Below are 59,837 nucleotides of genomic sequence, written 5' to 3'. Positions count from 1 at the left end.
TACAGGAGGCAACCAAACACGGCTCTAGTCTCGTGGTAAGGTGTCGCTAAACTAGAATAATGCTGTCCTTGTAGCTTCAAACTCTGTTCCTGCGCACAACCTCAATCTGTTGGCAGCTTGCAAATCATGGATGCCTGTCGGTAGATCGGGTGCTCTAGGCTAAAAGGGGAGAGGTGAATTAGATACTATTAAAACATTAACATATGGCTCCAACTAGTTTGCACAAAAATTAAACTAAAATAAGCTAACTAGATGTGCAACTACGGTTCACCTTAGTATGTAACCCTCATCCCAAAAGAGTTTTGTAACCTATAGTCAATCCTAGCAAGATACTACACTAAGAAGGTAAAGGCACACAAGTTGCAATATGAAATGCAGAAACTTAAAGAGAGGGATGAGGGGAAGCGAACTCTCGACACGAGGATTTATCCCGTGGTTCGGATTGCCACAAATGCGCCCCTACGTCCACGTTGTTGAAGCACTCACGGAGAGTATCGCTTTCCGGCAATCAAGTCTCTTCCATGAACACAATCATGGTCACTTTGATCCCGATCTTCACTAAGAGAGATTGCACACGAAGGAGGGGTCTCCGTCCCCCGCACAATGTCATTGACGCCGCTCCACACCAAGCCGGAGGGTTGTTTACTTGCCGGCGATCCACCAATTGCTCCAAGGGGCCGGCGCACCGTAATACTAGTGTGGTTCACTCTAGAACCAGCCACAAGGATCTCAACCTTACTTGTTCACTCACTCAAGAGCCAATCTAGCACTCACACTTTACAAAGCTAGTGCTAAAATCTAAGGATATGATCAATGAGCTCTTGTATGGCTTAGAGGTGTTCTTGGGTGTGTATGAGATGTCTTGGGACTCCAGCAAACTTCAAATGGCCAGGGTGAGGCGTATATATAGGCCACCAAGTTTTGTAGCCGTTGCTCCAACGGTCAGCAGAAAACAGCATATTATCGGATGAACCGATGCCTCTGTATGGGGCGGCGTCGGTTCATCCGGTCACTCTCAGACCTGAAGTAGCCGTTGAGCTTCTGACGCACTGTCTGCGACACCACTGGTTTAACCGATGACTGTATGTCGGTTAAACCAGTCAGTCATCGGTTAAACCGGTCACTCACATCACTCAACTAGCCGTTGGCCTCTTTCTCTCCTGCTGGCGTCATTACACCGGTCCTATGCTCCGATGGACCACCGGTTCAACCGGTGCTGAAGACTTGGCTTCTGCGTGCTTGACATTGTCTCTGGAACATAGTACATACAATGTACCGATGCCTAGCTTGACGTCATCGGCTCAACCGGTGACTTGGCTATCTTGACTTGGTCTTCGCTTGATCTCCATTTGGTGCTTCAGATTTGCACCGATGCCAGGGCGTCGGAACTTCCGACAACCATCGGATGCACCGATGCTACATGCATCGGTTCTTCCGGTGCTCCTGTTTTCTGCAGAACTCATCTAATTCAGCATTTCTTTGAGTTCTTTCTTCGTGTATTGCTTTGTATGATCTTTTTACTTCATTCCTGAGATCTAAAAATGTCCACTTAACAAAACCATTAGTCACATTGATTGTGTTGTTATACAATCACCAAAATCACTTGAAATAGCATAAATAGTGCCATGTTCGTTACGGTGCCTAGTGCTCCTGTTGCAACCTCCATGGCTAGCTTGCGAGGAGTCGCGCTGGTTACTTCATTGAGACCCAATCTGTGCAGCAAACGGTAGGTAGGGTTGTGGTGGTGGACTGCTACGTGAAGTATCCTAGCTTACACGGTTTTTATTGTGGGCCTAGATGATGCATGGCTGGCATACATGATATGGAACAAAACATTATTATTCCGTCTTATTCAGCCCTGGCCCCTTTACACCACTAAATCAGCTTTCTTGGCGCACTGAAAATATTATATATATTCCACATGATGAAGGTGCAAGCCACGTCATCGCTGATGGCATATGGCAAAGAACAGATGCCGCCTCCAATAATGCAAGAAGCGTGAGGCACGAGTCTGACAATGACATTGACGAGCATGTCTTTCCACTTCTTTGCATTGGTACCCTAGTCTCGTGGTAGGGTGTCGCTAAACTAGAATAATGCTGTCCTTGTAGCTGCAAACTCTGTTCCTGCGCACAACCTCAGTCTGTTGGCAGCTTGCAAATCATGGATGCCTGTCGGTTGGTCATTGTAAGTTTGAATTCCTGTTGCGCAGGAGAATGTCTACCCGCATGAGGCCAATGCCAGAATGCTTATTAGCGCAAACACACGATTGAAAATACATGCGCAAAAGTTTAAAAAAATTTGCCCGTCTGCAAGCTAAGCTAGCTGCAACTCAACCAGCCCTCCCTCCTTATCTGAAAGCATCGATCTCGTTTCAGTTGACTTGCTGCCCTCCTTAATTTGTATAGGTTTGTTTGCGTTAATTAATTGCAGATTTTGACAGAGAGGGCTAGCAAAACTTTTCTCATATATCTGTACACTCAGTCAAAAAATATATGGATTGTCATTCACTCCATAGGTTCTTTACAACTATATCAAGTTACATGGAATTGCAATAATAGTTTTTGTAAGAGTAGTTAATAACACAATTTCCGGCCATGGAATTGAAGTCAACCAACCAGTTCCATAAACGCCAGTAACTTCGTTCGGAGCTGCAAGCAGAACCAGCAGCACAGAAGCTTTCGCCAAGGCAAGGCATGGAGCCGACTCCTCTGCTGACTCCTTACAAGATGGGCAAATTCAACCTCGCGCACAGGTCATCAGTCGAGTACTAGCCACTGAGTGAATGTGTGTGATATATGAGTCATATGACTACTGCTCATCATCTATGTTTTCTTTGTGCGTATGGTTGGTGGTGGCTGCAGGGTTGTTCTTCCGCCGGTGACGCGCTGCAGGTCGTACGAGAACATGGCGCAGCCACACAACGCCCTCTACTACCAGCAGCGGGCGGCGCCGGGCGTCCTCCTCATCGCCGAGGCCAGCGCGGTGTCGGAGACGGCGACGGGGTACCCGCGTGTGCCCGGGCTCAGGTGGAGGCATGGAAGCCCGTCAAGAGTCGGACCCTAGAAATAAAATCTCGCGTTCACACTATAAAATTTTATCGAAATTGACTGAAATTTTTTGGAGATGACTCAGTATGACTGGCAGCTACTTTGTGCAAAGCAATGTAACTTGAACTACATGTGGACTCCATGTCAACGGCGGAGCCACTAAACTAGTTGGAGAGAATTTAACGTAGTAGTTTGAAATCGGTTTGTTTGGATTATTGCTTTGAAAGAAGAGAGCAAGTGGTTTGGTTTCTAAAGTATATTAATAATGAAATAGTTTGGTGTGATTTTGATTTGGTTTCCAAACCATTAGCAGGTTGACCCACCACTGCCACTGCTGGTTGTTTAACTTGCTGGTTCATTTAGTAGTCCAGTGATCCAGTCCAGTCATCGCTCCATTCTCATCAGTTAAGATTATACATGTTGTGGAGTTTGATGGGCCCCCTCCAAGGCTGGAAACGGAAGACATACCCCAAATGGTGACTGATTTCCGGGTTGCTGCCAGAAATGCCATCAGAGCCGGTAATATAATGATCAAATCTTGAGTAAAAAAAAATGATCAAATCGACAATTCCTTCCCGATCAGTTCGTAATCTTGCAAATTTGTAGTGCCAATTGATAACGGTTTGTGGCAAACGTTAATACGGTATTACAGGTTTCGACGGTGTGGAGATTCACGCTGCCAATGGGCTCCTCGTCAACCAGTTCTGGTTCTGGTTAGATATTGGAAGAGTGGATTCTTCACTGCCTCTGCTTCTGGACCGGTACAACACCAAGGACGGGCTCAGTGATGGCAGCAGCAGCCTGGAAGATCGCTGCCGCCGCCTCGCCACCGATGTCATAGCCGCCGTGGTGGACGAGGTCGGCGCGCACCGTGTCGGCGTGCGCCTCTCCCCATTCGCCGGCGGCCACACGGACTCCACCGACGCCGGGGAAGCCCACTCCCTGCAGCTGGTCCGCTCCATGGACAAGCTCGGCGTCCTCTACTGCCACGTGGTGGAGCCGAGGATGTGCGCAGACGGCGAGGGCGACGGCAAGCCGGCGATCCCGCACCGCCTGTCGCCGTTCAGGGAGGCGTTCAGGGGCACGTTCATCGTGAACGGAGAGTACGACCGGGAGGAAGGGGACAGGGCGGTGAGCCAAGGGTGTGCTGACCTCGTCTAGTACGGGCGGCTGTTCCTGGCCAGCCCCGACCCGCCGGAGCGGTTCAGGAACAAGGCGGAGCTGAACAAGTATGACAGGAGCACGTTTTACACCTCCGATCCGGTGGTTGGATACACGGACTACCCGTTTCTTGGGCAGGAGACGCAGGTAGCATAGCAAATCGATCGCACCTTCTGCAGCAGCAGGTCTATCGATTATTTTGTGTGCTTCTGCCTGCAACTATCATCATCTGCTCTTTTTTTACTGAAATAAACATTGCAAGTTGAAATCAATAATGTATCTGCAAGGAGGCATGTTCCTGCAGCAAGTTTGCGAACGTCAGGCATTAAATTAAATTATAAAATAGCATTTGTGGAACACAGATTACATCGTGTCACCGCATACAGATCAAGCTTCTGGCTTGCTCCAAATTTATCCAGCTCTGAAATATACCCGAAATGACCAAACGAAGCCCAATACGCTATTCACCTGAGACGATGACAGCCTGCATGGTGTACTGTGCTCAGTGCTCACATTATCTCGAGTGGCAACACCAGATACGCGCACAGCAAGGACAGAGAGTGGTGTACATAAACAATACTAGTTTCGTAGATAGTCCATCCATAATAATAATGCTACAAATTAAATACAGTTGAATAGTGATTATGGGCTTATGGATCAGATCGCTGATGGATCAACTGCAGAGTTTTAATGAGTTTTGCATGGGAACCGAGAAGAACAGGAACAGATTATCAGGACAACTTGAACATGGAGAGGAATCAGACAAAACCAACGGAGACCAGATGGCAGGTGGGAAAGGCCCTTGTGGACGAAGGCGAACTTGAGGGGGCAGGAAGAACACAGGCCGTGCGTCCTACCGGATATCCCCATGGTTCGGCACCATGCACATGCAGAGCTCCGATCCATGGATGTCACACCAAAGCTTAATATGGTAGCCTTCAATTCGTCCTGCACAATAATTGAGAGGCAAACTTTAATTTATCTAATCTTGCACACACCAACATTAGAAATTGCAACAATTAGAGATCCACGCCAATGTTCCCTGTTGTGCCGATGAGTCAATCATAGTTGCGCAGGATTGAGTTGCCAAGAAGAAGAAGAAGAGTTTGTTGTGCTCCCGGAACAACAGTCTACAGGTGCTAGCACAAAGTTATTCTAATTTAATAAGACACAATAAAACAGCCAGCAGGTAATAACTAATTCTGTCCAATTATTAGAGATGACTCCGAATTTAATTTCTACGTACGAGGGACAGACAGACATCCGTGATTTGCAAGCTGCAAACAGAGTAAAATTGCACCGCAGGAACGAACAGAGTTTACAGGAAAGCAGCACAATATTTAATTATCTATCCTAGTTTAGAGATGCCATATAAGGTAATCAAGGTTGTCCAATATAATTACCAGTCGTGGTAGTGAATAACCAGGATTTTCTAGTTTAATGAGTACGTACATACGTACTGACACCATAAAACTAGAGTGCAACTAGAAGAAGCTACTACTGTACCACATACATGCGAAATAAATACCATGGTAAGATTCAAATTGAAATGGCGTGCAACTAGAATAAGCTTCGATTCTGTAGTACTACCATACTACTACTCTATTGGACAAACAACACAAGTTGCAGAGAAGAAAATAGGAGCACGTACATTATTTATTGGTATAAGATTTCAGAAATCATCATCATAAAACGAAAGGGAGGGGTGGTTGGGGTGGACATCCGCCTCGTGCCTTAGCATCTCTTTCACTTTGGTTACCACCTCTTCGCTGACTTTCCACCTTCCACTAAGGTAAACCTGCACATACTGAAGAGAGGGGAGGTGGCCCAAGGCAAGGTCATCAGTAGTAAATTCACCTTGCGAGAAATCCTCCAGTTGGATGCCAAATCTAAAATTTTTGAGTCTAGGCATAGCTCCAGGTGGGAAGGTAGACGGAACCATTGCAAGCTTGCTGAATATACATGTTGTTGCACATGGAAAAGCATCAGGGCTGACCATGAACCTTTCCAGCCGCACTTGTCTGCGACCATACACTGTTAAATGAAGATGACGAAGAGCCTGGAGCCTCCCGAGGACTTGGATGTCCTCCCTTCTCACTTGAACCACCGTTATCTCTAGGGATGAGAGATGCAATAATATTGCAGGGCGAATCCATGTTGGCAAGGAAGTGGTTCTATGAATAAAGAGATATCTCAGGTTGCCCAGAGACTCCACTGAGCCTTCAAGATTGGCTGCCACGCAATCTGAGTGTACCATTAGATCTTGGATTCTGTGCAATTTCCCAAGAGACCTCACGAAAGCTGTGCACATGTTTTCATCCCATCTGCCTTCCTTCTCAGTTGTGAGATTCACTGAAAGGATCCTCAATTGCTTCAGATGGCTTAGCTCTTCTGCAATGCATGCAGAATCCACTGTCACCCGCCCTAGCATTTCTAGGGATGTTAGATACCTCAGCCCATTTGGTAGACTTGTACAACTATCAACCCACAGGAACATCAACTGTGTAAGGCCTACAATACTTGGCGGTAGTTCTTCTATTTTAGTTCCATTCAACATCAATGTCTGCAAAAACTGTAGCTTCCCTACCCCCATCGGCAGCTCCCCAGCATATCTAGTACCTGCTAGACTTAGATACCGTAAGTGAAATAAATTCCCAACAAAACTCGAACTTGGATGTTCCTTGAGATTGCAATCTTGTAGATCCAACACACGCAGAAGATGACAAATCGAAAGGGATGGCATCTTATTAATTATAGCGGGATTGAAGATAGTAATGGACCTTAATTTTGACATTTCCGTTTTCGGCCAAGTAGTATTCTGGAGAGATAACCTGCGAACTGTGCTTCCAGAAGAAGGCATGCATTGCCTACTAGTATCTCCTAATACCGTGGTAACAAAACTTTCTTCTCTTGACAAGGAGCAAATGAGTTCAAGTACCATATCATGCACACGACAAGATGAAATGGTATAATCAGTATACCTATCTGCTACCTGAATCAAGCTTCTATTTAGAAGCTCATTGAAGTAACTCTCTCCATGCTCAAATAAACATTGATTCTCTTCTTCCTGCTGGACAAGATCCTCAGCTATCCACCAAAATATCAACTCGTTTTTCTCAATCACATAATCTTCAGGAAATACACTTAGATATAATAAGCATGCCTTCAAATGAGAAGGTAGATCATAATAACTAAGCAACAATATCTTCCTCATACTGTCCATACTAGGATTGCTTGCAAGTCCAGAACCAATAGAGCCACAGACGTCATTCCACTCTTTTATATCTCCTGATTTATTAGCCAGCAAGCTAGATGTGGTAATGATAGCTAATGGCACACCTCCGCATTTCTTCAAAATCTTTTCAGATACCTCAAAATATTGTCCAGGACATTTGCCTTCAGAGCCGAATATTCTTCCATAGAATAGCTTTTTAGAGCTATCATGAGTTAGAGGTTTCATCTTATAGCAACCACCAATTTGCTCGGCAACATCAAGTATGCGAGTAGTTGTTATGATTATGCTTTTCAGGCCATTCTCTTGTAGAGAACACCGTAGTATCACCCATGGTTTCATATCCCATATATCATCAATGACAATGAGGTACCTATATGCGTATGGAAATAAAGCAGCCGTGTAAGTTCCAAATATGTATGTGCAAAAGAGTATGAATATATATGCATAGCACTTCCAACATGTTACTGACATGTAATAAAATTTCTCAAGTTGAGTGAAAAGGCATATACTTGTAGGTATTTGCAGAATGTCAATGAAACCAGTGTAAAAGTAAAATGGCTATGCCACCTGTTGAACTATACTACAATACCAGTATACAATAACAAGATGTTTCTGTTAAAAAGTTCTTTTTGGACCCTTCTTTCCTGGTGTACTCCTACTTGTACTCTTTTTCTTAGTGGTGGAAGTGAGGCTAGATTGGTGAGATTATTTTTGCAATCCTAATTAAGTAGGAACTATGACATTCAGTAATAATTGCAACGGTAATAAAAAAGTAGCCACTATTCATTGTTATAATATCTAGAAACCTAGTTGTAGCCAAAAAGTAGGCAAGTTGCTAAATATTATTGATAAAATATCTAAATTAAGAATTAAAATATATGGAAAATTTGTAATATCTTATCTTACTATTACTAATTAGAGGCTCCTATTGAAGCCTCACGTGAAGCCACCTAGGATCCTAGGTGAACACTCTAAAAAAATAGAGAAATTTTAAAAATTCTCACAAAATAAAAAATATCCGGCCATCAATCCAACAACTCTAATTATAATAATCATTGGATCTGCTATCTTTCTCAGTAAATTATACATCTCTGCTATTATAAAAATATATTAAAGTAATTCCCTAAACATGTGTCTAAATTACCCACCTCTGCCATTATAAAAAATAAAAAAGTAACTCCCTAATATTTGTGTAAATTACCCACATATATATGCCATTATAAAAATAAATCAAATAACCCCCTAAATTTGAATATAAATTATCCAGTTATATCATTATTAAAAGTTAAACTAATCCCTAAATCTAAATCTAAATTATATAACTATAATAAAATATTAAAGTACACCAACATAGAATTCTAAATTACTATTTTTATTATTATTAATATATTATTTACATTATTATTTATATAAAAAATACTACCCATGGTATGTGTCAGCATATATTCATGTACAATGGAAGAGAGAAGAATATCAATTCAAAAATAAATAGTTCAGTTAAATAAATATCAAACATACATGGAGGTGTGATTCAAAGTAAAATCTATTGCAACTAGATAATGATAAATATGTATTTTAGTATGTGTTTGAATATTTTATAGATGAAAGAGGACATAATTTAGATAATTATAATTATTAGTTATAAATCTTATTTTTATATTAATTCTAATTAGCTCATGTGGGAGGACGGGTTGATAGACTAGTGGATTTCCAAATGGCCGTGTTGTAAGGTAGACAGTGGGGACGGCACAACCTATATACCCTGTAGATGCTAGGTCCGTTACTTTAACTATTGACAAGGGAAATGAAGAAATCTACAGGCTATCATTTTTTTTGTTAGCTCTATGTGTGATGTTAATAAATAGTGTCCCAGTGGGAGGATGGCATACAAGACACAAACTGTGGAGCAACAAAATACAATAACAAAGAACATTGGCGAAACCACTTATCTACAGGCTATCAAGTTTGTTGAGCTGACTTTATCCTCATAAATAAATGCTACATCAAATCTGTGCAAATGCAATCTGCATAGGCCAATTTATGGAAAGGTATACCACAACAAAATAATACCACATATGCTCAAACTAGATGCCCCGTACCTTTTATTTTGGAGGAATTCTCGGATTAGGTCGATGAGGTGCCTTTCTTCCAACATTGTGCTATGAATGTTGGCATGTTTTTCCTTGTCAAGTTCATACAGCATATTCTTGAGAAGTTTGTTTAAGTCAGGATTCTGAGAGACTGAAACAAAAGCTCTGCAATCAAATTGCACCTTAAGCTGGTCATACACTGCTTTGGCAAGTGTTGTGTTGCCTAATCCTCCAAAACCAACTATAGAGACTACCCGTTGCTGCTGTGCAGACATATCATCCCCCTTTGTCAGCCTGGTGATTAGTTCTTCTCTTGCCTCATCAATGCCAACGAGATCTGTAGCCTTAGTGTATAGAGTTGATATGCGAGGGTCAACCAAGGTTTTGACAGGTTTAATAGCATCAACCTTGTACCTATCCGAAGAGGAAAAAGCCCGGAACAAAAACAGTAAGAGAAATTTTTTTAAAAAATAAAATAAGAAAAGCAAGTGTGAGGTGTTCTCTTACCTGTCGCGTCGCTCGGCCACTTCCCTGACACGCTCTTTGATGTCCTTGATCTCTTGTGCTATCTCATGGCGAGTCGTAGCCTTAGTGACTATATTGACCAACTTCTTGATGAATCTTTTGGCACTCTTCTTGCTCGGGGTGTCAGGGCCCTGGACACGCACCATGAAGGTGTCGACGATATCCTCCATGTCATAGGACAGCTCCCTGACATCCCGGGCCCAGATCCTTACCAGCTTGTTGAGCTGCTCCACTGGCACCTCGCCGACATTCCAGAGCGCGGCGCGTATGCTTTCGAGCTCTTTAGACATATGATGCATCAATCTCAATGTTGTATATTTTACTATCTTTCCAATATTTTTTTTGGAGGCGACCTGATCGATGAAGTCGTTGCCAATAACGACAGACTAAATATAGCCGTTACACCAATGAGGCTGAAGCCTCCATTACCTAGTAAGTAAATCAGAGCAATGGACATGCATCGGATGGTTGCTCCGATCCACTTGTTTAATTATATAGCTAGTACTAGCACAAGCTTATTCAACACACACCATAGAACAGACAGGTACAAGCACAAGCTTATTCAACACACACCACTTGTTTAATTATATAGCTAGTACTAGCACAAGCTAATTGAAGAAATGCCTCTGCCTTCTCTGATTTTCACTACTTTCTAAGGTTCTCCTTACTAGGTTCCTCTTGTCACTAATTTTTTATCATCGATCTTATCCGGGTTTGCCCATCAAATTGAGCCCAAATTTTCTCAACTTGGGCATCGACCGTACAACACCCAACAAAAAAAAAATGAATCAGTCTTTGTGCCAAACATAGTAACGCCGGGAAATGATAGTTGAGGTTGATGGCTGCAAATCAGCTATTTCAGTGTCATCGTCATGAAACTGAAAGCTGAACATGCTCTTGTTATATTTGTACTACAGCAGTAGCAAGAGCACAAGCAATCAAGCTTTCATATCGTAAGCTTCAGTTTCTGAAAGTCTTAACGTTTGCTCAAGCTTACCATGGAGGCATATTCATTTAATTCTTACAAGCATCTGGCACGGATGAAATGTAGAGTATTGTGTTGCTGTTCTGACCATAGCTAGAGACTAATTCAATTTGAAACCCATGCTGCCCAATATTGCATCAAGCCATCGACGCAACCAACTCATAGATACTCACAAAACAACTGGATACGAAACTAGACCTCGGAATTATTGCATCACAACAGTGATTTTGTTGCAGTAATGATCTATAAAGATACCGTCAAACAACTCCACGCTACAACATATCTGCAACAAAAAGGGAACAACCCTGTGTGGGTGAACTACTGCAACTACACTCTCCATCCCTCATTTATGGCCGAGTCTATGACACATTCAATTTCGCGTTTGCAGATCCCAATTATGCTGCAGCCATGATGCATTCAATTGCTTGTTTGCAGATTCCTGTCATCGTCGCTTCTGGCCCATACACCTGTGGTGGATTATTCAAAACACAATAAGCTCATCTATGCACACTATGTTGACAGTGATTCACAGCTAACAACAACAAACGGATGAACATTATATCTCTCGGAGCCAAGGTTTCATAACTGATGACAATAGAGATCATGAGATTCTGTTAAAGATGTTTAGGGGGTAACTAGATTGGTACCTCAATTGGAATGCCAAGCTCTGCACCAAGTTTACGCATTTTAGCCAGTCCAGATTGGTAATTCGGGCCACCTCTGCGAACATAAATGTGCATCCTTGAAGCCTTCAAGTTGGATTCCTGAAAATAAATTGTGCGGTGAAGAATCAGGTGAAAAGATATAAGTAGTGCCAAGTAAGACAACATTAGCGAGGATTCTAGAGTGAGCCATCCAATGTACCTTCTCTCTTAAGGCCCGGATGATGCCATTGAATGTGGCAGCCACATCAGTAAAGTTAGCAATGCCACCTCCAATGAGAAGTGCCCTCTTACGACCATCGGGATCAGCAGTCGCACACTGCATTCAATAATATGGTTAGTAGATGTAGCAATGTCCCGACGAGAAGATGGTCCTTAGATGGTGTAAGGAGCAGCGTGGTCAAGGTTATAAGTGACTGCTTACATCAAGTACGACTCTAGCATAATGCAGAACCTCCTCCTCGTTGGGAGCACCACTATACTCTGCATAGTTTCCAAGCTCTGAAGCATACCCCAAATCTCCAACCTGGTACATGGGGGAAAAGTTAATTTCATCTCGGGAGCCAAACTTAGGTGAACAGTACAATAGGCATTAGCATTACAAACTTCTCAAATTATAAATAAAAATGGAGGTAGGAATCCATCTTACAGTATCAGCGTATATGACACTAGCACCACCTCCAGCAACCATTGTCCAGATGCGTCCCTTTGGGTTCAAAACTGTAAACTTCAGAGAGGCACTTGTCTGAAATAACAAGGGTGGCATATCATGTCAAGGCATAAGGAAACAAAATATACTGCAGGTCTAGTGTTTTTCATGAAAACTAATAAAACTGCAAACTTTGTAGGCAATAAGAAAATCTAAAAGAAAGAAAAAACAAAGAGAAAAAATAACCCTGATATCGGTACCTTCTCATCTAGTTCATGGATGAAACTTTCTGTAGGGCTCAGTACTCTTCCAAATGGTAGAGGGAATTCAATAGCTCCCCACCTGCACAATTGATAAGAGTAAATTTTAAAAAAAAAACACAAGAAGAATTCATGTCCTTGGGAAATTTGAGACTCACTTCTTGAAGTTTTTGAAAGCTGCTGTATCATCTAGTTCTCCTCTCATGTCCAGAGGATATGGCTCCCCATTCACCATGGTAAATGGGTTCATCTCCATAAATGAGAAGTCCAGGTCTACAAAAGGAGCAGTTTTTTAACATTGGCAATTCAAGAAATACCGAAATAATGAACAACTTTTAATTTTCAAATCTGTAGTACCTTGGAAGACAGCAAACACTCCTTTGATGAAGTCACCAATTTTTCCGCGTGCCTAATTTCCGATTTCCAAACAAAAAGTGCAGTAATTATGACTTATGAACATCACAGATATGAGAATCAACCACACAAGGTAAGGAGACAAGTCTTGTTATGAATGAAGTACCTCCAATGGAAGGGTGGCGATCAAGGGAGCACATGCGTCTGGTGTCATTGGCTTCTCAGTTGGAAGAAAAACCGTCTTAACCTTGTCCCAGTTCTCCTCGATCTCAATCCCACCACACTCTGAGAAGCTGATGGTGCTGCCCAGCCTCTCTGACACAATCGATAGGTAATACTCTTGATCATGGGGCACAAATGGTTCAACAATGAAGGTCGTGATTGGAGCCTTGCAGCCACCCATCTCAATCTGAAAAGCACCAATAGAGCAATAACAGCTGAGTTCATCAGGAACTTAAATGATAAGTGTTTCCTTCAAGGAGAGAGAAAAAATTGTAACTGAACTACCTCGACTCCCAACCGCTCCTTCACAAACTCCTTGACTTGATCAAAATCAAGGTTGAGGGCCACCAGGCCACTCTTGCCACGCTTCCCAAACAGCATATCGGGCTTCACGACCAACTTTGTGGTTGACAGCCATGGCTGCTGGCTCACAAGCTCTGCAAAGTCTGTTGATTGTGTGATCTGTCAATAAGCAAGTAGACCAGATTAGTCTAACTTGTGCTGTCAATTGTGTGCTGACCTGCGTAAATGTCAGTCCAATCAGAAATACCCGGAGTACAATTTATAATTCAAACCAATGATCTTGAATTTCTTCTGTATGCCTATTGTACAGTCACTTAAAATACATAAATGTCCAAGATTGAATAATCAGAGTCATTATCACTGCCTTACAGATCCACGCAACCAAATAAGTAATAATTTAAGCAGACAAATCAAGCAAAACACAGGGTTAAATATTCACCAGATCTGGCTAAGAAACCAGTACTTTTGCAAGACTAGTGTACCTACCACAACTACCACCATCGAACTGAAGCAACAATTGCCATAACAGTTCGAATAATAAAAAAATCCCACCTTTACAAGTCCTTCAAAAAAGCTATTACTAAACCTTGTAAACCCTGATAAACTGCATCTTCAGAATATCTCTACCGAGATAACTAATCTAACGTATCGCATTTTATCCGAAAGAAATCATAAACCTTGGAACCATTTCAGTGCTAAAATCTCTAGAAATGCCGGCACTTCATCCGTCGGCCGCTCACAAAAACCGGATCTTTACAGCACCCCATACCGAATCACAAGCGAAGCGCGAATGCGGAGACAGATCCAAGCCGGCCGGGCGGGATCAGGGAAATCTCTACTCGATGCGGTTGAGAAGGGGGAGAGGGCAACCGGCGCACTGACCTGGGCGGAGAGGATGGTGAGGTCGATGCCGGCGAGGCGCTTGAGGTTCTCCTTGAGGAGGCGCTTGGAGTCGTACTCCCGGATCTTCTTGCGCGCCATGGCGATGGCGAGGGAGAGGATTCAGACCTGGGCGCGCGAGGTGTTGGACTGGGAGGACTGGGAGGGGAGCGGGTTGGTGACAGGCTCTGGGCGTGCCGCACGTGGTGAGAGAGATGGAGAAAGAACAGAGGCGTTATATATAGGTGTTGTTTGGCTCCAGGTCTTTTTTCAAAATTCCTTATCACATCAAAAAAAATCTTACTATTTTATAGTATTAAATAAAATCTGTTTATAAATGTTTTTTGACAGCTGAGTGCTTTTTTGCGAGACGAATCTAATGAGCCTAATTAATTCATAATCTGCTACAGTGATGCTATAGTAAACATTCGCTAATCATAGATTAAGATACCTCATTAGATTCGTCTCGCAGTTTAGCCCCAGGGTTCTGCAGTTAGTTTTATAATTAACATTTATTTAATACTTCTAAATACTAAAAAGTTTCAGGGACTTAAAAAAAGTCCCTGGAACCAAACAACCCCATAGAGTGGTAGATGGGATCTAAGTAGTTGTTGTGACTTGTGACCAAGAAAGGGAAATCAAAATAAACTAGGCAGCATTGGCACAGCATAGCTAAGTAGTACTAGTACTTAATTGTTCATCAAGGAGAGTTTAGTATTTGATTAGTATGCTCCTGCTGTGATACTCTTAACATAACCAGTTTTGTTTACTTCTTCCAGAGTCCAAAACCGGGAGCGAGGACATTTCAGTTCCTAGAACAATGGGAAAGAAAAAAAAAGAACGGAATTCTATTCAGTATCACAAGAATCATTATTGTGGATTTTGTAATGGATGGATGGACTATCTGTGAGATCAAAGTAGGAAAGAGCCATGATATAATATGCATCATGTAAAGCTTGGGAGCTGACGCTCCCCTTTCCCCTTTGCTACAGTAAAGAGCTGCGGCGGAAGGCGATTTCGTTGGTCCCGGCTCGATTTGCCCGCTTCCCCCTCCTCTCCGGCGACCTCGTCGGCGCCGGAGAGGGAGGGGAAGCCGAATCGGCCGGGTGCCTGTACAGTTTCTAGGTCTACGTTAGTTTCTAGTCTAGGGTTAGAATAAAGTTGTCCATGGTGGTCTCGCCGCCGGGGGACTCTCCTCTATTCGCCGATGCCGGTGTTCTCTGCGAGGATGGCGACACGACGGTGAAGCTTTTGCTCCTCCGCTCCAACTCCGGTGAGGTTTTCCTCGTCGCTTGGGCTGTGAGGTCTGTTTGTTCCCCTTCGATTTGCGTTCGGATGGGGATCCCTTTTCTGCCGGGCTTCCTTCTCCGTGAAGTGGTCTGCGGCTTGGGCCTCTCTTTTCCATTGCACCGACCTCGGTGTTGGCGGATCTGGTGGCTCTCTTCCCTTGTCATCGCCGGGACAGCAGCGCCGATGGTCGTTCAGCGTCCTTAATTCGTCGTCGAGATGGTTCGGCGGCGTCTGCTCTTGCGGCATCTTCCAATGTTTGGAGCTGTGTTGCGGTGTGTGGCTTGTGGATTTTGCTTTCGTGGTTCGGCTTCCCTTCCGGTCTTCCTTGCGGAGGTGATGGGGATCGGCGGACGCCGAAACGGAAGAAGAAGGGGCTCTTGTGTGCGTGTGCTGTAATTTTCTTTATTTCCAGGTGTTTCCTTGTAAATTGGGCTTGTACTGTGATTTCTGGTGCAATATAATCCCATTTCCGTTCGCAAAAAAAAAATATGCATCATGTACAACAAAAGATAGTGTGCATCTCGTCAAATACTAGTACGTGCAAGCATTAACTTTGGGTTTGACCTGATGGTCATGCTGATGGTAAGCGACTAAGCGTGGTGGTATGGTATTAAGCAGTTAGTGTTTGACCACATGATGGCTGATAGCATGATACCATAGCACTAGAGCCCAATACTTATTTCGGTCAAGAATATAATGCCCCTTGACATGCTGGTTGTGGAATAATAGCTCGTTTACGGCTGATTTTGAAAATTCAATTTTGATAAATTGAAAAGTCAGACTGGATTCTCGATTCTGGATTCTACGAGTCATTTGACTTTTAACTTTTTCAAAATCGGCTAGAAACTAAACCATGCAGAATCAATAAACTCTCATAGTAATCTAGAATGGTTAGTGATAAGTTGTTTCTATGAGTAAATAAACAATGAATTTTTTATTGAACCTAATAAATGAAGAATGGTTAGTGAGTTGATTTGCAAGCGAAGCAAGGACGAGTTTGGTGTTTGGTGGCGGGTGCGGCGACGGATGGAGGGGATGGACCGACCCGTCGGTTGGTTTGGTGTCATTTGGTTGGTTGGTTTCTTGGTTATTACTTGGTTCGGCACCAGGCAGCCATGAGCCCATGCTCTCATCCCTTTCAATTTGTAGCCACACACGCAACCTACACCACTGTTACACCACACCAAACCAGGCAGCGGACACCGTGGGCCTGCTGTTGCTAGGGCCTTCTGCTCATTCATTTCTCTCCCACACACACAGCGAGACAGAACAGAACCGTGGTCCACTCGACTCTCCCCCAGAACGGCCATCACGATTTTTTTTAGTTAAATATAATTTCGGCTTCAACATTCGCAGGTTAAATGCTCACGGCCAAAGAGTACATATAAGATAAAGTTCTGATAAAATAAAAATACGTAAAGCAAATTTAGGACTCAAGACATAAGCCTAAGGAGTAGTTCTTGGCTTTGCTTCTGATGCTACAGCCAAAGTTATTGAAGACTTCAATCGCTATCACCTCCAAACTTTTGCAGCCTTTCATCAGGTTGAGCCTCTCTTCCTCTTTAGATAGCCGAGCTCCTAACCCAATAGATCCCCTGAAAATTAACATTACCTGCAAAAGGAGAGTTAGAGGTGGAATTTTCGAAGATGACATCATTCCTACTAAACCATATAGCCCATCAAAAAATAATGAGTAAATAACTTAAATGACATCAAATGACCATCCCTTCAATGTCATTAAAAATTTAGTCATCCCTTTATTGCCATCGCATTTTAAGCTTTTATCTCTTCTGTACTATTCCGTTAAATTCCACCTATATCTCCATGACTGACGCTATAGACTCCACGTGTAAGTGAGAGGGAAATATAAAAATATTTGTTTTTATTTCCTTTCGGATGGAGGTCATTGCTACCGCCGGCTCTGGGCTGCGCAATCAACGGTGAGGGCAGCGAGCTGGACGGCCGGGGGGTGGCGATAGCTTGTGCAGCAGCAGGGGTGGGCGGTGGCCACCGCAGCGCCGCTGGGCAGTTCACGGCTTCACGCGTCGTCCCCGCGGCGCCTGAGCCTGGAAGCACGGCTGTTCGCAAAATATCGTTTTTTTTACACTGTTCGCAAAATATTGTTTTTTGAAAGAAGTCGCAAAATATTGTTGGATGCACTCTGCATGCAGCCCAGTGGCGGAGGACGACAAAAAATTTAGGTGTGGCGGCGTGTTGCCGGTCACACCTCGCCTCCAGCCGTTGGTCCACCGCGCCCGCGCCGGCCACCGCTGCCACCCTGCGCCGCTGCGGTGCTCGTCTTCTTTGCGCTCGAATTGTGCGGACCCACTCCACCTCCACCACCACCGCTTCCCGCTGCCCCGTCGCCGGCGTTGACCCAGCTACCTCGGCCGGCGGCCGCCGCCGGAGCCCGGAGAGAGAGACGGAGCTTGATGGCGCTCGACGCATCGCGGCGGAGCTCCCTAGCGCTCGAGTTCACCGCCGCGCCGCACCACTGACGGGATCTAGCGCCGCGATCGCCGGCAGAGGAAGGGGTCGCGAGGTATCCGGCAACGGAAGGCCCTGCGCCGAAGCCGCCCACCGCCGTAGCAGCCCCACGCGACGGCCGGGGGATGGGAGCCGAGCAGCCGGGGGGGGCCCTCGGCAGGGATGAGGGGCGACGCCGGCGAGAGAAGGCCCTCCCTCCAGCCCGCTCCCTCGCCGAGCCGCGGTCCGCCCCCGGCACGCCGTGCTCTTCCCTCGCCCGCGCCTACGGTCCGTCCTCGCTGCGCCGTGCTCCACCCTCGCCCGCACCATGCTCCGCCCTCGCCGCGCCGTGCTCCGTCCGCGCTTCCGCCTCTCGCTGCTTCGGGGGCGGCTTCTCTTGAGCCAGCCATGGATGCGCCGCCGCCACCAGCTCCTCCGCTCCTGGGCTTTAGGTATGGCGCGCGCCATAGCGGGCCATAACAGGCCCTCCGCCCCTGATGCAGCCTACTGTGTGTGTGCGGGTTGACTCGGAGGTGGAACTGTGCTAGTGGCATGCGGGCTCTGGGTAGCCGACCCCACACTCCGTGACGACGAGGCCAACAGGGATGAAGTTCTGATGCCGTGCTTCAGGCTGGCCTCTGGGAAAGCGACGCAAGCACCACCATTCGTGAGAGATAAGCAGAGATTGAACTTGTGTTTACTAATCGTAATAACTTTACTGCAAAGATAGTTGTAATCACCAGTGGCAAGTTAAGCTTTTGTTTGTTAGGGTGTGTAGATCTGTCACTATGTAAGAAACATGGCCCTATCTAGACCACTGTTTGTTATTTTTTGATTGAGTGACAACATAATCAATGGGACTAACAAATTTGTGAGATCACATTTGTAGGAGTCTTTAGGTCCCATGGATATAATTCAACACGTCTAATTCATTGTCAAGACGCAATGTCCAATCTATCGTCGAGACGCCATGTCCAATCCACCATCAAGATGACAAGTCCAATCAGTCGCAGAAGTGACAAAGTATAGTGGAAATCCAGAGATAGAATATATTTCAAGGATCCAAATGATCGCCGCGACGAATTGGACGAGAAGATGTAGTTTCTGCTGCACCGGTTTAACCGGTGCCCCACCATCGGAACATCCGATGGTTGTTGGAAGAACCGTCGCCACTGCATCGGTGTAATTGGGCGTGCATATTGAGCCAAGTGAGGAAAACTCAGTAGCACCGGTTTAACCGACGGGTCACTCAGAGGCATCGGTGCAATCAACGTAATATTGTCCAGAGACGATGTCAAGTGTGCAGCAGCCAAGCTTTCAACACCGGATGAACCAATGCCCTATCGGAGCAAACGTCGGTGCAATGACGTCAGCAAGGAATTATCAAGTGCAACGGCTACGAGAAGATCCTATACCATCAGAAGAACCGACGCCCAAGCATCGGTTTAACCGATGGTCCCAAAAAGTTGTTGCAGCCGTGTCAGAGGAGTCAACGGCTAGAATCATTCTGTGAGTGACCGGAAGAACCGATGCTCTAGCACCGAAAGTTCCGATGCCTACGCAGAAAACTGACCAACGGCTCTAAACGGCTAGTTCAAGTTGGAGGGCTATATATATGTGTTCCCCCGGCCATTTGAAGTTTGCTGGAGACAAGAGAGACCCCATACATATTGAAGAACACCTCCAAACCAACCCAAATGCATATTGATCATATCATTAGGTTTTAGCACTAGTTTTGTAAGTGGGAGTGCTAAATTAGCTCTTGAGTAAGTGAACAAGCAAGGTTGTGATCCTTGTGGCTGGTTCTAGAGTGAACCAAACTTGTACTTCGTTGTGCCGGTCTCCATGGAGCATTGGTGGCTCGCCGGCACATCAACGACCCTCCGGCTTGGTGTGGAGCGTCGTCGACAATATTGTACGGGGAACGGAGACCCCTACTTCGTGGGCAATCTCCCTTAGTGGAAAGTGGGATCAAGGTGACCGTGATTGTGTTCACGGAAGAGATTTGATTGCTGGGAAGCGATACTTTTCGTGAGTACTTCAACAACATGGATGTAGAGGCGTCTTTGTGGCAATCCAAACCACGGGATAAATCCTCGTGTCGAGAGTTTGCTTCCTCTCATCTCTCCTCTTTAAGCTTTCGCATTTCATATTACAACTTGTGTGCCTTTACTTTCTTAGTGTAGTATCTTACTAGGATTGACTATAGGTTGCAAAACTAGAAGAACCATAGTTGCACATCTAGATAGTTTGTTTTAGTTTAAGTTTTGTGCAAATTAGTTGGAGCCATAGGTTAAGGTTTTAAGAGTGTCTAATTCATCTCCTCCTCCTTTTAGGCTAGAGCACCCGATCACTTTCACACTACATTTTGGACTAATTTTAGGAACTTAATCACCATCGGTAGGAAGGTAAGCAAATAAGAAAAGCTTCTATTCCTACCACATGTAGGATCTACAACACCATCCATCATCTTTAACGGTAAATTTAATGGAATGGCATAGAAGAGATGAAAACTCAAAATCCAATGGCACCGAAGGATGACTAAATTTTTAATGGCATTGAAAGGATGGCTAAATTTTGATAGCATTCAAGGAATTTGCTCAAAAACAATCGCTCCAACTAGAATGATACTCTTCCTACTAAAGTCATATGGCCCACCAAATTGCCAGCATGAATTCATGATGGGATTCACTTCACATTCACACTCAAAAGTCAGCAAGTCACAAAGCAAAAACGAAGTGATTTCACATGAATTTCCTTGCACGGCCCATTAGGCCCAGATATTGAGTAATCTTCCACAAAGGCTGGGGAAACCTACCAAATGGGCAGTTTATTCTCCCGAGTCTCCCAATCACGTAACATGACAAAATAAAAAGCACGAGAAAGAGTTCGGTTTTACAAACTTCCCCTAATACGGTGTTTTTCTCTCATCATAACATGCGCAAAAAAATCTCTCCCACGAATCCTATCCGTAGAGCTAGGCAAACGATCGCTCCATGTGATTCTACTTCATCTTAGAAACACGGAGAACTAAAAAATAGATTTTTTTTTAAAATAATCCTAATGGCTACTGCTGGTTTGTCTGGCTCTCTGCTTGACTGCTTCTGCTCGGTCCTATAGCAAAGCAACAGTTTTTATTTTGAACTAGGCTAACGTACGGCCCGCCGTAATTTTGGCCAGCCGTACGGCAGGCTCTAATTAGGAAAGTTTAATAGGATAATAAATATGCTTTCCATATTTGGAAGTGATTCCAGTCATTACATCAAAAAGCCAGTATCACAAGCAACTTTCTACTAGAATTACACCCACCCATTTCTAATCAGCTCACGTTACATTATTTATACTTCACTAATACTACCATTCAACTCACTAATACAGGGAGAAATTCAGTGGGGAAGGGATAAAAATTGTGGGACTCCAGCCATCTTTGGCTCACAATTCCGGTGATCCCCATCGACATCGGTGTCAAGCACTACCCGGTCGGCTGCGATAACAAAATCTAGAAGATGTCAATGCAACCAACACATAGCTAAAATTGGTGAGTAGCAGTTCTGAATCATACAAAACACAACACGTGCAGATGCAGATGCTATATCATTATTGAACTGGTGCCGACCCCAGAAAAAAAAAAAGCAAAAAACACAGTGAGCACACAACTAAAATGGACACTGATTGCTTATGCATGATATGTAAATTGTTTAAGAAAATTCTATAGAGTGAAGCTATAATTATGGAAGCAATACAACATACCATTTAACCATAGACTAGAAAATTATAGATAATACTAATAACAAGTTGGGTGGATGCGAAGTGGATGGGAAGCTGTAATTTAAGTCACAAGCCTCATCAAGTGGCAACAGATATGGAACGAAAACCAATAGTATCCTAAGTAGCAATGAGCTTAAATAATTAAATTTCTAAATCATGATATGTAAATTGCTTAACTGTTATTGGAGAAATGCTAAAGTCCTAGGCTATAATTGCAGAATACAATATATTGCTCAACTAAAAGTATTACTTTGCCTAACTAAAAGTATTACTTTGTCTACAGAAAATATTTAAATGCAAAGTGAACTGCTACAAAAAAAATTGTATATAATTTGGAGAAGAAATCTGTTGATCTCCAGAACGGAGCCATAACTAGACATGTTCAGAATATGTAAATCTAATTAGACAGGTCAGATGAACTGCCAAATGACAACAACAGCAACCATTTTTTAAACACACAAAAAAGCTAATGCACAGTGAGTCAAGGGCGCTAAAACCTAACTAATTCATTAGATATATGATTGTTGGGGGCTGCCGTCAGCATAAAAACACAAAGCAAATGCAGAGCCTTCCCCTTAAGCGAAACTTCACTTCCACATTGAAAAAATATGGTAAAAAAAAACTCGACTGTCGAAAATCCAGTAACAGGCGCGAGGGGGCTAGGAGCTCACCTAATTCTGACCAAAACAAAGCTTCCATCACACTGGATCGAAGGAGAGCCGCGAGCTGATGTTTATTTGCGCTGCACCACACTGGTCGTCCTTGGATTCTGGATGTGCTTGCTGATGAGTTCCACCAAACAAAATGCAGAGAAACCAAAATCAGAAACAACTCACAGATTCCGGGTGTGTGGAGTGGGTTGGGGGGAGGATCCCTCGCCTGATCTCCACACCAGGATTGCGAGAGAGCCCCCACGAACTGCTACTAGATTGTGACAAATCACCTCGACGAACAAAACATCCCAAACATGCGGAACAAAAACTCAGCGCGGGGTGAAGGGGGAGGAGCAGGGATTTGGGGGTGGCGGGCATGGACTCACCTGATCTGATCTGTGCATCCTTTCGTCTTCGATTCCAAATGCCCTCGTGACCTCCACCGAAACAGCAAAAAAACCACAAATCAATCTCTCCGTGGAGGGGAAAATGGATGCGGCAAACAGGAACAAAGGGGTAAACACTTACATGAGCTGGATTTATACTTCAAGCCCCCAAAAATGCTCTCCCCAGTGTAGATGTGTGCAGCGATGGTGGGGGATTGGATCAGATTCTCCCGAACGGAAGAGAGAGAGGGGATGAGCAGAGGAAATGAATGGCACGCAACTTGGTTTTTGAATAAAATTCTCCTCAACTGGCTGATACGTGGGGCCGTCAGGTCAGCTGCACATGGTTACGGCGCCCGCGTCGTCTCGCGCGGTGGAAGCAGCCGGCCGTGCAAGCGGACCAGATTACGGCCTGTAACAGAGTCATTACCTTTTATTTTTCCCGCCACGCTCTCCCGCGCAAACATCCCCTCCTCTTCTTTCCCTCCACTTGCTAGTTGCCACTTCAGTTGGTCAAAAGGGGAAAGGCGGAGAAAATCCTAGGGTTTAGGCTTCATGGAGATCGAGACACCCGCCGCCCTTGCCGGCGACGAGCTGCGGCGGCTCCTCGCCGCCACCATCAGCCCCGACAAGGCGGCGGTGGACGCCGCCGCCGCGGGGCTCGACAGGGCAGCTGCCGACCCGCGCTTCCCCCTCGCCATCCTCGCCGTCGCCGCAGGTACCCCCTTCCTCCCTCCGGCCACTGCTTGCGGTTCAAGCTGCGCGCTCACGGCAGCTCTAGTTCCCTGCGATTTTGCGAAAGCTTGTGCCTTTTATTGCCCTTTAGGCTTTAGGAATTGTGCGCACGGTCAAGCCGCCAGCAAGTGCACTTCTCCTGTTTCGCTGTGATTCACGGGAAAAATCGTAGCTTTCCCTCTTTAGGAATTGATACGCTCGTAGAGTCGTAGCTCTGGCGATGAGACAGGCAGCTTTGAGGGGTCGATGCATTTGTGTTGATTTGGCACGCAGAGCACCTAGAATCCTCCTTGATTTTCTTTTCTTTTTTAGACATCCTTAATTTTTTTCTTAAAAGATGGAACTACTGGATACCACGTCGGTGATGCTGTACATGGAAAGATACAGTTTAGGCAAAGCATGGAATGAGGAACATAAATGAATTGACCAAGTTTGAAACCATGGGTACAATTGAATCGACGGAGACTCATATGTTCTTTTTTGAGGAAAAAAATCCTTTTCCAGAGAACCCAAAGTTTCGTACCATTTACTTAAGAAAATCCACTGATTCTATTCTTCCTATTTTTGTTGCCGTTATAGGGGATGGTGATCAAGGGGTAAGAGTTGCTGCCGCTACGTACTTGAAGAATTTCATCCGGCGCAATATGGAAAGCAGCCTGTCTTCATCTCAGCTTTACAAGGAGTTTCGCGACCAACTTGCCCAAACTTTGCTCCAAGTAGAACCTGCAATTCTTCGAGTGCTGATTGAAGCTGTAAGTCCTATACCCCTCGAGAGCCCTGCAACTAGATGCCTCACTAGTAAGGCTGTTTTACAAATGACTTATGTTCTCTACAATTTCTACACAACAGTTCCGCCAAGTTGTTGAAAAAGATTTTGTCAAGGATAACTTGTGGCCTGAGCTTATCCCTCAGCTGAAACTAGTGATCCAGAGCAGTAATCTTATTAGTCCAGGCCAGCATCCTGAGTGGAATACCATTAATGCTCTCAAAGTACTTCAATCTGCGGTTAGGCCCTTCCAGGTATATCTCTTCCTTTCTATGCTTCAGTTGTGTTTTTGGAAAACCATCTGCTTCGCTTTCAGTTTCTCCAGAAGCATGAACATATGACTTTGATGTCTGTACAATGTGGCCCTTGCATCCTTTACAGTTAAAAGTTTATTGTCCAGGGTAAAAGTTACTAGCTTTCCTGTAGACTGAAAATTGATTCCTCCCAAATTCCCTTTACTTTTGGAGCTTGCTATTATTCTTATTTCTTAGCGTACTCTGTTCGAGATGCTATAGTCACTACTTTGCATTTCAATTTGCTAGCAAGTTCTTAGTATGCCACTATCAGACTTCTACTGAAGCTCCACGCTAATTTATTTTTGTTGTTATATTCACTGATGTTCCACATTTCACATATAGTAGTCCCCCTACATCCAGTTTTGATAGATATATTATCAAAATTGAGAAATCCAAATTTGATTGGTATATTGTCTCCACCTCGGAGTTTCCCCAATGCAATAACCCATTCCGCTTCCTCTTCGCAATTTGATTGGTCCGTCGGTTTTCAATGTGGGCTGCGGTGTGTGAAACGAGGAATCTCCCTCAATAAAGAATAGTAGATTGATAAGAACACTTGTGATCTTGGTCATTGTGCCATATGGAAATATGTCAATCAAAACTGGATGGAGGGAGTATTTTAATAGGTAGCATATTTCTTTTTCTTTTTTCTAATTTATTTCATCCTGCAGTATTTCTTGAATCCAAAAGTTGCAAAAGAGCCTGTTCCACAACAATTGGAGCAAATTGCAGCTGAGATTCTCGTACCATTGCAAGTGACATTCCATCATTTTGCTGACAAGGTATTCTGTTTGTGCACTCTTTTTTCTGTTAAATGATATATCCAGTATGATCTTGTTCTTTTGAACATTTATGGTGTGTGCAATAGGTTCTGCTGTCACCCGATGCGACTAAATTGGAATATGAGCAGCTCTTACTCATCACATGCAAATGCATGTATTTCACTGTAAGCCCCTGTTTTCATGAATTCTTCATGTATTGACAAGATCATTGCAACATTTTCTTGAATCATGACAAAATCATAATAAAGGCGTTGCAGAAAATCTGAAAATTGCTTTATTCAAACTATGTGCCACTTGCAGAAATATATTTAAGATTATCAATGATTAAAATATAGGAATGTAGATCAATGAAATGGTGAGTTGAGCAGTGTAATTTTCATGTTTGTTTAAGGATGCTAGCCCAGTTGGTTAGTCACTCCGGCGGCACCCCTCAGGTCCTGAGTTCGACTCCCTGTGGGAGCGAATTTCAGGCTGAGGGTAAAAAAAATCCCCTCGCTGGCTCCGTGTGCCAAAGCACTGGTTGTGAGATGGCCCAGGTCGGCCTGAGGACCCTTATATGGCCCAGGCACAGTTCCCAGGGGTTACGTCTCCCAGTGTCAGGGCGGGGCCAGGGTTCGGGGATTTTCTCGGTCGGGGAAGCCGAGGCTTCTTCTTAAGTTAATACCGGTGGGGCGGTCTTTCCCCACCCGGTCGAGTTTTTTTTAATGTTTGTTTAAGGAGGTTTTATAGGATTGCCATATCGGGTTTGGCTATGCTCTTTTATTTTCCTAACGCATTACACGCCTCTCTATGCATTGACATTGTTGTAATATTGCAACGTATCAATTTTGTTATGCATGCCTGTTAATTGCTAACCTTTTCTCATGGGTATCTAATTGTTATACTCTTGCAGATCAGGTCATACATGCCATCTAGGGTGAAGCAAATTTTGCCTTCCTTTTGCAAAGACATGTACCGTATACTACATTCTTTGGACTTTAATAGTCTTCCTGAAGATGGAGCTATGATGAGGCTCAAGATTGCAAAGAGATGTCTCATTATATTTTGCGCACTTGTTACTCGGCACCGGAAGCATGCAGATGAGTATGCACTTTAGCATTTACTGTTCTTGTTTTCTTGCATATTTTTCATAATACTTACTCTCCAATGTTCTCAGCCAGATGCCACATATTGTCAACTGCGCAATCAAAATATCAAAACAAAGCATTAATTTAAGTGTAAGTTCTATATCTTATGAAATTCAATTGTTTGTGCAACACGATGGAGACTAGCATTCTGAGCCCACACTGACATTATAGATTAATGGATGTTGCAATGGATCTGTAGTAACTTTTATTAATTATTACTGGATGAGATCCTAAGATAGCAATATGATTGCAGGGACTCGACTCTCTCCCCAACAGGATATTTTCATTAGCATTTGATGTGATTTCTCGAGTTTTGGAAACAGGACCAGTAAGTATCTGCACCTGATAATTGGGATTCATAATACTCTCATATGCTCGAACCTTATGTCCATAAGTCCATCTGCTCTCATGTTTGCAGGGGTGGCGACTTGTTTCACCACATTTTTCTTCACTTCTGGATTCAGCAATTTTTCCAGCACTAGCATTGAATGAGAAGGTTAGCAACCAATCTTTTGTTTGTTCATATGCATACCTTATATGTGCTTCTTTTGATTAACTATTGTCTGCATTTAGGATATAGCAGAGTGGGAGGAAGATACTGATGAGTATTTGCAAAAGAATCTTCCTTCTGAACTTGTATGTACAGGATTCAGCATTTCTAGTCTTTTTCTGGTGTTCAACTGTTCATGCTGTTAGCTGCTATTTTTTTTGGCAGGATGAAATTTCAGGGTGGACTGAGGATTTATTCACTGCAAGGAAAAGTGCAATCAATTTACTTGGTGTTATAGCACTGTCAAAGGTTGTGATTCCTTTTATTTTTCTTCTAGTTTATTGAACACACATAGTATTGAGTTCAGTCTGAGGTAAACATTTTTAGACATTGAATTACTATATTGTAGTCCATGACTTACGGATTCTATATTGAGTGTTTTAGTAGGTACATGCACAACCTTCCAAGTTCATACTCATTTTCAGTCCTTGATTGAACTGGGTAGCTTGTTGAATTTAAACAAGATGTGGAGATGTTCTACTCATTTACTTGCACATTATTTGTTGGTTTCAGGGTCCACCAGTTGCATCTGCAGCATCCAAGCGCAAGAAAGGTGATAAAAGTAAAGGAAAATCAGAAAGGAGCTCCATTGGGGAGTTATTGGTCATTCCATTCCTGTCAAAATTTCCTATACCTTCTCATGGCGAAGATGCATCATCAAGGGCTGTGCGGAAGTAAGATGATAATAATCACTTGTTTTTATGCTAAATGAAAGGAGTACAGACATTCATACATATTTCTATGTCAGTTTTTACTAACCCTGATGTACTAAATAGTTGATTTCACTATCATTCATTTCAGTTATTTTGGCGTTTTAATGGCATATGGAGGCCTCCAAGATGTAAGACTTTTTAATTACACCATTCATATGGTGTCTTATTCGAACCTATTTTATTATAAATGCTGATTTATTTCAGTCTCCATCTTGCAGTTTCTGACTGAGAACAAAGAGTTGACAGTTACATTGATCAGGAATCGGATTCTTCCATTGTATTCAATGGATCCATGCAGCCCATATTTAATTTCAACAGCTAATTGGGTTATTGGACAGCTTGCGATGTGCCTACCAGAGGTTGCTTCCTTTCCTTGTTTTTGTAATTTGATCATCTCATAGGACATACTGGATCAAAGTAAAAGACTTCATGTAATATGTATATTCCTGTAAATTGTATATTTGGCTTCTTAATTTTGTTTGCTTACCTGTAGGCAATGAACACTAGTGTTTATCATTCCTTAATGAAGGCATTGACCATGGAGGATATGGAGGACATAACTTGCTATCCAGTTTGTGCCTCTGCTTCTGGTGCTATTGCAGAACTAATCGAGGTAACAGTCGAACAAATTTGTTCATTGTGGAATTTGTGGTCCACGCGCCCCTGTATAAACTGAGGTATTTTCTCTGTGCATTTTGCAGAACAGTTATGCTCCACCTGACTGGCTCATTCTTTTGCAAGCGGTTGTGAAAAGAATAAGTACTGGAGATGAAAACGAATCTGCTCTTCTGTTTAAACTTCTGGGCACTATAGTTGAGGGTGGGCAAGAAAAAGTTCTGCCTCATATTCCCGAAATTGTGTCTAACATTGCCAATACTGTAATGCAGCTTCTGCCCCCTGTTCCAGATCCCTGGCCTCAGGTAATAGTGCATCTATCTTCTATGTGTCCGATATTTTGATACTTTGTACAAGCAGGTTAAATCATTATTGCAAGCTTTTAATAATATGATCAATTATTACATCCATATTAGTAAAATTGTTACCTGCCTTTCAGAAATTACAGTTAAGCTGACTCACTATACTCACTGGAATTAAAATTGGAGAATCTGAATCCATCTTTAAACTTCTTTCCGTAGAACAATTAATACCATCATGTGGAACTACCGAGAGCGTTTTTTTTAAGAAACACATGTTTTGTCAGTCATATCCTTACGATCACATTGCATGATATGCCAGTATTCCTAGCATGTTGAATTTCTTGACAAAATCCCAACTGCACTATTAAATATATCTTCTATTCAGGTTGTTGAACAGGGTTTTACCTCACTGGTAGCGATGGCTCAAGCTTGGGAGAGCTCAGCGCCAGATGAAAACAGGAAACATGAAAAGAGGGTCTGGCACTCAGGCCAGTCTTCTATTGCTCGAACATTTTCGTTACTGCTACAAAGAGCTTGGTTGTTGCCAGTTGAGCATATGGTAAAGTTTGCTGTTTACCTGCTGTCTTGAGTATTCATGCAGTGAAAGTTGCTTGACTGTTTTTTTATATTCATTTCAGGAGAACTCTTGTTCTTCATTGCCACCTCCATCATGTGTAAATGATGCTTCTGTGTTACTTGAGTTTGTCATGAGGTCTGTGACTTGCATGGAAGAAACTGCAAGGATGAAGGTATTTGAGCTAGTACCTATATGGGCTGACACTATTGCTAACTGGGACTCCTGGGAGGAGATGGAGGATCAGGGAGTTTTCAACACAATTAAAGAAGCCATCAATTTCCACCAAAGATTTGACCTCACTGGTTTCTTCCTGAAAATGCTTCCTTCGCAGTCTGAAAATGGTTCACAGAGTTCAGTCATTGGCCGGGTGTCTAATTTTGTGACCAGGGCAATTGCAGCCTACCCATCTGCTACATGGAGGGCATGCTCATGCATCCATACACTATTGCACGCTCCAAATTTCTCCCTTGGAACTGAAGATGCTAGAAAGGCTATTGCTGTATCCTTTGCGCAAGCAGCGTTTTCCCATTTCAAGTCTATATCTGAAAGTCCTGCGGGGATATGGAAACCACTATTGTTGGCAATTTCGTCATGCTACATTTGCTATCCAGATGCCATTGAACAAGTCTTGAACAACTATGATGGTAACGGCTATACTATCTGGGCATCTGCACTGGCACAAGTCTCAAGCAGCTCATTCAGTCCTGGTCTATCATCTGAATCCGAGATCAAATTAGCTGGTAACTGCTATGTTTAATCTTGTTGATATTTTCTCTGCCATCTTGCAACATTGAGGATATTTTTACTATTTGCTACCTTCATGCAGTGCTAACACTATCAACGGTGATTGAGCATCTCTTGGTCCTGTCCATGGTTGGCACCAAAGTTTTTCAAGACTGCTATGTATCATTGATGGAATCTTGCATTCAGCTGAAGGAAGTTGAGGAGGATGGGGATAATGATGACGATGATGTTGGCGCTGAAGATCTTGATGATGATGAAGAGGAGGAAGACACTGAAGATGACGATGAGGTATCAGAATGTAGAATCATGCTTTCTATGTTTTCTAATCATGCTTAAGTGCACTACTAAATATAAAAGAAATAACACAATTAGGATTCGGAGGATGATGATGTGCGAGAAGAGACGGAAGAGGAATTCCTTGAAAGGTATGCGCTGGCGGCTGCAGCTGAGTCAATTGAGGTTGTTGAGGAAGGAGATCTGGATGAGGAAACCCAAGACATTGAATTGGGTAAATTTTTTGAATTGTTTCATCGATATATTTTTCTCCCTAAAAATTGGGATGGTTTCATGACCATATATTTGTCTCTTTGGAGCAAATGCAGGTTCTCTGGATGAAGTGGACATACAACTAGTGGTCCTTTCTCTGATCCAGAAGCAACCTGCACTGCAGGCCCAAACGTTGCCAGATGGTCTAGTTGAGAGAATCGCAGAGACGTTTCCTGAGTACGAACATCTGTGCCATGTTGGTCGACAAGCTTAGAGGATAGGATACATGTGCAGGATTTATTGTTTTATAGGTTTCTTTTTTCTTTTCATTTAGCTTTTGTTTTTCACCCCCTTGAGTATTGCTTCAATGTGAGTCTGATATTGCTCTTATTTTTTTAATCTATGGAATCTCTTAAAACGATTCACGCACCAAAAGGTCGACGCCGAGCGTGGCCACGTCAGCGCGGTTCACCTCGGCCGTCGGATCGGCCCATGGACGGCTTAGATCACGCGTTACCTGGTTTTTTTTTTTGCAAAAAGAACCCTGTATTTAGTAGAAATCAACCTGCAGTCCCTCCCCGCTTCGCCAGCCGCCCCCGCTCGTGCGCTGCCGCCGCGCCTCGCCAATTGCCTTTGCTCGTGCGTCGCCGCTGTGCCTGGAGAAGCTGCCGTCGGCGCGGCGGAGCTCGAGGAGGGTGCCACCACCGCCATAGCCGGACGTCGAGGCTGCTAGATCCGGCTGCCGCCGCCACGGGCGGAGCTCGAGGCCACCAAATCTGGCCAGCCCCGCCGTCTGCCGTCGAGGCCGCCCGATAGAGCTGCAGCTCGCCGCCCCACCGCCCGCCGCCAGACAGAGAGGGAGGTAGAGAGGGAGAGGAAGGGGACCGAGCCGCAGTGCCTGTCACGCACCGCCCGCAGTACGCTCACCGCCCGACGCGCGGCCGCTCGCCCGCAGCGCGCTCGCAAGCCCCGCTCCCTGCACGAGGGCCTCCGCCGCCGCGCCCCGCGAGGGCCTCCGCCGCCGCGCCCCGCGAGGGCCTCCGCCGCGACTCCGTGGCCCCGCCGTGCTAGAGCTCGAGGCTGCGGCGCCGCTCGCGCGAGGACCCACGCCGTTGTCCGCCCTTGCTCTGCCCGCCTCGCCTCCGTCGGGAGTTGGCCGCAGCGAGGCCCGTCCGCGCCGCACAGCTCCGCGGCTGTGGGGAGGGAGGAGGGGAGGGGCGCCTCGCGCGCGGAGAGAGAGAGGAAGGGGGGAGGGCGTGGGGGGTTAAAAAAAACTTCTGCGTGGGGCCCACCAGTGGTAGTCAGGATAGAAGATAGAATAGAGTATGACGGGCTCGTGCTCTACTTGGCCACCGCCCAACACAGAACATACACTTCAAAACAAAATATACCTAATATTCCAAAATCTACAACATTTGCACAGAGCGTTTCTACGGGTTCAACGTACTCTAGCATTTATTTCCAAAAAAAGATATATTAAACTTTAGCGAAATCAACCCGATAAAACCACTCGAACTTCAGAGAAATTAATCCGTAGTACAATCCTCCTCTAAGGTAATTTTTTGAAAGCCCCGCGTTCTTTATCAAAAATAACCCGCTACATCCCTCTCTCTCAGGTACTTTTTACTCCGGATTCAAAAAATCTACAAATTTCATATAAAGCAAATAGAATTCAATGCTCTTTTCCAATTCTCCTGCACAAATTTTCACATTTCAACAGAACATACACTTCAAAACAAAAATATACCTAATATTCCAGAATCTACAACATTTATTTTAAAAAAATATTTATCCAACCACAGGTAAAAAATAAAAAAACATACCATAGGTACATCCACTGTCCGCCCGCCATGGAAAGGCACCGGAGGAAGGAGCAGGAGAGGGCGGAGTGCCGGGTGCCGTAGCTACGCACGACGGCGCTGCCCTCCCCGAACCATGACACCTACGTGAAAATAACAAAGCGACAGATTTGCCTTACCTATGTCACCTAAGAAAAAATTAAAGAGCTACCTACATAAAATAACTATTACTCTACATATTAGTTTATGTACCACTAAATTTGTAAGTAATAACTATAATGTTGGAGCTCACTACAAAAATTACTAACACAGGCAAGAGATCTCAAAATCAACGGATAAGAAGCCCCAGTACCCATCCGATCCTTAGCTACCTCAACTTACTATAGCAGACGGAAAATCAGAGACCCATCTGCAGTGGAAGCAGCCTACACACTGGCCATACGCGGCAACACCGCTAGCATTTCTAGTTGTTAATGAAAATGTTAGTGAGCTAAGCACTTAAATTTGAAGCCTATGAGTCAAGGTGTATTCTTTTTGGTAGGATATGGTGGAGCAACTTGTCATTTTATTCTTTCCAATTTTGTAAATTACAAGATACTGCACTATTGTGAAGCATGATAGCAAGCTATCAGTTTGCCAACCTATAGTATTGCCACTATTTTCACTGTTGCTGAAGTGCCATCATAATTGGACCTTTAACTACTGATGACCTAACAATAGTAGTGGAGGACCACGGCAAGTCAAGAGGGCTCTATATACTCTCAATACTCGCCATAGGTAAGAATTTTGATTTACGTGGAGCCAAAATTAACAAAGCACTTCAGGAGCCAGTAAATAACTCATTCTTTTATTGTCTGACGGCAGACATACTACATGCAGGAGCTAGCTGATGGATTACATGAACAGATTTAGCCACCACAATCTTATATTAGTTGTCACTTAATAAGCAAAGAAATATTTGGGTCATCGATCGACCATCGTATTCTATTTGCGCGGATCTTTGACTAGGCAGCAGCACTTGTGCGGATCTTTTGTGCAATCAACGCCGTTAACCTTGGGGACGCCGAATGCGCTTAGGCATTCTTTCACGCATTGTTCCATATCGCAGGTATGATCTCCTAAATCTTTGCACATGAAAGTGCCATTGCCTGCAATGACATCCGGAGCTTAGTGAACTAGCAGGCACAAGATTGAATTGCGTTAAAGATCATCAGAGAATTGCAGAGTAGAATAATGCAGACCTGCATGGGAGGACATGATCAGAAGAGCCATGGAGACGGCAACTATGGAGCACACGAGCTGGATCCCAATCCTGTTGACGGCTGCCATGGAGGAGAATTGATGCAGGTTTGCCTGACTACGTTTTTTTTTTAAAAAAAAATCGTGTCCAAATGCTATTGCTCGACTGCTTTGCTGGTTTATATAGAGGCGCAATGGAATCGGGTGTAGATTCTGCATTAATGTGTCCATATCTCAGTGCCAAAGGCTGGAAATCTTGTAAGATTCAAATAATATAGTTAAATGTGACATTGTAGATCCTTGCCCTCTCCCACATTAATGTTTCGCTATCTTAAATCTGAGTACTGAACTTCTGATGGTGTACCAGTAACATTTGAATTGTTATCAAAATCTGTTTATTTATGAAGCGGTGCACAAGAACATGTGATTCTTACGCCTTAAAGAAAAGATCATGCGCTTCTTTCTCTAATACAGAAGAAATAGAACCAACCTGCTGAACCTTTTATGTCTCGTTTATTTTGGGCTGGCCTCACTACCAGACAATATTTGGACCGACGCTGACCCCTGACAATGAAAGAAAATTTTACAGTGCCCATAATAAGGAACTGCATGTGAAAATACAGTTTCCACAAGTAGCTTTTATTAAGGAAGTGCTACCTTTTTTGAAGTAATTTTAAAATTTGTTTTTCTAAGGAACTATGGAGCACTGATCCAACAGGTCTAGGTTCGATTCCTTGTGGAATCAAATTAAAAACAGATCTGAATTAATTAAAGTTTGTATAAAAAGACAGGCAGGGGCATCCCCTAATGACTTCCGTAAAAAAAAAGGAACTATGGTCACGGATGCCGGATTGCAATCCTTTTCACGGCTGCCATGAAGGAGAAGTAGATTTGAATGACTATAGCTTTTTTTAATCTTTTTTTTTGTGTGTCCAAATTCTATTGCTCGACTTCTTTGCTGGTTAATATAGAAACACAATCAAATCCAGTGTAAATCATGCATTATTGTTTTCAGATCTCAGTGGCAAAGGTTGGAAATCTTGTATGATTCAAATAATAGTTAAATATGAATATATGATATATTGTGTATCCAACAAGACATTTCAGATCCTTGCTCTCGCACACATTTAATGTGTTTTGCTATCTCAAACCTGAATATTAGTAGCCAGTAACATTTGAATTGTTATCTAAAAATATGATTATTAGTGGAGCGGGCGCACAAGAACATGCCATTTCTTCTCTAATTTTTTTAGGAGGATTTCTTCTCTAATAAATAATACAGAAGAAATAGAATTAACTAACCTGCTCTTAGTGCTCTGGAGGCCCAAACAATAGCTAGTCGAGCCGTGCCAAAAAAAATATGGAGGCCGCAGAACAAGAAACCTCTGTGGACCGTTTTACTTTTGTCTCTCGTTTATTTTGGGCTGGTCTCACTACTGCAATATTTATGGTATTTGACCACGAGAGCAATGAGAAAAGCAGCAGCCACCGAGTGCACGCTGCTTCTAATGTTGGGCCCCATAGCTAAGCTAGGTATGTATGGTGCTCCATTTGAGATGAGAGGATTGCTAGTACAACTATGACTAGTGCTCGTTTTGCAAGCTACCCAGTGGCGGAGCTCGAAAAAAATTTTAGGTGAGGCGCATTGCAAACACAATTTTAAATGACATCGCAAGAACGCACATCAATAGCTAACCTATGGGAAATTTAAACATTGTTCGATGATCATACCTCTCATTTGAAGATAATTGTCCATTAATTCAACAAAGACCAACCGAGCAAGAAAAAGTGTCCAATTTAATCGTGTCTAGGCCTTCTTGGTGGCCTAGGCAAGTCAATAGCCCGATTTTTAAAGGCATGAAATGTCTTCCTGATTTCACCTCCATCAAGGCCTCTAAAAATCTCCTTCTCAATGTAACAGAGTATCAAATTGTTAAGCCCTTCATTGGACATCCTATTGCGCAAATCTGTCTTGATTATATTCATAGCCGAGAAGGCTCTTTCAACCGTGGCAGTTGCAATAGGTAGAAGCAATCCTAGCTTGATGAGGCGATAGACTAATGGACAACACCTTAACCACAGAATTATTCCACATTGTCTCTATCTCTCTAGATATTTCTATATCTATATCTATCGTATCTCTATCTCTCTACATATTTCTACTTAAAAAGTACGCAAGGACTGATAGGAAAACTAGGATCTCTAGGTGCGGATCTAGCGGGTTGTCATCAAAGGGCGGATCTAGGGCCCGGGCTGGGCGTGCTGCAGCCTGGGTCCAGCCCATCTGTTTCCTACTATATCTATGGAGTAAGTGACAACTCAAGAAAGGAGGCTGAACAGACCAGCATCAGCGCAATTCTTAAGAGACTGAAGGGGTTCAGCCCAGGGCGCTTCCCGTTTCTAGCTCTGACCCTAGAAATTTCTAGACTGCACAAACTTGAGATAAAAAAAGTTAAACAACCTACAATTTAGAACAGAGGGAGTATATAGCATGCTTCTTCAAGTGTACCGGCCGCATTGGTGGATGTCATGGCGCAAGACATGATCACGAGAATGAAGGAATGGTTTAATAACAATTTCCTTATATTACTACACTTGGTTTCTTTTTTGGCCTGCCCCTTGGATCTGCATAATGGTGCGTGATTTGGGTGCATGGCATTAATTTGGCAGCACAACCGGCAAGGAATAAATACACAAATCTCACAAGATCGATAAAATATAATATGTAAATTAAACTAGAGAATTCCGGAGCTAAAGGACTAGTTGATTTTGCCTTTATATTTAGTTGGACCTCTCTGCTGTATTACTGATTTTTAGTCTTTATACATAGGCACAGTTACACCTGAGTCAGGCACAGCATTAATTAATAAAATATTGCAGGTAAAAATGTATCCTTTTTGGATTCTATTTTCAACCCTTTTTCGTTTCTACTCTTTATATATTTATTAGATGAAATAAATCTCCTTCTAGATCCGTATAGCTAGGCCACAGGTAACCCCAACACCATATCCTCATCCCATTCAGTTTCTAGTAGAAATTCCAGCAATTGCTAGCTGAATATATATAAGCAAGATCTCAATCAATTCACAAGGAGTAGCAAATCTGAAATATTTGGCTGGTATTATGCATATAACTTGCAATGTAAATGAATTACATGCATAGTTCCTTACAAGCATGCACTACTGTTCCTAAATTTTATTGTGAATCGGCATATAATTTAACCAAACCTAGCATGACAGGGAGATGCTTATTGGGTTTTGCATTAAGCATGACAATGCATATAAACTTTGCCTATTACCAAATTGTTGCATGCAGGAGCTACTTATGGCTGCTGCTACTATTCACCGGCAGGGATGATCGACGATCACCGCAGCAGCAGTACATCCGACGGTCATTTTGACTGAAACCATGTATCCGATTTAAATTCTGTTTAGAAAATCAGATCCACTGTGTATTGAGTTTAACTATTTCTTTTTCTAGAACTAGAAAAAAAATTACACTCTATATGTTCTTCGTCTTCATCACCCAACTTGCATTGCTGCGTATTCCCTTAATTTCTCGAGACGAGAGGGTTGGCTGAAACGTAGTTATTCACAACAGGCCGTATTTGTCTAAAAGGAAACTAGGCTTGATTTTTAATGGGCCTGGCCCAGCCGATTGATCTGTAATTCTGTATGTTAACCTGTTTACTTCCTTCGATGCATGACTACTCTGATGAAACAAACTACTGACATGGAAAATCTGCTGAATATTTTATTTATTCAGGACGCATGTTTGCAAAGAAAGAAAACACTACTATCTATAGCATCACCCCATCCATTCATGCTATGTATAGTACTACTGGATTAGACGCCGGACGCCGTCCATCGTCGTTCATTCATCCGGCACGCGGCAGCAGCAGATGGGGTAGTGCCGGCCCTTCTTGCAGTACGTCTGGAAGTTCTTGTAGTTGTTCTTCTGGCAGTAGTAGGTGCACGTCTCGTCAGAGCACGGAACGATCGCGTGGCAGTAGTCTGTCATTCTCACCCAGTTCAAATTAAACATTGTGGCATACATATACTCGATCAGGGTAAAAATTAATTAATGTAATATATAACCTGCTGCATGAACTACACATTACCTTCTGCATGGCAAGATGAGAAGACCATCGCCATGGCCACGATGAGAGCTGCCAACATCACAACACCATTGCATTTCTTGACATGAGCCATGGTGGGTGAGCAAGTGTGCGAGCGTGGTATGGACTATGGAGACGAAAAAGCTCTCTAATTCTTCTGCTTTGCTTTGGTACTTGGAACCCTGCAGGTTCATTTTATAGAGGCTAATAAAGGGAGGCACGAAATGAGGCCAGATCTCTCTCGTCTATTTTGATATACATTCTTAACCTTCCATGAGAAGTAAATTGATACCGTAAGCCTTTAACCTTCCATAGAAAAGAAAAGAAAAGGAATTGCTCCTGAAGTAACACCTTAGAATCAAATGAGATAAACATCAAACATGTTCCAAATAATTTTGAGGGAGGAAGAATTAAACCGCCATGTTTGTTTTGAATATGTATGCTCAATATTTTCGTATAAATATGTATTGACCTGTGGAACTGAAGACGTTTCCCATCACGCATCATGCACACTGTCAAGCTGACAGCGAGATTCCAACCCCCTAGTAATGAAAAAAAAATTGATGCAGGCTGGTATTGTTTGCATATGACCTTCGAGAATTTCATGGGCCAATCAGTGGTAATCGTCTGATGATTAGTCGAGGCGTAAGCCAGTAGCCAAGGCAGGCAGCGGTCGGGGGTTTACTCGGGTCGCAGTCCCGTCTGCGTCAGGAGCGGCTCCCGGAGCTCGGTTGGTTTCTTGTCGGCTTCCCTTGCTGCCACCACACGGTGCTCGCTCGTTCGAGCGAGAAGAGAGATCCTCCATCACATGGATGTAGAGTTGTGTAGATTACTACGTGTCTAGCATGTAATCAAGATACGGGGACGTATCAAAATCTTGTAAAATACTCTGGTGTGCGGCCTTGTCGTTGGTTACATTGGCTCAGGACTAACGGTAGCTTTCAGTCAGTCATAGTGTATGCTTCGGAATGCAACTTGACATGCCCTTTTTTTCTTCTTCTGTTGTTGCGAGGAATGAAGAAGAGATGGCACCGACCCTGGGCGCGCAGCTGCAGCTCGGCCTGAGGAAGGAAGGAAGCCAGATCGGCCGGTTTCCTGCACCGTGCGGCGGTGACCGGGACGGCTCGGCGGCGGACAAATAATGCCCGGCGACACGGCGATCCGCGGTGGAAGCGAGCGAAGGGGGGCGTGGGCACGCATCGGCGGCGACAAAAGAATCCCCTGGCCCTCACCCACGCGCGCGCGCGCGACGGGACGTATTTTACTAACATATACAGTAATTCACAACAGGCCGTATTTGTTTAAAAGGAAACTAGGCTTGATTTTTAATGGGCCTGGCCCAGCCACATGTGGTCTGTTAACTTGTTTACTTTCCTTCGATGACAAAACTACTGACAGAAAAACTGCTGAATATTTTTTTCAGGATATTTGCAAGGACAGAAAACACTATATTAGCATCACCTTCATTCATTCATGCTATGTGCTACCGTTACATCAATTACTCCTGCCGATGATAACCATATTTCTCCGGCGGTACGGCGGCGGCAGACGGATCAGACGCCGGATGCCGGCCATCGTTCATGCATCCGGCACTCGGCAGCAGCAGCTGGGGTAGTACTGACCCGGCGTGCAGTACGTCTGGAAGTTCTTGTAGTTGTTCTTCTGGCAGTAGTTGCTGCACGTCTCGTCGGAGCACGGAACGATCGCGTGGCAGTAGTCTGTCAGTGTCACCAAAAATGCATCGCCGTTAGTAGTCGATCGTCTACGCAGGACAAATTTTTTTTTTTGAAGGGAATACGCAGGACAAAAATTAGTAACCTGCAGCATGGCAAGATGAGAAGACCATGGCCATGGCCACGATGAGAGCTGCCAGCAGCAGAACACCTGTGGCTTTCTTGGCATGTGCCATGGTGACCAAGTGTGCGTGGTATGGAGAAGAAGCTCTCTATTCTTCTGCTTGCATTGGGCCGATCTAGCTAGAGGTGTTTTGTTGATCGTGCTTTGCTCCTTCTGGGGCCCTGCAAGCAGTTAATTTTATAGAGGCGAAAGGGAGGCATGAAATCAGTTCAGATCTCTCTCGTCTACTTTGATACATCCTTAACCTTCCATGAGAAGTAAATTGATACCTTAACCCATATGTTCGGTTGTCAGTTGTCACTTACCGGCTGCTACTTTTTTTTTTTTGACAGAGTAAATTTTGGCTGCAAAAAAGAAGAGATTTGATGTAGTGTATTCGCATGAGCTACAGCATCAGATCATACCAGCCGTTTCTCTTTTTTTTTTTTTTTCCTGAATTGGTAACTTCCCTCAATGAATTGAACCCGTATTCTGCATCAACGGTTTTTGCATCAATGGGCCAAATATCCTCCGCCGGAGCAACCCCTCCCCTGTCCTCCGAACCGCTGGGCATTCAGGGAATTTTGACTGAGTTGAAATCCTTGGAATAGAGCGTTAATTACTTTACGGGAATGATCCAGATACATTGTTAGCCACTTCTCACCGATGAACCAGACACTGATTCTGAGACAGGATTGATAGGCCTCGGTATGTTCAGAGCTGCAACATGCGTGTTTTGAATGTTGAAGAAGCTTCCGTGCTTTCTAAGTAAATTTTAATATATAAAAAAGGGTCCAATGTTTTCTGCTAAGGCCCCCTTTGACACAGCTCCGCCGGGCCGAGCTTCAGCTTCGTGCTACAGTAAATGGTACTGTAGCGCGACTGTTATGTATTGTAGCATGAAGCTAGAAGGGCCAAAATGAATTGGAAAAGTGGTGAAGTGTTAGGCTAAGGCAGTGGATCGAATAGGTAGGAGAAGAGGAGCTCGGGAATTAGGGAGAACGGCAGAGGTCAGATTAAGAACAAGAGGATATGTTTTACATCTTAGTTGAGTTCATACTTGCCCTCGCGAGAGCACACGCTACTAGTTATAACTCACGTAGGTCCATTCTGGGCCGACAACACGCTTATTGGGCCGGGCCGTCCTCTTGCCTCTGCCGTTCTTCATGGACTATGCTTCTGGGCCACCAGCAGAGTCAGGGTCGTCACAGCTGGTGACAATTTCCCCCCCCCTTGAACGCCTGCTTGACCCTAGGCAGGTGCTTTGGGGAACTTTTGCTTCAAGGCTGTTTCATCTTCCCAGGTGGCGAGATCTTCTGGCAGATGCGACCAATGAACCAAAACTTGGAGCACCACAGTTGTACCACGGGTGATCAACCTTCGTTGCAGGATACGAATAGGAATCTGCAAAGTAGAGTCGGGAGGAGGTAAGGCTGTACTCACAGAATGACCTTGACCAGGCGCCTGCTTCAACTGGGAAACGTGAAACACTGAATGAATGGCACTAGTGGGTGGTAATTTCAACTTGTAAGCGACAGAACGAAGTTTTTCCACTATCTCATAAGGGCCAAAGAACTTGAATGATAGCTTGTTGTTGGAATGATGATGAACGGAGGTCTGAATGTAAGGCTGCAATTTGAGGTAGACCATGTCCCCAACAGAAAAAACCCTCTCACCGCGTTTTTGATCAGCTTGTTTTTTCATACGTTGTTGAGCCCTGGATAAATGCTGCTTCAACGATTGGTTCATAAGGTTGCGGTGGTGAAGCCAATCAGACAAGTCAGGGACTGAAATATCATGAAGGGCAACAATGCCAAAATGATTTGGATCGTAATCATATAAAGCCTTGAATGGTGTTGTCTGAAGAGAGGTGTGATAGCAAGTGTTATACCAGTATTCAGACAAGGAAAGCCAGGAGTACCACTGTGAAGGACATGCATGAATGAAGCAGCGTAAATAAGTTTCCAAGCACTGGTTAACTCTCTCGATTTGGCCATCAGTCTGGGGATGGTAAGCGGAGCTCATTTTTAATTGTGTGCCTGATAGCTTAAACAACTCCTGCCAGAGATGACTTGTGAAGATTCTATCGCGATCAGTCACAATGGACAGGGGCATTCCATGCAATTTATACACGTGATCCATAAAGGCATGAGCCACAGTGAGAGCTGTGAAAGGATGCGACAAGGGAATGAAGTGCACATATTTGGAAAATTTGTCAACCACCACCAAAATGCAGTTGTAATGTTTGGACCTTGGTAATCCTTCTATGAAATCCATTGTGACCATTTGCCAAGGCTGGTCAGGAATGGGCAACGGTTGCAGCAATCCTGGATACTTATGTCTGTCAGGTTTAGCTTGCTGGCAAGTTTGACAGTTCTGAACCCACTCTTTGATCATTATTTTCATCTGGGGCCAATAGAATAGTTGAGATACACGAGAAAATGTGACAGGAAATCCAGAATGTCCTCCAACTGCGCTAGCATGCAATGCATGATAAACTTGTAACTGAATCTTGTTCTTGTACTTGATAACTCCCTGATGGAGAGTGTAGTGACCAACAGCCCCAGTAGACAAACTTAACTGTTGTAAAAGCGCTTGAGCTTGTGAGTTGCTAGCATATGATGCAACAACCGAAGTGAGCCATTGGGGAACAGTGCAAGAGATATGCATAATGTGCACAGGAGGTGCTGGGTGTCTTGAGAGAGCATCTGCTGCACTATTCTCCACTCCGTTTTTATACAAAACTTTATATTGGAAGCCCAATAACTTAGTGAAAACCTTTTGTTGCCAAGCAGTATGTAACCTTTGAGTGTCCAGTTGTGCTAAAGATTTTTGGTCAGTGTAAATAGTGAACTCAGAGCCCTGTTCCGCTAGGCGCTCGCCTAGGCGCGATTCCGCGCGATAAATCGCGAGGCGAGGCCCGTCGCCTGGCCTAGGGTGGTAGGCGGACCCCTAGGCGGGCGTCAAGGGCGGATTTAGACCCCGGGCCATGGCCCGGGGTTCGGCCCAAAATTTTTTTTTCCAACTTTTTCGAACTGGCCCAGCCCAACATCGAGGAGGAGGTTTCTACCTGACCGTGCGCCCCTGCCTTTCGCCGGTTCGCCCCAACCCCGACGCCGCCTCTCCCGCACGCCAGTACGCCACCACGCGCATCCGCGGATCCGCCCCAACCCCCAGCCCCCAGCCGCCACCCGCCAGCGCGACGGCCGACGGCAAAGGCCGCCCTCGGCCCTCCGGTCCGGCCTCAGGCGCCAGGCGCAGGGCACAGGCGGCCAGGCAGGCAGCGGCAGGCGCCAGCCGGCAGGCCGTAGGCCCCTGCCCGCCCTCTCTCTCCCTGGCAGGCGCCAGGCGGCAGCCGGCAGGCCGTAGGCCCCTGCCCGCCGGCGGCCCCTCCCTCTCCCTGCCTCCTGAGCGGCACGGCTGCAGCCTGCTGCACTGCTCCCTCTCCGAGTCTCCGTCCGAGGCAGTGACAGACTGACAGTGAGGTATGCTCCTTAGTCCCTAGATCCATCCCTGGTGGTTTCTCCTCCTCCAAATTAGAGTACTATGATGTATTGATGTTAGAGTAATAGAGTCAAACTGTCAATTTTTCAGATTTGAGGATGAAGAGGCATAGGTCGATTAGATCTTTTTTTTCTCCGGCTGTAACACCGGTTATGCCAACACAGTCACAAATAAATACCAACCTAAATCTTTCCGAAGAGGTAGAAACCGGTGCTAGTAATATCCCAAATGATGTCCTTACTGAAATGAGTGTTGATGCTCCTGTTGAACCTCCTGTTGAGGGCAGTCCCCTGGTTGAGGAGATCCAACCTCCTAGCAACGATCCCTTGCCTACCACTACCAATGCAGCAATAGAGTTTGATCCTACAGAAATAGTTGTTGATCCTGGGCTCCGAAAACCAATTGAGGAGTATGACATAAACATTAGAGATATTGTCAGAAGAGAATATTTGTTAAGGGGTCCATGTCAACCAATTGGTTATGTATATCCAAAAAAGATACAGAGTGGTCGAAAAAGAAGCTTCCTTGAATCATGGTTCAAAAAATATTCTTGGTTGGAATACAGTGTTCACGAAGATGCAGCTTTCTGTTTTTACTGTTACCTTTTCAAGCAACCAAGACGCGGTGATAATTTTGGTGGTGATGCTTTCACAACTGAGGGGGTTAGTAATTGGAAAAATGCAACACAAATATTTAGAGAACATGTGGGTAAAGTTGATAGCCTGCATAATTGCGCTAGACAGCATTGTGAGGATTTTAGAAACCAAAGGCAAAGTGTGGACAATGTGATTCAGAAAATAACCAAAGAACAACAGGAGGAATATTTAGGTCGGCTCACTGTGATATTGGCTGTTGTGAGATTCCTTTTATTGCAAGGTCTTGCCTTCCGTGGACATGATGAGTCTCGTACCTCTTCCAATAAGGGAAACTTTCTTGAATTGATTGATTGGTTGAAAATGAGAGATGAAGGTGCCAAAATCTTACTTGATAATGCTCCTGGAAATAATTTATTGACTTCACCATTTATACAAAAAGATATGTGTGAAGCTTGTGCCAAACTGACAACTAAAGTCATTTTGGATGACATTGGGGACAAAAAGTTCTCTATTCTTGTTGATGAGTCTCGCGATGCATCTATAATGGCTGTTGTTTTGAGGTTAGTTGCTCCATTATGTTTGTAGTCCTTTCTTTTTTTGTGAAGATTTCTTGGCGCTAACCATTTATTATTGTTGGTCTTGTGTTGTCTTAGGTATGTGAATGATAAAGGTCATGTGATTGAGAGATTTCTTGGTGTTCAACATGTTCCGGACACAACATCAGCGGCACTAAAGGGTGCTTTGGATGCTATGCTACTTGCTCATGGTTTATCTATGCATAACATACGAGGACAAGGATACGATGGGGCATCAAACATGAGAGGTGAATTCAATGGGCTACAAAGATTGGTACTAGATGAAAATCCCTATGCCTTTTATATACATTGCTTTGCCCATCAGTTACAGTTAGTGGTTGTTTCAGTTGCTAAGTGTTGTTCATCTGTCACGGATTTCTTCAACTACACCACTTTAATTGTTAACACTGTCAATGCATCTTGTAAGAGACATGACCAATTGGCCCAGGAACATCATGATAATCTAGTGAGAGGGTTAGAAAATGATGAAATTTTTTCTGGGAGGGGGAAAAACCAACAAACAAATCTTGCAAGACCTGGGGATACTCGTTGGGGATCACATCATAAAACTTTGTGCCGTCTTCAACTCATGTGGCAAGCAGTGTTAGAGGTGTTAGAGAATATATGTGATGATGGCCCAACATCAACAACAAAAACTTGTGCAGCGGGTTTGCTAAAACAAATGGAGAGTTTTGAATTTGTGCTCATTATGCATCTTATGATAAAAGTACTGGGTAAGACTAATGATTTGTCACAATGCTTGCAAAGGAAGGACCAAAATATAGTTCATGCTGTAGCATTGATTGGAGCCACATTACAGAAGGTGAAAGACCTTAGAGAACATGGTTGGGAAGAGATATTTGAAGGTACAAAAAGATTTTGTGCCAAGCATAACATCATAGTGCCAAATATGTTGGATACAACTGTTGCAAGGGGTCGTTCGAGGGGTCGTGGAGGCCAGCTAGTAACTTACCAACATCATTTCCATCATGAAATCTTTAATGTGGTACTTGACCAACTTATTGTGGAGTTAAACAATCGCTTTGGTGAAAGATCTACACAATTGTTGAAATGCATTGCATGCCTTGATCCTAGGAATTCTTTTGCCAACTTTGATATAAGTAAGTTAGTTGAGCTTGCTTCAATATATGATGCCGACTTTAAACCATATGATCTGATATTGTTGGGAGAGCAACTTGAGACATTCATTCATGAAGTAAGAAATGAAACCAAATGGTCAAGTTGTAATGACCTTGGTAAGATTGCAGAGTTGATGGTTGACACTGGAAAAGATGGGGATTTAGATTTGGTTTATCGTCTTATTGAGTTGGTTTTGATATTGCCGGTGGCAACTGCATCTGTAGAAAGGGCCTTTTCAGCTATGAATATCATCAAAACTGAGTTACGGAATAAGATGGCTGATGATTGGCTAAATCACCGCATGGTGTGCTATATTGAGAGAGATATATTTATTGCCATTGAAAACGATAAGATATTAAGGCACTATCAAGATATGCGAAAAGCACAGGATTCAACTACCTCATTCGAGTGGTATTTACAAAATCTTTATTCGAATTGTTGATTTACATTATCATTGCTACATGTTTTAGATATTTAATATATCTTTTTCATTTTGCAGTAGCTTCTACCTCTGGACTTGGATCAATTGCTGAAGAAGAATAAATATATTACTTCGCGATGTCGTTTTTTGTATGTTTTCTTTCTGTTTATATTTTCATGTATCTTTGAGTTTGTGGACGTCTAGTTTTTGTCACAACTATATTTAAAATTTGGCCCGGGGTTCGACTCAATCCTGGTTCCGCCACTGGGAAGTGCTACATGAATGTATCAGTTCGCATGAATTTCATTCATTCCATCAGTACTCCTTGTAGTGCATGATAATTGTTACCCCGTACCTTGTCAGTATCAGATCGAAACAGAGGAACCCAGCAGGTAGCTTGAGAAGAAGATGAACAGAACATGAACCCGCGGGCGCTGCCGAGGAAGACACACTGCAGTCTCAGTCTGCAGGTGAGGGAACCACGGCGGACTGGATGTGATGGCATGGAAATATAGAAGGGAGAGCGGGATGTACGACGGCAAGGTCAGCGATGGCCGGCGGGCGGCAGCTCGGCATCCCCGGATGCCATGTCCGCGGCCCTCGTATGTTTTGCAGAGGAGACCTCGGTTATTTTCAAATAGACCCCTAGTTTGGATCTCAGTAATTAATTGCGATCTGAATATTTGCAAATAGACCCTAAGTTTTATAATAACCCCTACATCGGATTGTGATTTTTTTTATTGCGATCCGAATATTTTTAAATAGGCCCTTGTACGCATCTGGATCATCACTTCCCGCTCCGGTGTATTTGATCAAGTCCGACCGGAATCAAGTCCGAGGCAAGCAATTTGATCCACTATTCGGTCGTAGGGGCGCTGGATACATCGAGCGATCGAGCCGCCGCGCGCTTGACTTCACCGGGTGGCAGCGGGTTGGTCCGTATTGAGCGTTGAGCCTCGTCGCGAGCGTGCTCTCCGTATCCATGTGCACGGCGGCCAGAGCCGACAACGACATACGATTTCTGTGCTATTCCGGAACTAGTGAAGAACAACGAAATAAAAGATGGCTGCTGGCTGATGTCCTTGTGCTATTCCGGAAGATCTATTCCTTGCTCGCGAGTATAGCTCCCGACTTCGCACACGCACTGGGCTTGTTCCTCGCGGCGTTCCGGAGGTCGGACTTTAACTGATTAACAGCCATACTCTGCTCAAGAAAATTAGAAAACAAAATCTTAGCACGACAGATTAACAACCATAATGAATTGTATTCATGATTCATATTGTCCAGTGTATAGCTACAGTATAGAAGCGGTAGCACTGTAGCATCTGGTGCCATGTACCCCAGTGTTCCGAGCATACTAGCAGTGATCAGGGCGTGTTTAGTTCTTTTGGTGTAAAATTTTTGAAGTATAAACATAGACTAATAGCAAAAATAAATTACAGATTTCACCTGTAAACCGCGAGACGAAGTCTAATTAATCCGTCATTAGCAAATGTTTTCTGTATTAGCACCACATTGTCAAATTATGTCGCAATTAGACTCAAAAGATTCGTCTCGCAATTTACACGTGAACTGTGCAATTGATTTTTTATTTTGTCCACATTTAATACTCCATACATGTGTCCAAATATTCGATGTGATATCTAAACTATTGAGCAATATTTTAAATCACGGGCTATAGAATTTAGCGGAGGCATGACTGAAACGCTATGGCCGCTATAGCGGCCACTATGGCATTTAGCGTTTTTCAATAAAACATGCAAGATATGGCTCAAAATATTACTAATTTAACAATTCCAGCAGATGTTTAACAAATACTTGTTCTTAGTTCTGACCATTATTCCAGGCCATAAAGCATACAACAGATTACAGAGTCAAAGAGAACATCACAAGTTCACATAAACGTCACAAGTTCATGGACGACATCACAAGTTCACTGCCAGCTTGCAATATTTATTCAGAAGCACTTGCCTGTTGAATTCGGTGGTATTGGTCGAGCATCAGACTGAGACATTGTTGCCGCCGGTCGGTGGTGCCGTGCAACTGCGAGTTCGACGGATCGATGCAGCTTGCAAGCAGGCACAGCAGCCAAGCAGTCCTCGCCTCTCCCTGGTCCACATACTTGTTCTTAGTTCTGACCATTATTCCAGGCCATAAAGCATACAGATTACAGAGTCAAAGAGAACATCACAAGTTCACATAAACGTCACAAGTTCATGGACGACATCACAAGTTCACTGCCAGCTAGCAATATTTATTCAGAAGCACTTGCCTGTTGAATTCGGTGGTGTTGGTCGAGCATCAGACTGAGACATTGTTGCCGCCGGCCGGTGGTGCCGTGCAACTGCGAGTTCGACGGATCGATGTAGCTTGCAAGCAGGCACAGCAGCCAAGCAGTCCTCGCCTCTCCCTGGTCCAGCGGCCGCAGCTAGCAATCCCTCGGGGGTTGTGGGCTCGAAGCACAGGCAAGTTGCAGCTGCCACCGTCCAGGTCTCAGGCGAGCCGCCGCCGCCGCTGAGAGTTGCCGCCGCCGCACCTCGATTTTTCGTGGGACAGACAGGGGAATGGGGAATAGGGAGCGCTCGGCGAGTGTTTTGTGGCTTGGTCGAACGGATTTGGGCCGAATCCATCCCTAAAATTTATCTCTCCTTCACATTCGGCCCACGGTCAGCCTGATGGTTTTAGCGTCGCTAAACGCTACACTCCGCTACTCGAATTAGCGTCGCTATATCGTGGATTAGCGCTCGTAGCGATGATATCGGACACATATGACATATCGTAGCGGCGCCGCTACTTTAATCAGGGCTATTGAGATCTAAACAAGGCTACACGTTGATAGGCTTCAAAAGTATGATACGTGCTCGACAACCTGGCAATGCGCTCATGATCTCTAACCTCTCCAGCAACCCCAAATTACTTCTACCTTGTAGCGCTCATCGGGAGTGCTTAAATTAACTGCGGAACTTAAGTCGGAGTGCCTGCTCTTATGACGATCTGCACCCCTAATGGGCTAGTACAAGGCACTCATCACTTATCAGGCAGTGTTTGCCTCAAGATCTGCCGTATGACTATAAATAGTCACGCTCCGACCCAGGATGCAGCTTGTGGATTCTTTCGTTTTGCACAGTTTGGACCGACAGATCATTAAGTTAATTTTTTTTTTGTTTTTTCATTTTTTAATTAGTAAAACCTAGCAAACAAAAGATTTCTCAATGTTCGCCCGCATGGATTCTAAATCATACGGTATGGACTAGTGACTATACTTACTTATTACTTCGTTCATTGCTTTTGATATGCTTGTCATGTGCAGTGTAGACAATATGACAGGTACCAGCTTGAACTGATTCTCACGTTAGTAAATCTGCTAACTGATTGCATAATGTTCAGATGAGCCAAAGGTTGCAATTATGGTTGTCAATGTGCAGATGACCAGTAAAACCCGTGTTATATTACTGATCAACCAGAGACATATATATGCATGGTAGACTAGTGCAAAGTTCTGAAAATAACACAAAGTTCATTGAGTAACAGTACAAAGATTAAACACGATATTACATATACAAGCACCTAAACAAATCTCACACCGATACAAGAAAATACCATAACAAATGCATAAGCAATTCACAGTTTCGTACAATCATCAACTCGATAATAATAACAATGGATATAGATGGGATAAATTAAAGCTGAGCGCTCTTGCGTGTGTATATGCTTATTAGTTTCTGAGGGACCGAAACCGGCGACCAGAGGGGGGTGAATGGGAGCCGATCAAAATTTCTTCTGAAAACGATCCGTCGGCCCATATCCCAAAATCACGACAAGCCCTCAAGAGTTCTAGGCGAAAACTCAGAGGCAAACGAGAAAATCAGCAGATCGGTCAGACCGCTTACACAGACCGGTCAGACCGGTCTTGCTGGAATTGAAATCCCAGACCGGTCAGACCGGTTTCACCGACCGGTCAGACCGGTTGCTCCCAGACAGCCCGCAAACAAAGCTTCAAATGTTGAATCTTGAGCAAACGAAGTCCAAATCCAACGAAACTTGGAGGATACCTTCATATCTGTCCCGTGAACATATCCCCAAGAGATCTCTCCCAAAAGATTAAAGGATCTTGAGAATTCGGGGGAAGATCAAAGTAGATTGGGGTTTTCTCAAGAACACAAAAACTCTAATTCGTGAGAACTTGCGATTCTAGAGGGATTGGCACTAGGCTAGATGCATAGGAATCGTCACAAAGAGTACAACAAAGCACGAATTCAAAGGGTTGTCTCCTCCAAACACAAAACACACCAAAAGAGGAGAATTCGAACCCAAAACGTAAGAGAGGAGGGAGAGGACGAGAACTCAGCACACAAAGGTGAATCTCAAACGAATTTCATTCATTAATCTCAGAGGAATTTACCTATACAAAGGCTAGAGCCATTTGCCCATCTTCCTACCCACTAATTTGAGAGATTAGCTAAACCCTAACCCTATTTTGCGTTGGAGTCCTTGGCCCTGACCTGGAGTAGGGGCAGGGTGAAGGAAAAACGAAGAAGATACAAAAAGACTCAAGAGACTCACCCAGCCACGGGCTGGTGGGGGTATTTATACCCATCTGCTGCGGCCAGACCGGTCAGACCGGTCCAAGGAACCGGTCAGACTGGTCGGGTCTGCAGCAGCCCTGTACACGTCCTCAATCAACGGTGGAGTTTCTTTCTTCGACTCGAAGTCTTCCCTGTGATGCCTCCACGTTGACGAAGATCCGGTATGCGGTTCTGGAGGGTCCGCAAAACCCGGGTAGATGGCCGGTTTTGAGAAAACCGCCAAAACTCCACGCACGGGAAGATTCCCGCCTCCACGCCGTGGCCCTAGACGCCGTTCCCGCCTCGGCCTCCTGACGGCCCTAGACGCCGTCAACGCCCGTCGCCTCCGCCAGTCTTGAGACCGACGCCCGTGCCTCCACGACTTGGCGTCTTCGACCGCCGTCCACCTGCTTGGTTTTGTGGCGCAAACCAAGAAACCCGCCTTCCGTCGCTGCTTGCGCCCTCGATCTAGGAGTGGATGCCATAGCTGCCGCCCGGCCTGAGCTCCACCACGGCAACTCTCCGTCGACACTCGACGCCCGTGTACCTACAATCCAAAGACCAAGCACACGATCACACCGCACGGTTGACAATTCACTCATCACAGGCAGGATAGAGTACTCAACATTCCTCAATCTCCCCCTTGATGAGTGCATTATTAACACACCACCTGTAACAAGAGAAGTGATAAAATAGAAACAAGAAAGCGAAGAACTCAAGCAAGTGACAAAAAACTCAGAAAAACAGAAATAGTCACTTACTCAAGCAGAGTTCGATCCCCTAAGACAAGGGCAACGGCTCGACACAATCGATCAAAAGCCAAAACATGACTCCTCAAAGACAGAGGTAACGCTCGACGCAGTCATGCTGGAAGTGGAGGGAAAGCGAGGAAAACCAGAAACCAGAAACAAAGCAGACACTCCCCAAGCAAAGCTTTTCCCTCTCACAAAATGATGCACTCTCAAAGCCCTGTGCACAACAAGTTTTTCAAAAATCAAACAAGTCTCCCCCTTGTTCGATCACTTCTCCCAAAAATTCTCCCCCTTGTTGGCACATGCACACATCAAGTCTAAAATATGCCTAAACCTCCCCCTGAAACTGTGACTCCCCCTAAACAGATGCTATGCAATGAATGTAATGCAGGAGGTGTAAGAACCAGAGTCCGATTCTTCCGCTCTACAACTCCATTCTGTTGTGGAGTGTAGGGAGAAGAATACTGGTGTTCAAGCCCTTGATCACTGCAAAAGGTGTCAAAACGAGCGTTTTTGAATTCTGTGCCATTATCACTGCGAATCGCTCGCATGGCCTGGGGTAGCTCATTTTTCAACCTCAAAATCAAGTCTCGAACAAACTCGAAAGCCTCATCCTTGGTTCTCATGAAAAAGACCTAAGAATAGCGAGAGAAGTCGTCCACGATCACAAGAACGTACCACTTCCCTCCAACAGACATCACCCGAGAAGGACCTACTGTGTCCATGTGTAGCAACTCTCCAGGGTGAGCGGTCATCACCTGATTAACAGGCGGATGAGAAGCGGAAATCATCTTCCCGTGGCGACACGGATGGCAAACAAGGTCCTTTTCAAACTTCAATTTGGGCAATCCTCGGATTAGGCCAAGTGAGCTAAGTCTCGACAACAAATCAAAGCTCAAATGTCCAAGTCTCCTATGCCACTTCCACAATTCGGAAGAAGGACCAGCCAACAAGCAACGAGAATGGCCAAGAGGAGTTCCAGAAAAGTCAACCAAGAAAACCCGATCGCGAGGTGTAATCCGGCAAACCAAATCTCCTCTGGAATCCAAAACACGTGAACAGCCCTCCTTGAAGCGAACCTCAAACCCCTCATCAAGAAGTTGCGAAACAGAGAGGAAATTAAAGCCAAGATTCTAAACCAAAGCAACTTCTCTCAGGGTAAAGCGATCAGAAACTCGAACAACGCCAAGTCCACGTACCTTTCCTCTTCCATTATCCCCGAACACAATGCACTGCTTTGAGCGCATCGGGGTGAGGCTGGAGAACCATTTGTCATTCCCGGTCATGTGGCGCGAACAACCGGAGTCCATGATCCACCTGTTCTCCAAGCCTCCAATCTGCACATCAGAAGTGAGACAAAGGGTGAGCAAATGTCTCAACACTGGGGTTAGCAAAGTGAGAAGCAAACCAGTGTCGAGCCATTTGCTCTACAGAAGGGTTAGCAAAACCAGGCAAAACGTATCCCCCGTCCCGTCTACCGCGTGACTGACGAACACCACCGCGAGGAAAGCGTGGAGAATCGAAACCTCCTCCAAAGCCTCGGTCCCGTGTTCCATAGCCGTTCTGAAAAACGACCAGGAGCACGACCGGCAAAGCGACCACCCGCTGGAGCACGGTAACCACCACCGTCTCCCTGACCTCCACCTACATGACGCGCCCTAGCATCTTGCCTACCACCACACCGAGGAGGACCATGCACCCGAGCAGAGTACATGTCTGCGTTCCGTCTCTCCTGCTCACGCCTCACAGCTCGCTTCTTGCTGAAGCAAAACTCCTCCAGGTGACCTTCTCTGTCACAGAACTCACAGTGGTACCTCACCTCACGCTTGGGAGGTGGAGGCCTAGCCTGCGGACGGGGAGGAGCAGCCCTCTTCTTCTGGGCAACCTGAGCTGCGACAGCAGGGAGCGTGTCGAGGAGATTCCTCAGCTCATTGGGCTTTGGAACCCAAATCTGCTTCTATGGAGGTGCTTTTGATGGTTCTTTCAGCACACCATCCACGGGGTCAACAAGTGAAACTGCGTGCTCGAACTAGCAGTGTTTAGAGCACTCTGAACTCCAGCAGCCTTGCCGATCTTACCATACAACATGTCAAAGTCTGACTTCGTGTAGGTGTAACCGACCTCAAAACCATCACCACGCTTGAACTGCTTGATCATCATGTCCAACTGCGGCTCACTAGCAGAAACCCAACTAAGAATCGTCCTAAGATAGTTATTCTCATTCTCCAAGTTGGCTTTCTCTACCGCAAGATTATCCAAATCAGTGATCAAACCAGGACAAACAGAGCAGTCAATAGGTGGGCTAGACTCCACTACCTTAGTCTTCCCTAAAGACTTAACCAAGGCGTTTTTCTCATCTAGCTCCGACCTAAGCATGAGACAAAGCTTACAGGCACCAAGCAGAACAGGCCTAGACCTAAGCTCCTCTAGTTCACAAACAACAGTAGCAAACTTTGACTATAAAGAAGATAGATCAGCCTTAAAGATAGGACACTCATCACATTCAAGCACATCACTAACAATGGGAGCGTCCTTAACCAGTTCAAGTTCATACTTGGCCTTAGCAAGCTCATGAGACACGTCAGAAAGCGAAGTCTTAGCAACATCTAAGTTCGCAACGTTCTCATCATGCTTGGCACGGAGAGCAACAAGATCGTTCATGTGAGATATGCAGCCAGCGCACTCATCCTCACCAGATTTCTCCCTAGCACAAGCCAGCTCAGCCCTAAGCTTTCTACGCTCTCTAGCTGCTTCCTTAAGCAGCCTCTTCTGGTTGTCAAGAGCGGCGTACAACTCCCTAACCTCCGTGTCAAGCAGGTCGATTGTGGAGTTTACCTCTGAATCGCTCTCGGATCCAGGAGAAGAGTCGACGTGCACCGGTGTAGCATGTCCACTCGAAGACGCACGAGCCCCATCGGCTTCGCCCACCATGGTGCAGAAACCCTTGCGCCGACCGGCCGCCAAGCACAGGCCGATGAAGCCGGTGGCTTCCTTGTCCCGCTTCTTCTTCTTGTCGTCGTCGTCGGAGGTCGGTGAAGAAGAGTGGTCGGTGTCGGAGCTCTTGTCGAGATCGCTGAGCTGCGCCAGGAAGGCCTTCTCCCGCTTCTTGGCCTTGTACTGGAAGCGCTTCTTGAGCGACCCCTTGTCGAAGCGTCCTCCCCGGTCACGATTGCGGTGCTTGTGGCACCGACGCTCCTTGTTGTTGCCTCCCTCGTCGCGGTCGCGGTGGCGGTAGTAGTCGAAGGAGTTGTTCTGGCCACCGCCGGACTTCTTGGGGCAATCGGCGATGAAGTGGTTCAAATCGCCGCAGTTGCAGCACCCGGGGTTCTTCTTCCTCTGCCTGTTGTGGTAGACGCGCTGGAACTTGCTGATGAGGAGGCACACGTCGTCGTCGCCCAGCGTCTCCAGCTGCTCATCTGTGACAGAAGGCAAAGAGGCAAGAGAAAAGCCAAGAGCAGAGTTAGCGTTAGAGCTCGATCCACCTGGGCCAGTCACAAGAGCGATGCTCTTGGAAGGAGGGGCATCATTGAGCTTGGCTCGTGTCTGGTTATCCACCTCCGTGGCCTTGAGCTTGCTGAAAAGCTCGGTCACGGTTAGAGTCTCATAGCCAGCAGACTCAATGATCGTGTTCACCTTGAGATCCCAAACAGAGCGGTCAAGTACGTGGCGCAGCTTGAGGGCCTTCTCATGCTCTGTGTACTCAAGGGCATCAGCATATCTGTTCGCATTGACTTTGTTCACAATCGATTGAAACCGACTGAACATGTCGCCAATGCTCTCACCCGGCCCCTGTGTGAAGTTCTCGTATTCACGCCGATGAGTCTCGAACAGTCTGGCCTTCACCTAAGGTGTGCCCTCGTGGTAGTTCTCAAGGCACGTCCAAACTTTGTGGGCTTCCTGAAAACCCTGGAGGCGTGAGAACTCCGCACGAGAAACGCCAGCGAACAAGGCATTGACAGCCTTGGTGTTAGCTTCGTGCTCGGACACCTGAAGAGGTGTGGTCCAAATGGCAAGCACCTCGTAAGCCTGGTTTTTGGTGATCTTCCAATCCTCGGCTCCCATGCTTTGCAACAAGGCCCGCATACGCACTTTCCAATAAGTATAGTCCTTGCCGGCAAACAAAGGGATCTTACCAAGACTCGCCATGGTCGCCAAGTGGTTTTCGAACCGGTTAAGGTACTGAAAACCTCAACCAAGCTCTGATACAAATTGAGGGACCGAAACCGGCGACCAGAGGCGGGGGGGGGGGGGGGGGGGTGAATTGGAGCCGATCAAAATTTCTTCTGAAAACGATCCGTCGGCCTATATCCTAAAATCACCACAAGCCCTAAAGAGTTCTAGGTGAAGTTTGGAATAAACCATCACAAACAAGCCCAAGAACGAGCGAGCGAAAACTCAAAGGCAAACGAGAAAATTAGCAGACCTGGCAGACGCAGACCGGTCAGACCGCTTACACAGACCGGTCAGACCGGTCGGGCTGGAATTGAAATCTTAGACCGGTCAGACCGGTTTCACCGACCGGTCAGACCGGTTGCTCCCAGAAAGCCCGCAAACAAAGCTTCAAATTTTGAATCTCGAGCAAACGAATTCCAAATCTAACGAAACTTGGAGGATACTTTCACATCTGTCCCGTGAATATATCCCCAAGAGATCTCTCCCAAAAGATTAAAGGATCTTGAGAATTCGGGGGAAGATCAAAGTAGATTGGGGTTTTCTCAAGAACACAAAAACTCCAATTCGTGAGAACTTGAGATTCCAGAGGGATTGGCACTAGGCTAGATGCATAGGAATCATCACAAAGAGTACAACAAAGCACGAATTCAAAGGGTTGTCTCCTCCAAACACAAAACACACCAAAAGAGGAGAATTCGAACCCAAAACGCAAGAGAGGAGGGAGAGGACGAGAACTCAGCACACAAAGGTGAATCTCAAACGAATTTCATTCATTAATCTCAGAGGAATTCACCTACACAAAGGCTAGAGCCATCCGCCCATCATCCTACCCACTAATTTGAGAGATTAGCTAAACCTTAACCCTCTTTTGCGTTGGAGTCCTTGGCCCTAACGACGTGTCCCGCAGGCGTGGACGCGGGCACGAGTTTTCCGCTGGAAGACTCGCCCACCCACCACATTCAATGTGGGTGGTTGAGGCGTGCTCTGCCACTGCCGAACGCGGGCAGTTTTGTCAGGGTGCACTGTGGAACACATATTATCGAGGTACACAGTGCAGCCGCAGACGCCGCGCCTGCGCAGAGCACGCCTCTTGCCGCATTAAATGGATACGACGGCACGGCTCTTTCCATCATGTCGCCTACGCCGCAAGCTACACGGCCCGTTCAGCTACGTGGCAGGCTACGGCCAGCTACACCGCAAGCTACACTCTGGTGCCGTTTCGACAAGACAGGGCATGGTCATGCCGGTCAGAGGATTCCCACGGACAAGGCAAGGAAATCCTGGAATAAGATCTCCGTCGCCTGCAACGCCATAATGCTCTGTACAATGTGTTATTTTATACTACATCGCTGAGCCCATCTGTCTGGGACCCAACAGATATGTACCCTCCTCCCTTGAGATATAAAAGGGAGGAGCACGTTAGAACAGTCATTCAATCCAAGTCACAACACAAGCTCGGACACAGACGCTCTCAACCTCTTGAGAGCACAAGCAATACAACACACAGTGGACGTAGGATATTACGCTCCGGCGGCCCGAACCACTCTAAACCTCCTGTGTTCATCGTGTTCTTGCTTCTGGATCGGACTAATCCTAGCTACCCCGAGTACTCACCATCTGGGCTTAGGCGGGTGCACTACGCCACCCGGCTGTGAGTTTGCACACCACGACAGTAATATTAAACCTAGTAGCACATGTCATTTATTCGTGCTCGCTCTTAAATAGTTTCACGAAATACATTATTATTAATACTAAAATTAATATCACTAATCATTAGTTATATATATAATTTTTAATAGTTTTTTTTGTGCTTATTCTTATTCGAATACGGATGTTGCGGATATTGTTCCTCCGGGGCTCTCAACCTGAAATAGCCAACTCTGTTAATAGTAGTTTCTCTCTCCCTCTCTCTTTGCGAGGATTTTGTTTTTCTATTAGAACTGAAAGGATTATCTTCGTCTTACCGCACGACACGGCCGCACGATCTCACCCACCTCCCGGTGGATGGACAATTAGCCGCACGGGAAACGTCGCTGGAACGGTCCCCCTGTGTAATCACTGCACCGCCATGCATGTCAACATTGAATTCGTGCACCGCCCCTCGACGAGGATTGGCCGCTGCGTTTTCGACCGATCCGTGTACCGCTGCGTGTACCGACCGATCCGTACACTGGTAGCCGAGTGCAGCGTGGCCAGTGTGGCACACTGCCAGCCCGGATTCAATCCTCTGATCATTTTCCAGGTGTCTCACCTGGATTTATCGCTAGAAATAATTTCTGTACACCTCACACGAGTGGAGCTGCCACACGCAAAGCCCAAGTGACTTTATCTATTTCTATAGAGATGTACTCCGTCCGTTTTCGATTCTAAGAGCATGTATTATGGCCGGCGCGGAGCGGACGGAATCCGATGTAGGAGCAGGTGAGAGAAAGAAACCGGCGGCTCGTGATACGCCCGCTCGGGCCGGCGACGACGCGCTCCGCGAGCTACTATTGGCTCAGCCGCCTACAACACATTAAATAGAAGCGGGGTCCACAACCTACGCACTCGCGTTACCGCCAGCTGCCGTCGAAATCTTAAGCCATGCTCTAAGGCCTCCTCCAGTGAAGGTCGAAATCGCCTGCTTGCGTTAGATATTCTCTGCAATCGCTGACGTGGAAGAGAGAGCGCGTCAAAAAGCCTCTTGCTAGCGAGCCTGCAATCGCTAGTCGCGCACATCTTCCAAAAAAAACTCTCTCTCTGCTGCCCCATGCCGCATTAATGCTCTGCGTTTTCTTTTTTATTATTACTTCTATCGTCCACGTGAGCCAGCAGTATCGCCTGCAGCTGACGAAACCTTCGGAGAAGGCCTAAAACATGGCTTATGGATTTCGTCGGTAACCGGCTGAGAGCGTGCCAGGTCAGGGTGGACCTCATTATCATTTATTGTGCAGCAGTGAGACAATTGAGTGATTTCACCGGCTCCAGCGAGCGTCTGGCCAGCCGCCCGCACACTCTCTCTCCCCACATGTAGGATCCAGCCGGCTCATCGTCAATCATTATACTTGAAGGCGTGGGGGCGTGGAGCGCAGAGACCAAGGAGAAACGCTACATCGATATATTCATCAACGTAAGCCACGTCGCAGCCTCATCCTCCTTTGTGCGAACCGATAACTTGTCATCCTCCTCCATGGAAAACGGCAGCTTGCCATCATCCTCCACAACGAGCATCTTGTTGCCGACATCTTCGCCGTTGCCGCTGGAGCGGAGGACCTCATCGTCGTTGCCGTCGGAGTGGAGGACCTCCTCGCCGTCGCCGTTGCCGTCAAAGCGGAGGACCTCATCGCCGTTGCCGTCGGAGCAGAGGACCTCCTCGCCGTCGCCGTTGCCGTCAAAGCAAAGGATCTCATCGCCGTTGCCGTTGGAGCGGAGGACCTCCTCGCCGTCGTCGTTGCCGTTGGAGCGGATGACCTCGTCGCCGTTGCCGCCGTAGTGGACGACCTCATCACCATTGGAGCAGACTTCACCTCCGGCGGAGGCGCTAGCCATGGGAGGAGAAAAGAAAAAGGCTAGAGGTGGACTGGATGGAGAGGGCCGGGATTTGGAGAAGGAGAAGATGGTTTATATGCATTCTGGGCTGTTCGTTTTTCGTGGGCCGATTGATTTCGTGAATTAATGAGGCGGGGTACCCAGACTAAGCTGAGTACCGAGACGCCGCACACTACATTCACGCAAAAGCAGAAAACTGGCTCACGCGTTAGAATTGAAAATAGAGGGAGTAATATGTATAGGTTTGTACATGTAGCATAGGTCTTAGTGGTGTGCTTTGGGGGGGTGTGTGTGTGAAACTTTGAATACTTGACTAACAATTACTCAAATTATAAGAATGTTTGTTATATAAACATTATGGTATGAGATTCATATTTCAATATTCTTGCACCCTGTATAGTTTTTGTTTCTATGAAAATGGTATAATTTTATAGTTTATATATTATTTATTTAAGAATATTTAGTATCACAAGATCATTTCCTAGTTGTGCCCTATATAACTAAATAGTATCTCATACAACTCAAGTCATATTTTTAAGTTTTCACAATCTTAACCTTTATATATATTGAAATATATTTGGTATATTTTTTTTGTATCCATATTTCACAATAATCATAGTGTAGAAGTTTCACTTTTTTATTTGTTCTACTATATTTAAAGATTTAAATCAATTTTTAGAATAAAATAGAAAATTATTTTTAAGGGCGGGTGATGGCGTTACCCGCCCTAGAAATGGATTTGTAGGGGCGGGCTATGGCCTCACCCGCTCCTACAAATCGATTTCAGAGTTAATATAAAAGAATAGCATATCCAATTGAGTCACAAGTGATTGTGTAGTGTGATGGTGAGGAGGATACGTGCGAGGCTTGAGGTAAGCGGTTCAAATCTCGGTTTACGCAAGCGTGCATATCTCGTCAAAAAAAATTGTACCTTGATAGGAGAGGGGCTTGTGGTGGTGGC

At 45.1% G+C, this 59,837-nt stretch overlaps 4 protein-coding genes, 1 long non-coding RNA gene and 1 pseudogene across 5 annotated transcripts; 3 read left to right on the top strand and 3 right to left on the bottom strand.

Moving 5' to 3' along the window:
* The first annotated feature begins 2,696 nt into the window (after positions 1-2,696).
* LOC120645993 lies at positions 2,697-4,447 on the top strand (annotated as a pseudogene).
* A 5,002-nt stretch (positions 4,448-9,449) lies between these two features.
* Positions 9,450-10,360, bottom strand: LOC120645992 (disease resistance protein Pik-2-like). The gene is made up of 3 exons (XM_039922691.1): positions 10,044-10,360; positions 9,719-9,950; positions 9,450-9,470 (listed from the first exon to the last, which is right to left on the bottom strand). The coding sequence occupies exons 1-3, from the start codon at positions 10,358-10,360 to the stop codon at positions 9,450-9,452; spliced, it is 570 nt and encodes a 189-aa protein (XP_039778625.1).
* Positions 10,361-11,191: 831 nt separating this feature from the next.
* Positions 11,192-14,591, bottom strand: LOC120645279 (ATP-citrate synthase alpha chain protein 2-like). The gene is made up of 11 exons (XM_039922085.1): positions 14,379-14,591; positions 13,479-13,655; positions 13,138-13,380; positions 12,975-13,026; positions 12,776-12,890; positions 12,618-12,699; positions 12,358-12,453; positions 12,133-12,234; positions 11,911-12,027; positions 11,694-11,810; positions 11,192-11,513 (listed from the first exon to the last, which is right to left on the bottom strand). The coding sequence occupies exons 1-11, from the start codon at positions 14,475-14,477 to the stop codon at positions 11,442-11,444; spliced, it is 1,272 nt and encodes a 423-aa protein (XP_039778019.1). The 5' UTR covers positions 14,478-14,591; the 3' UTR covers positions 11,192-11,441.
* Positions 14,592-21,343: 6,752 nt separating this feature from the next.
* LOC120645278 lies at positions 21,344-23,252 on the bottom strand. Its single transcript, XR_005664204.1, has 4 exons — positions 23,081-23,252; positions 22,939-22,989; positions 22,571-22,681; positions 21,344-21,615 (listed from the first exon to the last, which is right to left on the bottom strand). It is a non-coding gene; the product is annotated as an uncharacterized LOC120645278 (long non-coding RNA).
* Positions 23,253-23,396: 144 nt separating this feature from the next.
* Positions 23,397-31,066, top strand: LOC120645277 (importin beta-like SAD2 homolog). Its single transcript, XM_039922083.1, has 21 exons — positions 23,397-23,656; positions 24,253-24,425; positions 24,523-24,693; positions 25,407-25,517; positions 25,604-25,681; positions 26,410-26,600; positions 26,674-26,734; positions 26,898-26,972; positions 27,063-27,140; positions 27,218-27,280; positions 27,360-27,443; positions 27,708-27,868; positions 27,996-28,035; positions 28,126-28,266; positions 28,401-28,520; positions 28,609-28,827; positions 29,210-29,383; positions 29,463-30,141; positions 30,228-30,433; positions 30,518-30,653; positions 30,748-31,066. Exons 1-21 carry the CDS (start codon positions 23,494-23,496, stop codon positions 30,903-30,905), a joined length of 3,282 nt encoding a protein of 1,093 aa, XP_039778017.1. The 5' UTR covers positions 23,397-23,493; the 3' UTR covers positions 30,906-31,066.
* Positions 31,067-44,380: 13,314 nt separating this feature from the next.
* On the top strand, positions 44,381-45,879 carry LOC120645991 (zinc finger MYM-type protein 1-like). The gene has a single exon (XM_039922690.1). The coding sequence runs from the start codon at positions 44,473-44,475 to the stop codon at positions 45,877-45,879; it is 1,407 nt and encodes a 468-aa protein (XP_039778624.1). The 5' UTR covers positions 44,381-44,472.
* Positions 45,880-59,837: the final 13,958 nt, after the last annotated feature.

The sequence above is a fragment of the Panicum virgatum genome, chromosome 8K, assembly GCF_016808335.1.
Source record: "Panicum virgatum strain AP13 chromosome 8K, P.virgatum_v5, whole genome shotgun sequence".
Classification (NCBI taxonomy): Eukaryota; Viridiplantae; Streptophyta; class Magnoliopsida; order Poales; family Poaceae; genus Panicum; species Panicum virgatum.
Note: the sequence above shows the minus strand (reverse complement) of the source record. Positions and strands in the feature narration are given on the sequence as shown.

What these genes read in the sequence shown, in the direction of transcription:
- LOC120645991 (XM_039922690.1), top strand. Translation starts at nt 44,473, where the DNA reads ATGCTACTTGCTCATGGTTTATCTATGCATAACATACGAGGACAAGGA.
- LOC120645277 (XM_039922083.1), top strand. Translation starts at nt 23,494, where the DNA reads ATGGAGATCGAGACACCCGCCGCCCTTGCCGGCGACGAGCTGCGGCGG. An exon ending in CATCCTCGCCGTCGCCGCAG is followed by an intron (nt 23,657 to 24,252) that starts GTACCCCCTTCC and finishes TTGCCGTTATAG; the next exon opens with GGGATGGTGATCAAGGGGTA. An exon ending in TCCATCATTTTGCTGACAAG is followed by an intron (nt 25,518 to 25,603) that starts GTATTCTGTTTG and finishes TGTGTGCAATAG; the next exon opens with GTTCTGCTGTCACCCGATGC.
- LOC120645279 (XM_039922085.1), bottom strand. Translation starts at nt 14,477, where the DNA reads ATGGCGCGCAAGAAGATCCGGGAGTACGACTCCAAGCGCCTCCTCAAG. An exon ending in TCCATGAACTAGATGAGAAG is followed by an intron (nt 12,454 to 12,617) that starts GTACCGATATCA and finishes TTGTTATTTCAG; the next exon opens with ACAAGTGCCTCTCTGAAGTT. An exon ending in AGCTTGGCATTCCAATTGAG is followed by an intron (nt 11,514 to 11,693) that starts GTACCAATCTAG and finishes AATCCACCACAG; the next exon opens with GTGTATGGGCCAGAAGCGAC.
- LOC120645992 (XM_039922691.1), bottom strand. Translation starts at nt 10,360, where the DNA reads ATGCATCATATGTCTAAAGAGCTCGAAAGCATACGCGCCGCGCTCTGG. An exon ending in GTGGCCGAGCGACGCGACAG is followed by an intron (nt 9,951 to 10,043) that starts GTAAGAGAACAC and finishes CTCTTCGGATAG; the next exon opens with GTACAAGGTTGATGCTATTA. An exon ending in CAGTGTATGACCAGCTTAAG is followed by an intron (nt 9,471 to 9,718) that starts GTGCAATTTGAT and finishes TGGCCTATGCAG; the next exon opens with ATTGCATTTGCACAGATTTG.